Source organism: Miscanthus floridulus, chromosome 17, assembly GCF_019320115.1.
Source record: "Miscanthus floridulus cultivar M001 chromosome 17, ASM1932011v1, whole genome shotgun sequence".
Classification (NCBI taxonomy): Eukaryota; Viridiplantae; Streptophyta; class Magnoliopsida; order Poales; family Poaceae; genus Miscanthus; species Miscanthus floridulus.
Genome location: NC_089596.1, coordinates 40,162,555 through 40,234,643, shown reverse-complemented (window position 1 = coordinate 40,234,643; position 72,089 = coordinate 40,162,555). Strand labels below are relative to the sequence as shown.

Sequence of the window (72,089 nt, the reverse complement as noted above, 5' to 3'; positions counted from 1 at the left end):
TTGCCTTTAAGAAAAGAGGTTGGCCAGTGATCTGGGCACTCAGGGAGATCTTTGAGAGTCTACTCCTCTTCTCCTAGAGCTGTGGCCTAAGGTGTCTCCAGCTGATCCTCCTCCTCTTCTTCATTGAACTCCAACAGAGTTACTTCTTCAGACGATCCTATATGCATGAGCATGAATTAAGATATCATGAATGCATATATGATGACATGTATAATATGATATGATGTAATGAATGCATCCTCATAAGTGTTTTCAATGACTTTGCATCAAGTAATAACAAGTTGCATCTTATTTTACTGAGTAGGTGCTTATCTCTTCTCTAATAACTAAACAAACACTTATGTAAATCATTTTCTGGACTGCAAGACAACAGCCACTTGTTTAGACCATAACTAGAGTTATACATATCAAAATAATATGGTTATGGACATTCTGGAAAGCTTATGAAATTTCCTATAACTTTCTTTTAATACACTTAGTGTGATTCAGTAGTTATCTAGGTCAAAAAATTCAATCATTCAAATCTATCTAGAGAGCAAGCATTTCTGACAACAGACTTCTAACAGCCATAATTCTTAAACCATAAGGACTATGACTATGAAAATTTAACACAAGGTATATAAGTAAGTTATCTACAACTTTGTTATTAACAAGTTTTACGTGCAGCCATCTAGTTGAATTATACCAAAAGGACTATGACTATGAAAAGACCATTATCCTCATGAAATTATCAACTCAACCAAAACTATACATGCAACCATCTAGTTGAATTATAAAGTAATAATTAACTAGTTGCATACAACCCATTGCTTTTAAGCCTAACTAATAACCTCAACAGATCCTATGCATCTCAAGCACCATAGAAAACATTATGGTTAAACATGACCAAATTGTTTATATCCATTTATTAACTTCCTTAGATAATAAGGTGATTTAAAGTATAAATATTTCTATTGCTTAATAAATTCTAAAAAAATTACAGTGGCCCAAAAATGACCTCAATAGTCTACTGTACAATTTTCAAGCCATTTGGATAAGTACAACTACCTCTAAAAAAGGACAAGTTAGATAGACTGATTTTAGCAAAAAATAGTTTAGCATAGTGAAAATGTCAACCAATAGATTTAATATTTTTCTTACTTTCCTCCAAGCATAAGAATACTATTTAAAAATTTGCATGATCATATGTTATGTATTTTTATCATAATTAATTTCACTAGAAACTAGCAATTAATTAGGATTAAATATGAAGACCATATTCAAAGTATGACCACTGCAAGTTTAGTATTTTTCCTATCTAGAGGATGTCAACACAAGACCATCAAAATTGGAATCACAATTTTATCACCTATCTAGCTCAAGTTATGCAATTTACAAGGTAGAAACCATTTAAAAAGCATTTATCTAGCTACATTTTATTCTCTAAGAAAAATACTAGAAACAATGCATCTCATATTTCTATCAAATACTACACTTCAAGATGAAACTAACAAAATTTGGTTCACCAAAATTGGACACTCCTAGCTTGAGATTTGAATTTTTGAAACATGCATTCAAATCTGTGATATAAATTCAGAAAATCAAATAACATACACACTCGCGGTCAACGGGGACCCACCCGTCAGCGATACAAAACAGAGGACGGCGCTGACCGGTGACAACTCACCAATGGTGAGGTCTCCTATGGCAAGGTCTTCACCACTACACTCATCTCAGCCACGCGCATCGACTGGTAGGCTTAGTTGGCTCGGTGGCTCGCCGGAGCAAGTCGACGGCGGCCATGGTGGACGACGGAAGTCGGTGGTGGTACACCGGCCATCTCTAGCTATGGTACACTAAGGCGACGATAGCTACTCCATCTTGGTGACCTAGGGATCTACACGGCGCAGGTGAGGGCTCAAGGTGGCATTGGTGAGCTCGGTCGCGTGCATTGCCATGCGGCGGCGCACGGAGCACGGCGGTGCTCACGTTGTTTCGGCTAAACGGTGGCAAAAGGCGGGTCTCCGTCATGCCATTAGTGAGGCCTAGGGTTACTCAATCTAAGGCGCTCGAGAAAGGAGGGAGACGGTGAAGCAACTCAACGGTGGTGAGCTTGAGTGCCACGGTGGCCATGGAGTGCGCGTGCGGAGCGGTGACTCGTTCTAGCACCGTCAAGCGGTGGCATCTTCCCTAACTCTAGCCTAAGCTTCTAGACTCTAGTGTGGTGCTGGACCAAAGAAAATAAAGGCATACGGTGAGGTGGAATGGTGGGGCCACGATGAGCCACGAGCATGACGGCGCTCCGGTGACGACGACGGCTGCGGCAAGGCGAAATGCTGCACTACCTTGGGTCGGTACCTAGTGCTAGTGGCTTGAGGAGGTGGAGGTGATGGCATGGTAGCTATGGCCAAGATGAATCAGTCGATGGAGCTATGTTAGCGGTGAGTGGCTACGGCAGAGCTGCCATGGTGCTGCGGTGGTGCTCGAGGTGGCGTTGCGGAGAGGTGGAGCGAAAGGGAGAAGGCGAGGGCGGGTGAGCAGAGTGAGCAGTAGGGGCACAGCGTTTATGCACGCACACTAGCATGACCAGCCAGGCCAACATCAGCGTGCTACAGCCACATGGCATCCACATCCTGTGGCCGATCGGCCACTGCCGGGTGCGCAGGCACAGGTTCAGTCGCCGTGATCGACGTCTAACAGCGTGACTTAGCGATTCAATTACTCCTAATTTGTTGCGGATTAGCAAAAACTTCCTTAATGAAAGTTGTAGAGCTACATGAGATCTCTAACTTTGCGTTAATAACAAACATCTAATTCTCACTGGTTAACAAACTACATTGCTCCAAAGTGAAGTACTTTGAAACGGAAAACCGTTTCAACACTTAGAAATTTTTGCAAGTCTTAAAATAGCATTTTGTTGATACTTGTGAGCTATTTTTGAGCATGCTATGCACTGAATTAGACCTTGACCCAATAATAAAAGTTATTACCCTAGTCAAGTACTACAACTTTTATTTAGGTCACATAGCCATGGAAACAATCTAAGCTACTGTTCTACTTTAGTCAAACTAGCATCATCAAAATGGCATTTCAAATGAAACCAACACTACACTTAAAAGCAAAATTGGACTAGGTCATGAATACAATCATTGTTCCATTTATCATCCTATACATGTATAAAGTGATTTCATGACCTCACCACCATCCCATACATTGGTCATACATGATTGCAAGCATAAACATATACATAAATCAACATTTCATGTGACAAAGTATAGGAATGATATGAGATTTCATATGCTCATGTTCATGAATGCTTGGATGATGCTAGTGCTCATGAAATGCAAGTGTCAAATGCAATGCTTAACACTAGGGTGTTATAGCCCCTCCCCCTTATAGAAATCTCATCCCGAGATTTGAAAGACCTAACATTCTTCGTAAAAGGCGGGATAAACCTCACGTAAATAATCCTCCCGTTCCCATGTGGCATCTTGTTTACTGTGGTTATTCCACACCACTTTGTAGAACTTAATGACCTTGCTCCATGTTACTCTTTCCATCTCTTCCAATACTCGGATTGGTTTCTCTTCATACGTCAAATCCAATTGGAGCTTAATGTTCGTGGGTGCAATGGCTTCCTCAGGTATACGAAGACATCTTTTCAACTGAGAAACATGGAAGACATCAAATATCGCACTCATTTTTGGAGGAAGTTGTAACTTGTAAGCGACATTCCCTTTCCATTCAATAATCTTGTATGGCCCTACATATCTAGGCGCAAGCTTTCTTTTTACTCCAAATCTCTGCACTCCCTTCATAGGTGACACTTTTAAATATACATAATCTCCCACTTTAAAAGTTAGTGGTCTTATTTTATCAGCATAACTCTTTTGTCTTGATTGGGCTGCTTTCATATGCTGTTGGATAATGAGTACCTGCTCTTCAGCTTCGGTGACAAAGTCAATGCCAAAGTATCATCTTTCGCCGGGCTCAATCCAATTCAAAGGAGTTCTACATTTCTGACCATATAAGGCTTCAAAAGGAGCCATCTTGATGCTCGCTTGATAACTGTTGTTGTAGGAGAACTCGGCTAAAGGTAGCCATTTCTCCCATAAACCCTTGGAAGATATAACACAGGCTCTCAACATATCTTCTAAGAGCTGGTTCACTCGCTTGGTCTATCTAGAAGTTTGTGGATGGTATGCCGAACTTCTGATTAGTTTAGTTCCCAAGGCCTGGTGCAAGTGCTCCCAAAAATGAACTATAAACTGTGATCCCTGATATGAGATTATGGTCCTTGGTACTCCATGTAGCCTCACAATCTAAGAAACATACAGTTCGGTGTACTTCCCAGCTAGATATGTTGTGTTAACTAGTACAAAGTGTGCTGACTTGGTGAGGCGATCTACAATGACCCATATGGAATCATGACCTTGTTGTGTCATCAGAAGGCCTGTGATATAGTCCATACTTATTTCCTCCCATTTCCAGCCTAGAATAGGCAAAGGTTGATGTAATCCAGCAGATTTCAAATGAACGGCCTTTACTCTACTGCAATTATCACACCTAGTGACATAGGTGGTGATCTCTTTCTTCATCTTGGTCCACCAAAAATGGGTTTTCAAATCTTGATACATTTTGCTACCACCCGGATGGATAGACAACTTAGATGAATGAGCTTCATCTAAAATTTGATTTAAAAGCTCACGGTCATTTGGTAACACAAGGCGGTCCTCAAACCATAGCACACCTCTTTCATCTAACCTAAAATGCTTGGTTTCTGGTTCTTTCATCTTTCTCTTGATGTGAAATACACCTACATCTATCTTCTGCGGTTCTATGATTTTGCTCTCAAGTGAGCAACTAACAGTGATATTGTGCAGCACAATAGGATGTAACAAATTAAATCCATCTTCCAACAAGGCTTCCAAAGTGTTGCAATGAGATTTCTGACTAAGTGCATCTGCTACAACATTGGCCTTTCCTGGATGGTAGTGCACTTCGAAATTGTAGTCCTTGATTAGCTCTAACCATCTTCGTTGTCTCATGTTCATCTCAGATTGACTGAAGATATATTTAAGACTTTTGTGGTCAGTGTATATGTGACATACATTTCCCAACAAATAATGTCTCCATATTTTCAATGCATGAACAACTACTGCAAGCTCCAAATCGTGCATAGGGTAATTGACTTCATGCTTTCTCAACTGCTAAGAAGCATAGGCATTAACTCTTCCTTCTTGCATGAGCACACACCCCAAACCTATACCTAATGCATCACAGAATACATTGAAAGGCTTTTCAATGTCGAGCTATGCTAGAACAGGAGCTGTAGTTAACAAGGTCCTTAGGGTGTGAAAAGCTGCTTCACACTCTGGCGTCCAACTGAACTTTTTGTCTTTCTAAAGTGACCTAGTCATGGGTTTAGCTATCTTGGAGAAATCAGGAATGAAACGACGATAGTAGCCTGCTAACCCTAGAAAACTCTGAACTTCATGAACTAAAGTCGGGGCCTTCCAATCCATGACCTCCTATACTTTAGATGGGTCTACATAAATTCCATCTCTAGATAAGATGTGACCCAAGAAAGGTACTTTGCTCAACCAGAATTCACACTTGCTGAATTTAGCATATAACTTATGTTCCCTCAATCTAGACAAAATAATTCTTAGATGCTCTGCATGATCTGCCTCATTCTCCAAATAAATCAAGATATCATCGATAAACACAACCACAAACTTGTCGAGCTCGGGCATGAATATTGAATTCATCAAGTACATGAAGTAGGCAGGAGCATTCGTCAGTCCAAAAGACATGACCAAATACTTGTACAAACCGTATCTAGTGGAGAAAGCTATTTTAGGTATATCCTCTGACCTAATCTTAATCTGATAATAGCCTGACCTCAAGTCAATTTTGGAGAATACCTTTGCTTTTGCCAACTGATCGAACAAGATATCGATATGAGGCAAAGGATACTTGTTTTTAATGGTCACAGCATTAAGCGGCCTATAATCCACACACATTCTCAAAGACTTGTCCTTCTTCTTTACAAACAAAGCTAGACATCCCCATGGGGACAAACTAGGTTGAATGAGACCTTTGTCCAATAGTTCTTATAACTGAATTTTAAGTTCAGCTAACTCATTTGGTGGCATCCTATAGGGTCTTCTTGAGATAGGTGTCGTACTTGTCACTAACTCAATCTTGAATTTCACATCCCTATCTAGTGGTAAACCTAGCAACTCATCTAGAAATACATCAGGAAACTCACAAACCACTGGAATATCACAAAAGGGTAGTGGCTTGGATAGCACAAGACAAGTTTTGGAGATCAAAACTTCAGGGAAGTGGTACTAGAAAAGCGTTACCTCCCTTTGGTTCTCTCAACATAATTGTCCTAGTGCTAGTGTTAATGAGAACCCCATGATCGCTCATCCATTTCATGCCTAAGATCACATATATGGCTAATCCGGGCAATACTATCAGATCCATCGTATACTCCCTCTCTTGTATAGAGATGAGCACATCTCTGACTATTTGGTTTGTAGAGATAGTAGCCCCAGCCAAACTTATACTATAACCTCCCTTGTTTACCTCAATTACTTTCTGATCATACTTAGATGCAAATGATTGGCTCATAAATGAATGAGAAGCTCTAGAATCAAATAAACAATGGTGGGATGTTTATTAACAAGAAACATACCGGTAGTGACAACCTCTACTATAGGAACTTTTTCAACAGTGGTGTAAAGCATGTATCCAGGACGTGCTTTAGCATTTGCCTGTCTCTGATTGCTCTGGTTTTGATTGATGTTCTTCTTAGGATGGGGGCATTCCTTGGCTCAATGATCCAAGTGGTTATAGTTGAAGCATGGCTGATTGCTCCTAGGTCCTGCTAAGCTCCTTGCCCTCCATTTCCCTTGGGTAGGGCAATGGTGAACGCCTTACGAAACACCTTCTGAGGCCAGTTGGCTTGGACTTTTGGTAGAGGAGGCCTGAACTTGGGCGTGGGTGGATGAAACTGTGGCCTAGCCACCACTAGAGTTCTAGACTAGGAAGATCCTGAGGCACCTGCCTCAGCTGCTCTCTTGTGTCCCTTTGCTGCTGCGTGTAGATTGTTTTGGTTCTTCTGAGTCAAGGCATCACTGATGAACTCATTGTAGGTGGTGCACCTCGAGTTGGCCATAGTTTTCATTAGCTTAGTGCTAAGGCCCCTCTTGAAGCTTTCAATCTTCTTTTCTTCTGTATCGACAAACCCTAGGGCATAATGGGACAAATTGTTGAAAGCATTCATGTACTCTAAAAGGGTCTTGGTCCCTTGTGTGAGTCACATGAACTCGGCTACTTTTATGCGCATTAGCCGTAGAGGAATGTGATGTCTCCTAAAGGCTAACTTAAATTGCTCCCATGTGACCTGTGCGTTGGTAGGTAAAGAGGATAGGAAATGGGTCCACCATATCTCGATCGGTCCCTACAGGTGATGAGACACATATTCTACCTTCTAATGTTCCGTAACCCTCAATAAATAGAACTTTTGCTTGATTGTGTTTAGCCATTCATCTGCCTAGAGCAGTTCTTCAGCCACCTTGAAGATAGGAGGCTTAGTGTCTAGGAAATCCTTGAAAGAGTTGTATTGATTTGGCTTAGGCCCCTGTTGTTGCTGATGGGCATGAGCAGTGTTCTGCGCAATGAGGCACAGGGTTTCCTCCATGGTTCTCTAACTACCTAAGAACTATGGGAAGAATTCATTCGCAGATGGTGGTGGTGGTGGTGGTAAGTCACCGTCATTGCCACTTTGGTTGTTGCCTGCTCCAGCGCGAGTGTGAGTCATCTACAAAGTTGCAACAATAAGTGATTATTCGATGATGTTAGGAGATTGCGGATGAATTGTATAATCATGCCAAACTAAAATTACTAGAGAGAATCTTAAATTCACGCAATAAAATAGAGGCACAATAATTCATTCTTGCAACATGACATCACCAATTTGATCACTTATCGAGCTCATATTGCGTTAATATGCATGTCATAATCCACTAGTAAAACAAAACTAGAATTTCATTGAAGTTCAATCCATAGTGAAACAACATGCAGAGTGCCAATATTACATGGAAGTCAAACCACTAATACCAAACTTCAAGCTACAAGTCCATTACATAAATAACAGGGATACATCTAGCACTTTAACTAGTCACTAGGCGATGCTAATCTTCCGTGTGCTCGCTGTCGAGGTCGGAGATAGGATTGTCCTCATCCTCTAGCTCTACTTATTCTTCCTCCCAACCATCATCCTCAACCAATATCTCTAGATCTTCTTCTTCCTCATTAAGGATCGGGTGCAGTTGGTTGTTCAGGAAATGTACCTCATGCTGAAGATCAACCACCATATTCTAGGTCTGTGCAAGCTGCTAGCGCAAGTCCCTTTTGACATAGTCCTGCTGCATGCTCAAGGCTTGGGTCCTATCTCGTTTTGCTTCTGCCATAGCTGCACGGTTGTTTGCTAGGATCTGCTGGCGCATAGCTATGAATGCCTTGGCACGGGCGGCCTCCAGCTGCTCCCTTAGTCCTACTAACACTGCTAGATCATCCGCTCTTGCCTCTTGGGTGGCAGCTCTCTGCTAATCAACTTGCTCCATTTGAGTGTGGAGATTTCCCAAAGCTACATAAGCTTGATCAATTTCCCATCGAGCCTCACTTGCTGCCTTTTTTTGCTTATGCACACGCCTCTTTAGCTTACACTGTGCAGCTTTGGCTCTCATGAGCTTATCCATGCAAGTGGTATAGGACTCTTGCCAGAAGTCCCTGGTGTCCTAACGAGTATAGAACATCTTCATCACTACAAACATTGCGCTCATAGCAGGACTAGAACTGTCTGCCCACTCATCCCGATCTTGGATCAATGCATTGCTATTGCACTATGCCCATACTATTATGGATGGATGCACTTGAGGAAAAGTACTAGCGGCACTGTCGGTAAGCTCATCCCTATGCTGCTGACAAATCTGACTTAGCACCTCAAAAGCCACTACTTGGGCAGCTTCCCAAGGAGTTCTTCCTTCAGATTCCGCCTTCCATTCTTGCTAGAAGGGCACTTGGTTACGAGCTGGTATGGTCAGTTGTACTTCATACCATGGTTGTTCCTCTAGGTATACTTCATTCCAGTAATAGAGGGGCGGTTTGTAATACCCCACATAATTCAAGACTCTCTAAAGTAGGGTAGGAGTACCAAACATCAATAGGAAATTCTCACATCCAGCCGATGCTACCATCTGTACCAACAACATGGTGCAACTCTCATGAGACAAAGTCATAATGGATAGGAGTCACATAACTAAGTAAGAGTTTTATAAGGGAAGGAATAATGCAAGTATGGAATAATGATTTATCATGATGCATGCATGTTCCGTACGTCCTCACAAACTTAGGAAAAATTAAAACTTCTAACGGCATACATACGTTCTCTCATATATAGTGTAACTAGTCAGGCTACACATTTCGCTGTTAGTGTACCTGCACAAGAATTTCATTTCAGCCCAACCCCACAAGTATATATGCAGAATGTAAATCTAGGCTCTAGTTTACAATCTAAATACTTCCATATATGTATACTTCTGTATCAAGGCTACCTAAAAGTAAATACGTTGTATATATACATATAAATATGCATACACAGTCGTATCAAAGCTAACCCATAATTAAATACCTCCGCATATATATGAGACATATATATACTTTAGTACCAAAGCTAACTCTCCCCATAGACCGCATGCTCACATCTTGCGGTCATGCCACTATAATGATGATTGGCATCTTACCTTAGGCGTAGAGACATTTGATCCATACATTACCACTCAAGTAAATGACACCCATACAATAACACGCCGTATGGACAACGAAAATAAAAAAAACCCCAAGTTAGTACTTAATTAGCCACCTGAAGTCCTTAACTAGGCATAAAGGAAGTGATCACTGGCACACTTTAGATTCAACTCTAGGTTTTTAAAACACCTATATATGTAGCTATAAGTTGCTAAAAACTGGTTTTGGAAAACAAAAACCTTTGGTTTAAATACACATGTGGCAATTAATGTTAAATCTTGCTCTGATACCAGTTATAGCAGAACCGACCAATTTATAAGAGCACAAGTACAATGGCAACCCGTAAATGGTCGCACTGTCATACTTGAGCCCATATAAACCCAGTAGTCCATCGAGTACCACGATGGGTCTCGATTAACCATCAACATACAACCAAGATCGTACATGATTCAACATACATGTCATATGCTACATAAGGTTCACAAATATAGTTCATTCATCAGAGTACGAATTAAGGTTATTACAAACCAAGTTTAGTAAATAGTAGTGGAAGCAAATTAAAGTTTGAAACTAGCATCTACCATCATAGTTCAAATACATAGTGCCAATTTGTGATCACACTCCCACAAAAGCATATAAGAAGGATTAATAAGAGATGCCTGCCCAGGGCTCACTCCTCATCCACGGCGGGACAGAAGCAGTTCTTGCAATAGCTATGATAAACTGTACCATCTGTAATAATGGGAATAAAACCCTGTGTACGAGAAGATACTCAGCTAGACTTACCCATCATAAACCAAAAACAAGGTGACTCCAAGGATTATTCAAGGCTTTATAAGTAGAGGTAGCTTGACAACATTTTGCATAAAATGCGACTAACTCAATTGTACAATTATAATTCGATCATCAAGTTAAGTATAGCTATTCATCTCTAGATTAGCAACTAACCTGTGCCAAACATGTAGTATATCTTTTAGTAGCATACAATTGTAACCATAGCCGGTGTAGTAATTCCATGTTCATCCAAACCATCATGATCCATATCACCGTTACTATGATGTTGGTACTAGCCAAGTTTCTCACTGTCCAGGAGAGACAGCGATTCGAATGGATTTCAACTAGCTAGGAATTTATTCCTAACATAAATCTAGGTAGACCTGATCAACAGTCACCTTAGGTCACCTTTGGTACAACTCAGGTCCACATTTCACGGGTTCGCCCAGCGCCGCACAATTAGGGACAACAGCTGCTAGGACGTTCAGGCATGGGCTGCCTTTGGGCTCATGTCTGGCTCCTTGCACATCCTTACAACCATCTAGAGTGCGCACTTTTATAGAATGGAGCCCGACCTGAGTTGAGCTATTTGGCTTCACGGTCGAAACGAGTTATCCGGCCTGATAGGCGTGCGTTCAATCTTGTCAAGAGCGCCCAACAACGATACAGTCCTTAATTGGCACAGACGGAATCACATGAGTCAACCTACACATAGACTCCATCTGACCTCCATTTACATTACTCTATGGTTCTTTTTCACAATAGCAAATACAACCAATCGTGCTTCGATATCCACCTATATCTCGTAGGCGATAGGAAATCACCCGACTTCTACCGGTCTAAGCATGGCTAAGCATATATTCGATCCTGGACCTACACAGGGTTAAAGGTATATGTAACTAGAGAAGGTAGTTGTATGCATCAAGTGTTTCCAATCAACTCTTATCACCTAATGCATCAAACATAAAGGACTCAAGTGATATTTTGTAAAACATAGGAGACTTAGAATGCTCCAGGGCTTCCCTTTGAGGAAAGAGGTTGACCGATGATCCAGGCACTCTGGGAGATCTTTGAGAGTATGCTCTTCTTCTCCTAGAGCTACGGCCTGAGGCATCTCCTACTGATCCTCCTCCTTTTCTTCGTTGAACTCCAATAGAGTTACTTCTTCGGACGATCCTATATGCATGAGCATGAATTAAGATACCATGAATGCATATATGATGACATGTATAATATGATATGATGTAATGAATGCATCCTCATAAGTATTTTCAATGACTTTGCATCAAGTAATAACAAGTTGCATCTTATTTTACTGAGTATGTGCTTATCTCTTCTCTAATAACTCAACAAACACTTACGTAAATTATTTTCTGGACTACAAGACAACAACCATTTGTTTTGACCATAACTGGAGTTATACATATCAAAATAATATGGTCGTGGACATTATGGAAAGCTTATGAAATTTCCTACAACTTTATTTTAATACACTTAGTGTGATTCAGTAGTTATCTAGGTCAAACAATTCAATCATTCAAATCTATCCAGAGAGCAAGCATTTCTGATAGCAGACTTCTAATAGTCATAATTCTTAAGCCATAGGGCCTATGGCTATGAAAAATTGACACAAGGTAGATAAGTAAGTTATCTACATCTTTGTTATTAATAAGTTTTACAGAAAAGAGCATTATCATCATGAAATTATCAACTCAACCGAAACTATACATGCAGCCATCTAGTTAAATTATAAAGCAATAATTAACTAGTTGCATATAACCCATTGCTTTTAAGCCTAACTAATAACCTCAACAGATCCTATGCATCTCAAGCACCATAGAAAATATTATGGTTAAACATGACCAAATTATTTATATCCATTTATTAATTTCCTTAGATAATAAGGTGATTTAAAGGATAAATAATTCCTTTGCTTAATAAATTCTAAAAAGTTACAGTAGCCCACAAATAACGTCAATAGTCTACTGTACAATTTTCAAGCCATTTGGATAAGTGCAACTACCTCTACAAAAATGACAATTTACATAGGCTTATTTTAGCAAACAAAAAGTTTTGCATAGTCAAAAATGTCAACCAATAAATTTCTTATTTTTTTAAATTCCTCCAAGTATAAGAATACTGTGTAAAAATTTGTATGATCATATGTTATGTATTTTTACCCCAATTAATTTCATTAGAAACTAGCAATTAATTAGGATTAAAAATGAAGACCATATTCAAAGTATGACCACTACAAGTTTGGTATTTGTCCTAGCTAGAGCATGTCAACACAAGACCAGCAAAATTGGAATCACAATTTTATCACCTATCTAGCTCAAGTTATGCCATTTACAAGGTAGAAACAATTTAAAAAGCATTTATCTAGCTACATTTTATTCTCCTATAAAAATACCAGAAATAGTGCATCTCACATTTTTATCAGATACTACACTTCAAGATGAAACTAACAAAATTTGGTTCACCAAAATTGGACACGCCTAGCTTAAGATACGAATTTTTGAAACATGTATTCAAATCTGTTAAATAAATTCATAAAATCAAATAACATACACATTGACAGCCGGGGCCCGTGGTCAACGGGGACCCACCCATCAGCGATACAAAACAAAGGACGGTGTTGACTGGCGATAACTCACGGATGGCAAGGTCTCCGGCGGTAAGGTCTTCACCACTGCACTCATCTCACCCACGAGCATCGACTGGTAGGCTTAGTTGGCTTGGTGGCTCGTCGGAGCAAGCTCAACGGTGGCCATGGCGGACGTGGAGGTCGGCGGTGGCACACCAGCCATCTCTGGCTATAGTACACTTAGGTGAGGATGGCTACTCCATCCTGGTGACCTAGCAAATCTACACGCCGCAAGTGAGGGCTCGAGGTGGAATTAGTGAGCTCGGCCGCATGCATGACCGTGCGGTGGCGCACGGAGCACGACGGTGCTCGCGCTATTCTGGCTAAACAGCAGAGAAAGGCGGGTCTCCATCATGCCATTAGCAAGGCCTAGGGTTACTCGACCTAAGGCATGTGAGAAAGGAGGGAGATGGTGAACCAACTCAACGGCGACGAGCTTGAGTGCCACGGCATCCATGGCGGGCGCGTGTGAAGCGACGACTCGTTCCGGCGCTGTCAAGCGGTGGCGTCATCCCTCACTCTGGCCTAAGCTTCTAGACTCTAGCGTGGTGCTAGACCAAAGAAAATGAAGGCATGCGATGCGGCGGAACGGCAGGGCCACGGTGAGCCACAAGCACGGCGGCGCTCCGGTGACGACGATGGCTGCGGCGAGGCAAAATGCCTCACTACCTTGGGTCGGTAGGTGGTGCCGGTGGCTCGAGAAGGTGGAGGTGATGGTGTAGCAGCTATGGCCAATATGAATCGGCCGATGGAGCTACATCAGTGGCGAGCGGTTGCGGTGGAGCTATGGTGGTGTTGCGGCGGTGCTCGGCGCAGCGCTGCGGAGAGGCGGAGCAAAAGGGAGAAGGCGAGGGTGGGTGAGCGGAGTAAGCAGCAGGGGCGCGGTGTTTATGCGCGCGCGCTGGCCTGACTAGCTAGGCCAACACCAGTGTGCTGCCGCCACACGGCAGCCACGGCCTGTGGCCGATCGGACACTGTCGAGCGCGTAGGCGTGGGTTCAGTCACTGCGATCGACATCTGATAGCGTGACTTAGCGATTCAATTACTCTTAATCTGTTGTGAATTAGCAAAAACTTCCTTAATGAAAGTTGTAGAGCTACATGAGATCTCCAACTTTTCTTTAATAACAAACATCTTATTCTCACTAGTTAACAAACTACATTGCTCCAAAGTGAACTACTTTGAAACTGAAAACCGTTTCAACACTTAGAAATTTTTGCAAGTCTTAAAACTGCATTTTGTTGATACTTGTGAGCTGTTTTTGAGCATGCTATGCACTGAATTAGACCTTGACCCAAAAATAAAAGTTGTTACCGTAGTCAAGTACTACAACTTTTATTTAGGTCACAAACCATGCAAACACTCTAAGCTATTGTTCAACTTTAGTCAAACTAGCATCATGAAAATGGCATTTCAAATGAAACCAACACTTAGAAGCAAAATTGGCCTAGGTCATGAATACAAACATTGTTCCATTTATCATCCTAGACATGTATAAAGTGATTTAATGACCTCACCACCATCCCATACATTGGTCATACATGATTGCAAGCATAAACATATACATAAATCAACATTTCATGATGACAAAGTATAGGAATGATATGAGATTTCATATGCTCATGTTCATAAATTCTTGGATGATGCTTGTGCTCATGAAATGCAGGTGTCAAATGCAATGCTTAACACTAGGGTGTTACAGAAGTCTCCAATATGGTCGGATTTGCTGAGTCTAACGGCTAGTCAATGTGGCTGAGCACCTGACATGTCAGGTGTGAGCACCTACCATGTAGGTGCATAAGCAGAAATTTTGGGTGTGCTCCAACGGCTAGTTTGGTGAAATATGCCCCAACCAGCCAAATGAAGATAGAGGGAGCAAGGGAAAGGTAGTAGGTAGGTGATACTCCACTTTGGTGCTCTCCACAAGCATAGGGCTTAAAGATTTGCTCGGTGAGCATAGGTGCTTTGCGAAGTGTTTAGGGTTAGTTAGACCACCTATCTAGCTCAAGTTAATGAAGTATAGCTCAATTGTTGAAATCTGTCCTATATTGCAAAATCTGAGCTAGCTGTGATCATAGCCATGTTTGAGTAATCAAATCTTATTGGATTGGCTTGAAAATTGGTATACATGCTCTAGACTTATGGTATAAGATGCTGTAGAAATTTCATGGAAATTGGATAAGAAATGCTTCGGTTTTGGAGTGGTTCTTGTCAGCTATAGTGCAGCAGTTTTCAGCATATAACAGTGGTGGAAGAATTAAAATTTAGCAGTCATATGAGATCAAATGAAGCTAAAATTTTTATGGCTGCTAGATAACTTAGTGAAGCCCATCTCCACCAAATTTCGTGGTATTTGGATTTGTACTTTGAGAAATATGCTTACTTCTTTGGAGAGTACAGAATCTGACAGAAAAGTGACAAGTAATGGATTGATCTAGAGTCACTTTGATTGAAAGGTCCTCAAGTTGGAAACATGTTTACAAGTGTTTGAGGTACCTAAGTTTGGTTTTTGAGATGATCTAGAAGCATGACAAGATATGAGTACAAGGTTATTTGATTATGGAGTGTATTTTGCACATATTTGGTACTCAAATTGGAAGATCAAGATCAAACTCAAGATGAAGTTGAAGGTTAAGTTCTAGTAACTATTGGAAATCATTTGGTAGAAAGAAAAGAACTTAAACAAGAAGAAAGAAAAGGACTTAAAGAAGGAATCAAGGTTACTCATCAAGTTAAGTCCATCACTTGGATCAATCAATCAAGTCATTTCAAGTGAGTATCAAGAATGGTTCTTGGAGAGAGGTCACTTCTCCCTAGTGTAGGGGCTTGCCGCCTATGTGTAGGTGAACCAAGTGTGGTACTTGGAAGGCTAACATGGAAGTGGTGATCCGAGGAACATTTGAGATGCTTAGTTGAAGCAATCAAAAGGGTTGATCAAGAAAAGCAAGCAACACCCAAAAGAGAGCTAGTCATGATATTTTAAGTGGTATTCTCAAATTGATACTCTCATGCAAGCAAAGATCAAAAGATAAAGCAAGTCAACCACAACAAGAAAGTGCACTTGATCATAAGAGTTATTCATTTCATATGGGTGAAGAATGAGATTCAAATTGGTATCTATTGGTCTTCACCAAGCTTATAATTGGACTTCGTATTGCTATTGGAGTAATGAATTGGAATCTATGTGACTATCCTCTACTCCAACATAGCAAAGGTATCATTGTAATGTGCATGATCATTTCATCCCTTACTAGTATGCGGTTAGTGCATATAGTACATGCTTCATAGGATCATGCATTACAAATGAAATGTTTGAAATTCATAGCCTACCACTATTGCTTGAATGATTACTTGATCTAGTGGTTAGTATATGAATTTGTTCATGAGCTAGTGATCCCAAGTACTTGACTTAATTTGGATTGCTAAACAAGTGACAGGTACAACATTGACAAGATAACCCTTAAAAGAGGTGTGAAGAAGCTTGTCATTGGTTCAAACCGAACTTGGAAGCTTAGGCAAAACAATTTAGTTCAAGTCAATCATAGAAGCTCATGATAGTGATAAGAGTACAAGCACAAGACAACAATGCAAATGGATATCTAGTTTGTATGTTTCAACTCACAAGCAATATCCTATAAGTGGTACTCATGAAGATAGCAAATGTTCAAGAAATGGTCTTTATTGATAAATCAAACAAGTGGTTCCATACTAGAAGATTCTTTCAAATAGTATTCATTTTCTACAAGTGGTATCTATACATAGTAGACGATGGTTCCACAAGTGATCCTCAACTTTAAGTGATCATCAAATGAAGAATGCATCCCTCACCTACAAGAGCTTAAGTGAAATAAAATGGATGACCCATACATAGATTGATAAGATACAAGTAGTACAAGTTGCAAATTCTAAATGGTATCTACATGTGGTGTCATTCCAATATTCAAGTAATGTCCATCAAAAATGTAAAATTCTAGTCTCAACCATCTACCCCAAAATGCATACCTTTGCATCAATGAGAAGCACACCTTTTATGGAAATTGATGACAAAGGGGGAGAGATTGTACAAAGATATGAAAGCTTGATTGAATGGAGGAGAGATTGTACAATGGGAGAGATGAGATACAAAAGAAATAGAGGTTGGACATGGACAAAGAGGGAGCAACATTGAAGAAAAGAGATGGATCAAAATTCTTGGACAAGAGAAGCACACAAGTAGGGGGAGCAAGCTCATGAACTTTGATTGATTGCATTTAATATGTGCATATTCATATGCTTGCTTGCATTGCATAAGCTTTCAAATTCAATATGCATGCTTGTGTGGTGTATGCTAGTTGTAAAACTTGAATGATGATTTGATAACTAGCATGCATAGGATGATAGCTAGACACTTGGTATGCTTTTCAAGTAATGCTAGTACCTTGCTTTTAATGTTGATCTCACAAGGTATCTAGTGTTTTATTATCAAGTGATATCTAGCTAACCATGGTGCTAAGGATGAACTTAAAGGTGCAACTCCGATTGGTACACGCTTCAAAGGTGTATTCTATACACCTTAGCATCATTTTGTAGTATTTACTCTCCCACATTTTTCAATCTATGCATATGTGCAAGCTTCAAATGAAATACTCTAGCACATATGTAGGGGGAGTTAATACTACCATTTCGGGTTTGTGGTACTTGTCCAAAATCATTTACACATGGTAAAATTGCTTGGGCAAGCAACATGAATCCAAAAGAGCTTAATTTCCATATCTTTGTAGAGTTGTCATCAATTACCAAAAAGGGGGAGATTGAAAGGTCCTTGTTTGGTTTTGGTAATTGAGTGACAACTTAGGTGGACTAATTGTGTTTATGTGAGATACACAGGTGATTAGTCCACAGGTACATGTGTGTGAGCAACATATGCCATGAAAGTGAAAATGGCTTGGAGATGTTGCAAAGCTCACTTATGTGATGATGAAGGAGTTCATTGCACATGAGACATGACATTGAGTCATGTGATCAAGGTGGAGAAGATCAAGACAAGACTTGGCTTGATGGACCGGTTGCAAGCGTGAAGGGCAAGTCAAAGGCTTTGGAGTGATGGACCGTGTGGCGGTGAAGCTTGAGCAAGACTTGGCGCCGATGGACAATGGCAACGGTAAAGAGCAAGTGAAGTCAAGATTGATGAACCAATATGATCACGTGATGATATGAAGTGGATCATATCATTGTTGATCGAGTTGGTGCATGTGTTGCATCAACATTGAAGGAGATGGAATGGAATGCGCAAGGCAAAGGTATAACCTAGGGCATTTCATTTCACCGGTCATAGGTGTGTAGAGAAGTTTATGACCGGGTTTAGGATAGATGGCCGTACTATCAAGAGGGGCAAACTTGTTTGCATATCGGTCATCTAGTGTCACTCGAGTGATCTAACTTTGCATTGTCACTAGGATCGAGTGGCGTGGCAAGTTGAGTGGCTAACATCCTTTGGGAAATGATTGTGAAAATGCTAACACACATACACATGGTGGTGTACACTTGGTGGTGTTGGCACATTTACAAAGGAGGTGGTGTTTGCAGGGTTGAGATGGGTTTGGGTCCCTGGGATTCGGCGCTTTTGGGAAAATGGAATGCCTATTTTCTATTGCGCCGGATGCAAGTTCTTATGGTTGGCACATTGGAGCAAGGGTGAAAAAGTTAGAAGTGAAAACGAGTTGATCGCGAAGATGCTGGCGTCGGTCAACTGACCGGACGCTGGATCTAAATGCACCGGACGCTAGCAGGCTGCGTCCAGTCAGGCTGACGTACGATGACGTAGAAGCTGGAGTGTGACCGAACACTGGCTGCGTCCGATCAAGTGTGACCGGACGCGTCCGATCGAGGTCGGTACCTTACTGGAAATGACCGAACGCTGGGGGTTTAGCGTCCGGTCAGTTGAAGCTGCTGCGTCCGGTCAGGTCAAGTGACCATTGGAACCGGGACATGTGGCCGTCTGCGGGCGACCGGACGCTGAGGTCCAGCGTCCGGTCGGCCCGATTTTTGCCCAGTGAAGGGGTAACGGCTAGTTTAGCCTTTGGGGCTATAAATAGAAGTGGCCTTCGGCCATGGCTAGGGCTGAGCACCTAAGGGGACTTTGTGTCCTTGCTTGAGAGTGCTTGGGAGCCCTCCATCTCACACATACTTGATAGTGATCATTCGATTGTGTGAGTGAGCGATTCTAGTGCGATTGCATCGTGAGGTTGCATCGAGTGGCACTAGGTGATCGAGTTGCAAGCCGGTGGTGCTTGTTACTCTTGGAGGTTGCCACCTCCTAGACGGCTTGGTGGTGGTCTTCGTCGAAGCGCGCAAGAAGCTTGTGCGGTGCTCCGGAGAAGTGCTTGTGAGGGGCATTATGCTCGCCCCGCGGGAGCCGCGAAGAGCAACTCTAGTAAAGCATGTCATTGAGCTACCCTCACTTCCGGGGTAGGTTCTTATGGCGCCCGACGTGCGGGCTTAGCGGGTGATGCTAATTAGCCGCCGAACCACCAAGTGAGCGATCGACACAACAGGGACTAGCGTGTTGGCAAACACGTGAACCTCGGGAGAAAAATCATCGTGTCAACCTTGTTCTTCCCATTGGTTTGCATCCCCATTACACAAGCTTGCAATTACTTTTATACATATTAAGCTTGTGTAGTTGCTCTTGTAATTAGATAGCTTGTGTAGCTTGCTAATTATCTTCTTGCTTGTGTAGCATAGAAGTAGCTCCCTTGCGTGGCTAATTTGGTTTTAGTAACCTTGTTAGTCACATTGCTTAGTTTGTGTAGCTAAGTATTTGCGCTCTCTAATTAGGCATTGGTTGCCTTGTTATTGAGCATTGCTAGTGAGCTTTGTTAACTTTGTGCTTTTGCTTACTAGCATGTGTAGGAGCTCTCTTGTTGCTTAAAATACTAGTGGCATAGGTTTGTGTAACCTTGCTCCTAGAATCGTTTAGGAGAGCTCTAACTAGCCGGACACCTTTGTTGCTTGATTAGTATCTTTGGAAGGTGCTAGAGAACATAGATAGAGGGGTGTAGTCTTGGCTAGACCGATAGTTATAATTCCGCACTTGTTTCGATTAGCCGACGCGATTAATTTTAGAAAAGACTATTCACCCCCCTCTAGTCCGCCATCTCGACCCTTCAATACTGTAGTCCGCATATTCCGGCTTAAGCTCTATTCAAATCACTTTAACTTACCAAGTTTATACAACCTAATGTACAATTGCTAATCTTCAGTTAAGGACCTAGTACCTGCACCTAAGCATTTCTCAAGTTAGGCTAGCACCTAAACAATCCACGAGAACATTGCAACAAAGCCTACACACAAACATTCATATTTCAGCAAAACAGGAACTTATATAGCGGTATAGTAAACTGATCATAACCAGAGATCTACAAATCAAAATGGCAGTCAACAAGACAATTTGGAAAGCTTATGAAATTGCCTACAATTCCTTTTCAAACCTCAAGGCATGATCCCAGTATTTACCAGGTCGAATTTACAGAACCACATAATCAGGTCCAAACAAGACAGAGAGCAAGAAAAACTGTGATCCAACTTTGAATGACTGTAGCTCCTAAACTACTGGGCCAAATGCCACCAAATTTTTACAAGAGCTTGATACATAATTTATCTACAACTTTTGTATTCACCACTTTCCCAACGAACCAAAATATCATGGTGAACTTTGTAAAGTCCCGAGAACTGCCCAGAAAGACATAATGCAAGGAAATATTTATTAACTTATGTTGTAAACATATCATTGGACAAAACCAACTTTACTCACTTATCACACATATCACAAGAACACCAGAAAGTAAAGTGTTCATTCCCAATTCATTTCCTTTAATGCCTTTCTTAATTTATTTAATTATTTAAGAGGAATGATAAACATATATGAAAACTACACCATTTAATCTACAAAAATTACAGTAGATACTACATGCTCCAAGTAGACTACTATAAAATTTTCACATCATTTGAGCAAGTATAACATCCTACACAAAAATGACAAGGCATAAAGGCTTAAAATGACATAAATAGGAAACCCTAGTGAAAATTGTCAAGAAACAGATTTTATATTTTTCCTAGCATCCTTAAGGTACTAGGGCATCCTCCAATAACTTTCATGGTCATTGGATTCATAGATAAATTACTAAAATTCACACAAGGATCATACAATGATAAAAGGAAAATCTATAACTTAAAAATCGTACGTGCAATGACTCTCAAATTTTTACCAGAGCTTCTATTCAGCAAGAAGAGCTCACCAACAAAATTTCATAATTTTTGGAGTACAGAAACTCAAGATATAAATTAAACAAATTTGCATTCATTTAAAAACACATTTCAAGTTTCAATTTAATTCTTCCATAAATTCCACTACAAGTGTTCATGTTATATTTTTCTTAAATACTACACTTCACCATGATCCTAACAAAATTGGAACCACCAAATTTGGTTTTACAAAACTGGAGATACATTTTTTACAAAACAGCAATCAAATCTGAGTGATTTGAACTATCCTTTGAATACTCAGTCACTGTCAGGCGGGGTCCACCTGTCAGCTGGGCCCGCGCGTCAGCGACACGAAAATAAGGGAGGTGGCTTGCTCAACGTGGAACCGGCGGAGCTCACCGACGGTGGCATCACCGGCGACGAGGAGGGTACCTCCGTGCTCGCCATGACCTCCTGCACCGATTGACACCCTAACCCTAAAACCCTACCAGCCCCTAAGTACCCCGACCATGGAGCTCGGTGGCTAGGCCATGGCACACGGCGGCGCATGGCCGTTATCTTCACCCCGAGCATCTGTGCATGATGGAGAAGGCTAGATGGGAGCTAGGGAAGGAAGAGAGAGGCGGTGATGTGCTTGCCACGAAGAGCGCAACTCCGGCGAGGTTCGGACGGCGGCGGAAATGGAATGTGGCCACTACCTTGGTTCTCTGGCTCAACGGTGAGGTGGACGAGCTAGAGGAGGCTACGGTGGAGTTGTGGGTTAGCTGGAGGCAGCATTTTCATGGTGGCGAGGGAGCTAGGCGACGGCGGTGCTCGGCGTCAATGGCGGAGGGGGGCTGTCGCGGCGGACGCTGTGCTGAGGCGAAGGAGAGTGAATGAGAGCGAGCTAGGAGGGCAGAAGGACGCGGCTTCAGGCGGTGGACAGCGGGCAGCGATGCTAGGCCGACCACAGTGTGTGCCGGCCACGTGGCGGCAGAGACCTGCGGCCGGTCGGCACTGTAGCTGTCTGAAAATTTCGATTCAGTTACTCCATGGTGCCGACTGATAGCGCCATTTCCACAATCCATAACTTCCAAACCGTGATGATCTAGCTCATGGTGTAGTTGACAAAGTTGGAGATCAACATGAGGGCTACAACTTTTACAATTGGAGCTCGAGATAGTTTGGCTTGGTTTAGGATATACAATGCTCCAAACATCAACACATGAAACAGAAACTTGCTTTGTGACTTAGAAAATTTTTAGAGTCTCCAATTAGACCTCAAAACTGACTTGTGGGCCCTTTTTGAGCATGTTATGCACATTTTCATGAGATGATCATAAAACAACTTTTGTTCCTTATAAAATGCTCTACAACTTTGCTTTAGGTTACTCCGACATGCAAATAATCTAAGCTATACTTTTTAATCAGTCAAACAAAAGAGTTCTAGGTTCAATACAAGTCAAACTATCACTTGGAAACTTAATTAGGCAAAATGGTCAACATGAACATTGTTCCTAATGACATTCTAAGTATAACTAAGTTGCTTAAGAGGATAACTAGCCACACCACACCTTGGTCACACCAAAATCAAGCATCACATGTATTGAAACAAGAAAAAACAAGTGACTTTGTTACTTCTGTTTCAAAACCATGTTTCATGAGTTTGTGGCATTGTACTAGCTAACCATGTTTCACTAAAGTGTGTTGCACATGTTGCACACTATTCATTTCCTAAAACAAACACATATAGAATATAACAATATGTTGCAATGTTTTAGAAGCATGTTTCATACAATCTAAGCTCATGAATGGATGAATGATGCTCATGTTTATGAAATGCAAGTGCAAATGTGGAAGCCAAACACCTGGGCTGTTACAGCCCTCCCCCCTTATAAAAATCTCGTCCCAAGATTTGACAAGCATACCATTATTGATAGAATTCCTTATAACCTTCCCTCAAATAATCTTCTCTTTCCCACGTCGCATCGCGTTCACTACCCTGATTACTCCACATGACCTTGAAAAACTTGACCACCTGACTCCGAGTCACTCACTCTCGAGTGTTAATTACTCAGACCAGTTTTTCTTCAAAAGTCAAATCAGATTTTAATTTGATATCCCCCAGTGGAACTCTCTCTTCAGGGACGCGAAGACATTTCTTCAACTGGGATACGTGAAAGACATTGAAGATAGCACTCATCTCAGGAGGTAATTGGATCTTGTATGCTACCTTACCACTTTGTCCAATGATTTGAAACAGACCGACATATCTTGGCGCAAGCTTTCGCTTCACACCAAAGCGTTGGACACTCTTCATGGGTGAGACTTTCAGATAAACGAAGTCTCCAACTTTGAACTCGATAGGTTTTCTACGACAATCAGCATAACTTTTCTACCTAGCCTGAGTTGTGGCCATATGGGTTTGGATAGTATGGACTTGTTCTTCGGCTTCTTGAACAAAATCAATTCTATAATATCTCCTTTCACTGGCTTCAACCCAATTCAACGGGGTTCTACACTTCTGGCCATACAAAGCTTCAAACGGTGCCATCTTGATACTCTCTTGATAACTATTATTGTAAGAGAATTTAGCTAGGGGCAACCACTTTTCCCATGAACCCTTAGCCAAGATGACACATGCTCTCAACATATCTTCTAAGATTTTATTCACTCGCTCAGTTTGCCCATTGGTTTGCGGATGATAGGCAGAGCTTCTTACTAACTTAGTTCCCAATAATCCGTGTAAGTGCTCCCAAAAGCAAGCAGTGAACTATGGTCCTCTATCAGAGATAATAGTGTGAGGTATCCCATGAAGTCGAACTATCTGATTGAAGTACAACTCCACATAGTAAGTTGGACAGAAATCTATGTGAACAGGAATGAAGTGTGCAGACTTGGTCAGACAGTCTATAATTACCCAAATAGAGTTAAAATTCCGCTGAGTAGTAGGGAGTCCAACAATAAAATCCATACTTATCTCCTCCCATTTCCAACCTAGAATAGAGAGTGGCTGAAGCAATCTAGCCTTCATGTGTATAGCTTTAACTTGACAACACGTGTCACACCTAGCCACATAAGCGGCTATCTCCTTCTTCATCTTGGTCCACCAAAAGCGAGGCTTCAAATCATGATACATTTTGCTACTACCAGGATGAAAAGATAATTTTGAGGAATGTGCTTTAGATATAATTTGATTTCTAAGCTCTCTATCCTTCAGAACCACTAACCTATCCTTGAACCATAACACATCATTCTCATCTACCCGAAAATGCTTGGTTTCTTGCTCTTTCACCTTGCGCTTGATGTGGAACACACCTAGATCTATCTTCTGTAGCTCAATAATTCGACTCTATAGAGTACAACTGACAGTGATGTTGTGAAGGACTGCAGGATGTAGGAGTTTTGACAAATGGAGGTCACTTTCAATCAAAGAGTGGCAATGAGATTTCCTGCTTAATGCATCCGCAATGATGTTTGCCTTGCCAGGATGATAGTGCACTTGGAGGTTATAATCCTTGATCAACTCGAGCCATCTTCTCTGACGCATATTCAACTTAGGTTGAGTGAAGATGTACTTAAGACTTTTATGATCAGTGTAGATGTTGCACACATTGCCAAGCAAATAATATCTCTAGGCCTTCAAAGCATGAACAACTGCAGCGAGTTCTAAGTCATGCGTTGGATAGTTCACCTCATGCTTCCAAAGTTGGTGAGAGGTATAAGCAATGACTCTACCCTCCTGCATAAGAACACCTCCTAAACCTGTACCTGATGCATCACAAAACACATCAAAAGGTTTCTCGATATCCGGTTGCGCCAGAACCGGAGCCGAAGTTAGAAGGGTTCGCAGGGTGTGAAAAGTCGCATCACATTGGAAGTCTAGACAAACCTCATGTCTTTTTGCAGCAACCGAGTCATAGGCTTGGCTATTTTAGAGAAATCCGGGATGAAGCGACGATAATAGCCAGCCAATCCTAGAAAACTCCGAACGTCGTGCACCGAGATTGGAGCCTTCTAGTCCAACACTTCTTGCACCTTGGTGGGATCCACCATAATTCCACCATTGGACAACACGTGTCCGAGAAAAGGTACCACATGAAGCTAGAATTCACACTTGCTAAACTTTGCATAAAGCTTGTGTTCACGCAATCTAGTGAGAACCACTCGCAAATGTTCAACATGATCTTCTTCATTCTCAGAATAGACCAAGATGTCATCTATAAATACCACCACAAATTTATCCAACTCAGGCATAAACACTGAATTCATCAAATATATGAAGTGTGCGGGGGCATTGGTCAATCCAAAAGACATAACAAGATACTCATACAGACCGTATCTTGTAGAGAATGCAGTTTTTGGAACATCCTCAGGTCGGATTTTGATTTGATGATAACCAGATCTCAAATCAATCTTGGAAAAGACTTTTGCTTTAGACAACTGATTAAATAAGATATCTATGCATGGTAGAGGGTACTTATTCTTGATTGTGACTGCATTCAAAGGCCTATAATCTACACACATGTGTAGTGATTGATCCTTCTTCTTCACAAAGATAGCTGGACACCCCCACGGAGATGAACTAGGATGGATAAGGCCTTTCTTTAGAAGTTTATTCAACTGGGTCTTAAGTTCGGCTAGTTCGTTGGGAGGCATTCTATAAGGCCTTCTAGAGATAGGTGTTGTACCAAGTAGCAATTCTATCTTTAACTCCACGTCCCGATCCGGGGGCAATCCGAGCAAATCATCGGGAAAACATCCGAAAAATCACACACTACAGGGATATCTACCATAACCTTTGCTTGCACCGCATTAGCCACACAAGAAAGATTGATGTCCCTGGGTAGCTACACTAGAAAACCTTCCTGATTACAAGGATCTCTGAGCATGACTGCTCTAGTAGATGTATCAATAAGCACCACATAACTGTTCATCCAGTTCATTCCCAATATCACGTCGATACCCAGCCCCGGTAAAACTACCAGATCAACCTGATAACTTTGTCCCTCTATCTCAAGTTGCACGTCCCCGACTACGAGCTTGGTTGGGATAGTACCACTGGTAGCCCTAATACAATAACCCTCACCCTCAATAGTGTATATTTTCTGCATAAACTTGGATGCAAATGCGGGACTAATAAAAGAATGCGAAGCACCCGAATCAAATAGTACAACTACGAGGTGTTGATCAACCAGAAACTTACCAGCCATTACTACCTCTCCTGACAGAATATCAGCAATATTGGTGTGGTTCACCTGCCCCTGATGACCACCTTGGTAGTTATTCTTCTTAGGGTAAGGGCACTTCCTTGCCCAGTGACCTGGCTTGTTGCAGTTCCAGCATGGCATGTTGCTTGGAGGAACATTGGAACTGCCTTGACTGGTAGTGCCCTTGGGAAGAGCAACTGTAAAAGCTTTGCGAAATCCAGTCTTGCCTGGATTCTTCTTCAGCGGTGGGCAGAACTTAGCAGCTGATGCCGAAGGATGGAATGAAGCCTTTTGTGTGACTGGAGCCTTAGATTGTGAGGCACCCGCCTCATAGGCTCTCTTGCGATTCTTTGAAGCAGTATATACAACATTGTTGTTCTCTTGAGATAAAGCATCACTAACAAACTCATTGAAATGAGCACACTTACAATTTCCCATAGTCTTCATCAATTTGGGGCTAAGTCCCGCTTGAAACTAGCGATCTTCTTGGCATCAGTGTCAACAAACTCAGTAGCATACTTTGCAAGGTTATTGAAAGCATGTGGGTATTCATTCAAGCTCTTGTTCCCCTGGGTTAGCTTCATGAACTCCGTATGCTTAATTGCCATTAGACCAGGAGGAATATAATTTTCCCTGAAAGCAGACTTGAACTAATCCCAAATAATTTGGGCATTAGCGGGCATAGTGGAACGATAATGACTCCACCAAATACCAGCTGGCCAATGCAGTTGGTGAGAAGCATATTCAGTCTTCAGCACTTCTATCAAGCGAAGCAGATAGAATTTCTGCTCAAGAGTGTTCAGCCACTCATCAGCTTGGAGGGGCTGTTTAGCCTCCTTGAAGATCGGTGGTTTAGTGTCAAGGAAATCTTTGAAGTCGCTATATTGATTTGATTCCGGTCCTTGGTGTGCACCACAACCATCACGATTTGCAATCGTACGGAGAGCCTCAGCCATAGTGCGCTGTCCTTCAACAAGAATTGCCATCAATTCCACTGGTGTGGGCGGTGGTGGTGGTGGGAGATCATCATCATCACCTGCCGCACCAGTGGAACAAGTGCGAGGCATCTGCAACAATGCGCAACCAGCAAGTATTGGTGATGTTAGCACATTAGAGAGGAACAATGTAATTACGCCAAACTGAATTTACTAGAGAGAATGAAAAATTCATGCAATAAAACAGAGGCAATAATTCATTCTCCAATCTCCACATCACCAATTGATTACTAGCGCCATTTGCAGTGCATTCCAACATGACAAGTTTTAAACTTAACCAACAAGATAAGCATCCCGAAGGGAGCGGATTAAGGTACATTACATGCCAAGTTCGAATTAAAAGGTACATCCAACATCAGTCATAGTACTAAGTCCATTACACCAATGGCTGCAAAAGCTTAAACTAGTGAGACTTGCTAGCTAACTATTCATCGAAGTGGTCACTGTCCACATCGGAAACGCCCTGGACTTCTTCAGGATCTTCCTCTTCTTCTTCATTTGTAGGTTCAGCTGCATTGACATCCATCTGCACATCCTCTTCTTCCTCATCGGCCTCAATCACTTGAGGTCCACCCACATTAGGATACCTTGGAATGGGGTGAGGAATAGGAAACAGATGGTTGTTCAGTTGATGGTGCTCAACCTGAAGCTCTTCAAGCTGCTCTTGGAGCTCATGCTCCCTTTGAAAAGCATTGTGGTTAGCCATGATCCAGCCCTGATGCCTTTCTTCTGTCAACTCTAGGGCTGCATCTCTATGACGGGTCATGCGGTCCAACTCCTGTACTGCCTCATCTCTCTCTATGGTGAGGTTCATAAGCTGGTTATGAAGCTCGTCTCTCTCTCGTGCTACTTGCCCCCACTGCTGCAGGCGATAATTTGCAATACCCCATATCTCATCTACTTCCAGCTGAGCTTGCCCACATGCCTCCACCCTACGGCGACACTTGCGGGCACGCAACCTAAACTTATGCTGGGCTATCATTGCCTTGCCAGCTTCTTCTAACACACTAGAGAGTGTGTCTTGCCTGACTCGACAAAGCTTCAAGACAGCCATCATAGCACTCATTCCCACATTGTCGCTCTAAACACGTTCACCATGGCCTGGCCAACTTCTTGAGTCCACTCAGCCTCAGTAGGAGCCACTCGGGGAATGGATGCAGCTGGTCCACCCACCAGTTCATCTCCAAAACTCTATGCTATGTCCATAAGCACATCAAAGGCAGCAACTTGCGTGGCTTCCCATGGGCTTTGCCCATCAGTCTCGATGCTCCACCCATGCCATAATGGTCTCGTGGGGTTCTGCGGCACTACCAAGGTCACAATGTACCATGGCACTTCTCCCAATGGCACCGTCTGCCTCCATGTGTAGCGGGGTGCCTCTGGGTACCCAACTGAGCTTAGCACCCTCCAGAGCAAGGTAGGCATACCAAACTGGTCCAAAAAGGTGTTGCTACCAGGAGGAAACACGGGCGCGGCCATCTGTATCAAAAAGGGATGCAACTCTCGTGAGAGGATTATTTTGTTGAGAGATGGAACTTAATAATTGGGATAAGCAATTATAAGGGAGGGAGTAATGCAATATGAATGACATGAGTGAATATGATGCATGCTCGTTTCGTACGTCCTCACAAACCTAAGAAAAATTAAGTTCTAGCGGAATATACGGTGGCATACATACACTCTCTCAATTAGCGGTAACTAGTCGATCTACACGGTGCGTTGTTAGCGTACCTATAGAAAATTTCATTGCAGCCCAACCCAACAATGAAAGTAGTAACTAAGATACTCTCCATATATACATCCTCGGATATATATACTTTGGTATCCAAACTACCCGACAGATATACCCACAACTAAGTACCTTCATATGTACATGTATGCAACATGTAAATATTCCAGTAACCATAACTAACTCTCCCCTAGACCGATAGTTGGACGGTCATGCTCTCACAACTCACACTTACCTTGGTGTAGAGGCAATTGATCCATACATTACCATTCAAGCGAATGACACCCATGCAATAGCACGCCGCATGGACGACGAAATAGAAACAATCAATTTCCCCCAAGTTAGTAATTATATAAGCCACCTAAAAGTCCTTATGCGGGCTACAAGGGATGTGATCACTAGCACACTATAAAATTTCATATTTTTAAACACCTATATATAGCTATAAGTTGGAAAACCGTTTTTGCAACAAAAGCTTTTGTTTTTTAAATACCCGTATGACATGTTTAGTGTTGAATCTAGCTCCGATACCAGCTGTCACAGAACCGACCAATTTATAAGAGCACAAGTACAAAAACAATCGCCGAAACGATCAAATTCTCGCACTGAGCCCATATAAACCCGGTAGTCAACTGAAACCACGAAGGATTTCAAACCAACTTGCATACAACCAAGATCACAGTAATTCAACATAACACATCACATGTTACAACATTTCACAGATGGTTTGCAAATAGATTACAACCCCTCAGAGTCATCGTTATTACAAAACGAGTCTTGTAAAGTAGCGGAAGCAAATAGTTTAACTCACACACCCGAGTTCAAATACAAGTACCAGCTTGCTGATCACATCCCACAAAAGCATTCGGATAAGAGAAACAGAGATCATGCCCGTGATCTAGTCTTCATCACCCGCCGGGTGGAGATAGTACTTACAGAAGCCCTGATAAAGAAGGTCATCTGCAACAATAGGGAATAAACCCTGAGTACGAGAATGTACTTAGCTAGACTTAGCCGTCGAAACCAAAACAAATGACACCAAGGATCATGCATAGCTTAATTTAGTGGATCTGGATGACACTTTCTTTTTGCGAAAAAGCATAAGTAATAATGATGAACTCTTAACCTGAACTAGCAGTGACTTTTAGCCATTAACCTATCATCTATATTAGCACCTGTACTAAGCAATCATTTGATTAAGATGCAAACATTAATAACCATAGCAGGTATAAATCATGGCAACATTATCATCATCATCCATTTAACCATATCATTAAATTATTTGAATCTACATTGCCGCTGCTCAATCAAGTTCTCAATATCTGGGAGAGATGGCGATTTGAATCGATTCCTATCCAGCTAGAGGGGTATTCCTACCACAAACCCTGCTTCCCCCGTCAGGGTCACAAACAAGTCACCTTTGGTACAATTCAATAGTCACGGGTCCAATCAGTGCCGCAAAACTAGAGAACCATTCTGCCATGAGTGCTCGGTGACTTAACCCGCCCTTGGGCTTACGCCAATAGTTCTTCGCACATCCTTACTGCCATCCAGATTACGACCAACTACTCATGTCCCCGGCCTGAATCGAGCTACTAGGCTTTACGGTCGGAACGAGTTATCTGGCCAGCTAAATGTTAGGCTACATTCAACATGACATAAGGACATACAGCGTATCGGTCCTTAAACGACACAGACGGAGTCACTATGTCCAAACCTACACAAGACTCCGCCCGATCTTAATTCATTATTAACATGGTTCTTTTCCACGATAGCAAATATAGCCAACCGTGATCCACCTCATCCTAAAACTCGCAGGTGATAGGAATCACCCGACTTCTACTGCACTAAGCATGGCTAAGCATTTAGTCCGTTTCTGAACTTAATTAGGATTCAAGTGCGATATCTGGACAAGGATGGATATATAATGCAACAATTGGTTCCAACCAATTCCTATACTTAATGCATCATCAACGAATAAAATATACTCAAGATATTTGTAAAAACAAGGGAGACTTAATATGCTCCAGGGCTTGCCTTTCAAGAAAGAGGACAGGTGGTGGTCAGGTCACTGTAGCTGTCTGAAAATTTCGATTCAGTTACTCCATGGTGCCGACTGACAGCGCCATTTCCATGATCCATAACTTCCAAACCGTGATGATCTAGCTCATGGTGTAGTTGACAAAGTTGGAGATCAACATGAGGGCTACAACTTTTACAACTGGAGCTCGAGCTGGTTTGGCTTGGTTTGGGAGATACAATGCTCCAAACATCAACACATGAAACTAAAACTTGCTTTGTGACTTAGAAAATTTTTAGAGTCTCTAATTAGACCTCAAAACTGACTTGTGGGCCCTTTTTGACCATGTTCTGCACATTTTCATGAGATGATCATAAAACAACTTTTGTTCCTTATAAAATTTGCTACAACTTTGCTTTAGGTTGCTCAGACATGCAAACAATCTAAGCTATACTTTTTAATCAGTCAAACAAAAGAGTTCTAGGTTCAATACAAGTCAAACTATCACTTGGAAACTTAATTAGGCAAAATGGTCAACATGAACATTGTTCCTAATGACATTCTAAGTATAACTAAGTTGCTTAATAGGATAACTAGCCACACCACACCTTGGTCTCACCAAAATCAAGCATCACATGTATTGAAACAAGGAAAAACAAGTGACTTTGTTACTTCTGTTTCAAAACCATGTTTCATGTGTTTCATGAGTTTGTGGCATTGTACTAGCTAACCATGTTTCACTAAATTGTGTTGCACATGTTGCACTTGAGTGTTGCACACTATTCATTTCCTAAAACAAACACATATAGAATATAATAATATGTTGCAATGTTTCAAAAGCATGTTTCATACAATCTAATCTCATGAATGGATGAATGATGCTCATGTTTATGAAATGCAAGTGCAAATGTGGAAGCCAAACACCTGGGGTGTTACACCGGCCTCCCTCTCTCTCAGTCTAGCTCTTCCTCCCTTTGGCCTAGCGCGCCGGCCCAGTGCTCTCCTCGTGCGCCATTTCCTCTTGGGCCGACGGCCATGGCCCAGCCAAAGTGAAGCCGCGCAGTCACCAGCCTAGTGCGGACACCGCTGTTTCCCTTCACCTCTTCCTCTATCACCGACTATCTGGGCCTGCCTATCTGCTTCACCCCTTACCTCCAGCCGTACGCGACGCAGACTCTTCCTTCACCACCGCGGCGAGAGTTCGTGTTCATCCCATCCATCAGGCCTTTCTCCCACCTTTCATCGCCGCTCTAGACTCTAGCCGTAGAGAGTCTCACGCCGCCCCGCCTCGCTCGCTTGTCGTGCGCCCCATGCGAAGCGCCCCATAAAACGGAGCCCAGGTGCCGCGTGTCGCCCTATCTCCTTTTCCCATCTACCCATTGTCGCCTTGCTCTAGATAGCTCTACCGCTCATTTTGGATCTCGTCGAGCTTGGAGTGCAGCCGCCATAGCCGCGTTAGTGGTTGTCGTAGCTATCCACGACCTGTTGCCAAGCTCCACGCAGAGGTGAAGAAGCTATCGGAGCCGTTTCCTTGTTCCTTCTCGTTCTTTGTTTTAGCCCATCACCGCCAAACACTGCAGGAAGGATCACCGTCTGCTGCCGAGCCCTGCTTTAAGGTGATGAATCCCCAATACTCTCTTTCGGTCTCTGTTGCTCTCACATCGTCGTCGTACATGGCGCCACCGGAAGTGAGCCGTGCATGCGTTGCCGTGGTTCAAGTTGCTAGCTAGCTTGATGACATCATCTCCAACGTCATGCTCTATTTGTGGCCGTTTTCTTTACAAAAACAAATCCAGAAATACAATGGAAATACATATATACTTACGATCATCCTGAGCCGTCCATCTAGAGATCTATGGCCCAGATTAGAAGATACCCTTTCGCTGGTATTTTTATTAAAGAGCCCCTCTATTTTTAGCAAATACCTATTCACCTTTAATCACTTAATTCATATTGCATGTGTCCACCTTGACCGCCAATAAGGATTTCATAGTGCTTTGTTACCTTGTGCCTTGTTACCTATGAGGTATTGCATTGGGTAGTATGATGCTAGAGCTCAACTACAACCATGATCTTGTAACTTGACTAATGTAATATGTAATAAACATTAAAAGATGCTTTTTAGCAACATGGAACAAGGGGCTAGAGCATTGGGCTATTTTAATGTGCTCTAGATTCCTCTCTCTAAGGACTTATCTGTAAGTGATCATTCGAGACTTACAGTACAACTGTGAGGGCTATATGGCTCTGGATTTAGCTCAGTATGAGGACCTTTTCTAGCTTGTTAGAGTTTACCTTTATGGCGCAAGAGGGGTGTGTTCCGGGTTGGATATAGTGCGGCCTCTGTCCGTCAATGTATAGACTGCACGTCATTATGCCTATCGGAAGGGGAGCTCTACATTCGCAGGCCACAAAAACCTAGCGGCCCTAACTTGTTAGACGAACCTTTGAAAGGCTTCATAGTGAACCTTGCTGACCTTCCTTGGTAGTGGGTCAAGAGGCTGATCACCTCGAGCGAAAGGGTAAATCATGACTCACAGTGAAAGTGTACAACCTCTGCAGAGTGTAAAACTGGTATATCAACTGTGATCACGGTCATGAGCGGCCTTAGAACCCTTACGGAATAGATGATCACTAATGATTAATGATGATGAACACGGATGATACTGATGATGAATATGCTCACTAATGATTACTGTTTATGCTATTCATTATTCATGTTTACCTGATCATGTGTTTATATGGGCTTGTGAATAAACTTGTTGCCACCCAAGTGCTAAAATCATGACTCATAAAAAGCTAATCGCAGTTAAACCAGTGTCAGCCTTTTGAGCCTCATGAACCCCAAGTTATATTTGTTGAGTACGACATGTACTTACGCTTGTTTTACTTTTGAAATATTTGGATGAAAATCCTGGATGGGTACCAGATTGCTAGAGTTTGGAGAAACTAGGCTTGTGATCAACCAGTCAGTTGTCCATATGGATTTGGAGTCTTTGCCTAAAGATTGGAGTTGTCTTTCTGCTGTCTATACTCTGAGGTTATAATCTTTATACTAATACGCTATGTATTTAAGCATTGTCTATTGATATTACCTTTATTTGTAGCTATATGTGAGATTTGACTTCCTAGGCTCACATATGGTGTGTATCTGGTTTTGTTCTTAAAACCATGTGCTACACATATTTAACTTCCACATTGATATTGCTACCTTGGTTGTGTGCTTTACTTTCTTAGCTTAGTTGATAGGCAAGTTGATAGGATTGGAACCTAGGTTGCATAACTCCTTCTGTGGTAGAGATGGCAACACACTAGCAAAATCATAGTTGCACATTTAGATAGTTTACTTAATTGCATAGGTTTTGCTAAGGTTTAGAAAAAGAGGTCATAGTTAGAAATAGAGTTTTAGGTTGCCTAATTCACCCCGCCCCTCTTAGGCGTCATGGTGCTTTCACATCCCTCATATGGATGTCAAGATTGCCTTTTCTTTATGGTGTTTTGAACAAAAAAATTATATGCAGCCACCTTTGGGTGTAGATGCTCCCTCTAGATATGTTTGCCGTCTTCGTCCTGATTTACATGGTCTTAAACAAGCTCCTCGCGCTTGGTTTGAGCGTTTTGTTTCTGTGATACAGGTTGCTATGTTTCACCTAGCTCTCATGATCGTGTTCTATTTATTCACCTCTCTCCAAGTGGTTGTACTTTGCTTCTCTTATATTTTGATGGCATGTTGATTACCGAAGATGATGTCAAACACATTCCTCATGAGAAGAGCTTGGTGAGCAATCTCAAATGTCTGATTTGGGTCCTCTCTTTTTGTCTTACATATTGAAGTTTTCCCTTCTATCAAGGGATACACCCAAGACCTTATTGCTTGTTCGGACATTGTTGGTCATCCCACCACTGCAATGCCTATGGATTTGCGCTTTGTAGCTTTGTGCTACTAATGGTATACCTCTGAGGATCCTTCTCGATATTGGCATATTGTGGGCAACCTAGTTGGCCTTACTATTATTGGGCCTAATATTGCTCACGCAATTCATATTTTAAGTCAGTTTGTGAGTGCTCTATGCTCCTACTTATGTTCATTTTGGCCATTTGATTTGTATTGGTGACATCATTTCAGTGTTTGTTCTATACTTATGATAGTTTGTTTCAACTCATGCTTACTCGGACTCTACTTGGGCAAGTGATCTCATGGATGTCTGCTCCATCATAGGCTATTGCATTCTTCTTGGTTCTTCTGTCGCATGGAAGTCCAAGAAACAAGCAATTGTATCTCGTTCTAGTACAAAGGCATAACTTCGAGCACTTACTACTACCACTATAGAGATTGTATGGCCTCGATAGTTGTTAGCTAATTTTGGTATTTCTTGTGATGCCCCCACGCCTCATCTATGTCATAATACTAGAGCCATGTATATCACTAATGCTCCTACGAAACAAGAACTTAGCATATTGGTGTTGAAGCCTTCTTTACTCACTCTTATTGTCATGATAAAACAATTGTTCTTCATTATGTTCCCTCAAAACTGCAAGTGGCAGATTTTTCCACTAAAAGCACAAACCTGAGAGTAGCATTGACTTGACTTGCTCAAGCGCAATGATTCAGATCATCTACTTTCAACTTGAGTTTGAAGGGGGTATTAAGTGTATACCAAGGTCTATATTATAGGCCATATGGCACATGAGGCTCTCTATATAATGTCATCTTCACTAATGGAGTGATCATCTTTGATTTGTCCAAGGTTAGTAACAATATGAAGCATATTCCATTCTGCCAACCATTACTGGAAGCAACCAGCTGCCAGCTATATTACACTGTTCGGTAACATTGTCCATCCTTACAAGTTACAAGGTGCCTTCTATTTTTCTAATTTGATGTTCTCTAGTGTACATCTCCTTAATTTATATGAGTTGTTATTTGCTTTTCAATCGCCTAACTCACCTTTGGAGAGCAGGCATACATAATTACATATACATCTAACGAACGCTAGTACACAACTATGACAAGAAGATTTCATAATAAACTCAGAATTTAAATATGTTGCCTTATTTAAGATATAACTTAATTCAAGTGACACATGACAAATCTTAACATTGCAAAAAAAAATGTTTCGTTTTATAATTGACATTTGGGGTGCCAAAGCACAAAGAATAAGGTACTAATTGGAATGTGTATTTCAAAACGGTGGAATTTATGGGAACAACAGACATGTACATCTTGAACAACAGCATCCCTCAAAGAGTTACCGCACATTCATCCGATACGAGGAAGTAACAGGGGAGCTTGCAGATCCTCCTAAAGCTATTTCCAATTTCTTATCTTCTTTCTTCCTCACAGGTGTGGAGCATTCATTGAAATCGAGCACCCGTGCCTCTGCCTGCAGAATAAATTGAAAAGTTTTTGAATATAAACAAAAGAGATGCCCCCTTGGTTGAGATTGAGCATTCGGTTTCAATCAGTTACTTGTATGCTTCCCAATCAAAGGGAAATCCATGAACTCTCACAAGCCACATGGTTTTCCATTTCCCCAGAATCTCAATTTCATTCATCTTCCACATAAGTTCAGGTATCATAAGCCACATTAATTAGCCAACTGAACTAATTGATCCATGTCCAAGATTAGATTATTGCCACTGGAGTTTGCATTAGCATCCATAATCCTTGTTGCTTATTTCAAACAGCCAGAGACTGGAACTAGGCTGAGTGCATAACTCATGTAGAGGCAGGAATAAAAATTCGCTTTTCTAAAAAGAAAAGTCAGTGGTTGCAGAATGAAGTGCCTTGGTTGCTCCATACCTCTGAACCTCAACTCAGAGATTTGGATGCAACCATCAAAGTATTGAGATGTTGTATTCAAATACAGTATGTGAAAATAAAGGAATACAAGGAAAACACGAGAAGACAAATAATTTATAGGAGGTTCATGGGTTTCAGATAAAATTCAAGTTTCAGATAATTACAGGATGTTGTATGTTATGATTTTGAACAAGAGAAAATTCAAGTTTCAGATAAGTTTAAGGCTCAGATGAATAGGTTCTAACTTCTAAACAATGGTGTATTGTGAGAATTTTTATTTGGCAATAATGAGAAATAGGGAGTATCAGTACGAAGCTTTACATACCAAGAGTATGGATGGAGGTTTGCTTGTTACATGTTCATGCTTCAAAGCTGTATTTTCTATATTTTCTTTGTCAGAGTTTTCCTTGTTATGTCGTTTCCATGGGCTTCCACTTGCCAGAACTACATGTGCTTCCTCCACAGCAGCAGCACTCTGCTCATTAATCTGCTTCACCAATCCTAAGGCATCAAAAGTTCTGCTTGCTGGGCTCATGAAGTATGCATCCTAAAAGAACAAAACAAAATAAAGCAGTCTGCTTAATGTGGCGAATAATAATACTTTCAAGCACACAGTTAATAATCCAGACAAGCAAGTCTTTTCTCTGATCCATATGAAGTTGGCATCACTAGAATAAAAGGCACCCAAAAAAAGAAGATACCAAAATTTTCCTACAAGTATTGGCATTTTGTTTGCCATGAAAACTGAGCCTAACAATGATTAGGAAGAGAATATTTGGATGAAACCCCGAGCTACAGACTATAGTTTGAATTGGAAATCCTAAAGCAAAACCCTAGTCCAAAAACTCTCCAAATAAAATAATTACCTGGAATGGTGTGAAGAAAGGAGACTTCCATGCAGAAGGAGATTCTAAGCCTCTTTTAATACCTGGAGTATCAGCCAATCTGACAATAACAGCCAATCAGAATCATGATTGTACTCATACTATCATGGATAATTGACATTGTCACAGGATAGTTGGAAAGGAATAGTGCATTTTTTACTGTGTCAAATTTTTTCTCGAACTACGTAAGAGAGCTGCGCGTCATTTCATTAAGGTAGAAAAAAGAGTACACGAGTGAAGGACCCAAACCCAAGTACAGGAACACCACACACACCAACACCCCAAGAAATAGGTTAGAGTTGCATCACAGGGCTACAAGAAAAAAAACGACTAGCGATCGCATGGCCTAAAAACCAAGGGCCAGCAACCTGGGCAGGAGCTCTTGACTCAGTGAAACAAGGGTCAATAGTTAAGTTAGCAATACTAAGTATCATTGACTGGACGAATTCTAACATTTGATCTGTACCATCATTAAATTAACCACAGATCAACCAGTTATAGTTGAAATGAAAATAATGATGTCATGTGGGACCGACAGTACCAACATCGGCCCAGGGCTCGAGATGCTGCCAGGGGCACACCCAAGGAGGAGCAGGCTTAGACGGTAATCAATGGCAGTTAAGGAGCATTGCAGTTAATCAACTCCTAAATACCCAGGGAGGTGCATGCGCAGCCAGCTGCAAAGCAGGAGCCCGAGGAGGCCAGGCGGCTGTGATCAATGGCATTTAGGAGTTGGTTGGGGATTAGTAGTTATGGCTGTGCAGTTATCAAGGAGCCAGACTCCTATTTATATCATGTAACATGCTGAGATTGAATCAAGCAAGAACAAACCTATTCCTAATCTCCCTGTTCTCTTAATCTTATCCCCTTCATCTTAATCTCATCCCCTTCAGCATAGGGCGTCCAGGGGATAAACCCCACGCCATTACCAACCCAAGCTACGAGCTTCGTAGTCGAGGGCCAGCTACCTTGAGCACCAACGCCCTTGACAAATGAAATCTGAGAAGATCTTAAGGACAGCATTTTAAAAGAGTACCATACCGTAATTAATAGCTGACTCGATCATGATGTAATTGTGACTTGATTTGTCTTAAAACCATGAAGTACCATACCAGTAATGTGGCTCTATTTAAGTCGGGGAATATTCTCCCAACTCAATGCACTTTGTATAAATTTTGGAGAAAAAGTACCAAGCAGTTTTTGCTCTACTGGGGAGAACCACATGGTTTATTGCCAGTATCCCAGAAAATTAAACATAATTTTAAAAAGCATTGATTTGATGGTTGATTTACAACTACCAGCTATATATACTAACAGCACAGCTTCAGGATTTGTGAAACAAACTTTCATGGAAATTTCTCACTAAGTAAAGCGTAGAAGAGCATCCAACTTACATGTTCACATACTCATAATCTGCATCAATGCAGGCTGCAGATTTATCAACAAGAAGCTCTGATGGCTTTGATCTAGAAAATATTATGTCTTTAGAGTTAGACAAAGCCTGCGCACTGGTATTTAGCCCCTGACTTTGAAAATTTGGACCATGCTTAGGTGTATTGTGGTTGTCGACACTGCTCTGAGTAAGAATCCCTATAGAATGCTGGACCAGACCATATATAGAGGAACAAGATAAGAAGCGCGCAAAGACACAATGCAAATTATATTTCAAGAGTAAGATTAATTGCATTTCATTCTATAAACTTTATTACTAATAAGTGAACTTTTGCCACCAGCCCACTCTTCATACAAGCATCAAGATCCCCCCACAGGCCTTATATGATCCGTTACATTTCTAGTTTCTCTGCTACATCGTTATTGATAGGCAATGTGCACTTCCAATAAAGGAGATCCACCACTCCTCGAGCCAAAGATTTTTAGTTTTTTTTAATCCATGAATAAATAATTATTGAGTATATAAAATAACTAGTAGTAGATTGAAAGTACTAGTAAACTGTTCGTACAATCACTGTCCACAGTGAAACATCCCTTGGCTTCAGCCAAATTGTTTACCTTTGCATTGCCTTCATTTTCTCCTTGATCAGTAATTTTATTCAAATTTTCTTTGTTTTCGTGAGAAAGCTTGAGCTTCTTTTGAAATGCAGTTCTCTCTTTTGGTGAAACTAAATCAGCTGAATCATCAGGGCTATCCATGCAAGATTTCCCAACTCTTGTAGAGGACATGCCTGAGCTCCTACAATCCTTTTCAGTATTTGATTTCTTTCCGTTTCTTATATCAGGACCAGGAGATGATAGGTCTCTAGGCCTTTTTTTCATTATGGACGGGGTGCACACGAATCTTTTGACAGCATTCTTTAGCATAGCATCAGGACTACCATCCCTAGGAGGGGAGCCCCACAATCTTACTGGGGTAGGGAAGTTCAAGGATGTCCTCATCAACTCTCGAATGCCAAGAGGACTATATTCTGGGAGATCGCTGGAGTTTACAAGCTCACAGCTGACAAAGGGAACTTCAAAACTCGGAAAGCAAGGAGGTTCATAGCATAGAGCTCCAGCATCCTCCTTTTCACTTAATATGGTGTCACCATGACTTGATAATGGTTCCTTTCCACTGTAGGCTGCAGGCTCCAAACATGATTGTTCAACGTCAACCTGCTGTTTCTTTTCAGATTCTGGTATGCAATCCATTGGTTCAGAAGTCCTGTTTCTGTCATCTTCGCTGCTAATATATGAATTTTGATCAGGATCACTGGAAGGATTGTGGCAAGTTTTAATCTCCAAATCTTGGCAAGAAACAGGATTGTGACTTGTCTCAAATTGGACACCAGATGCATTAGAAGCACCATCTGAAGAAATGAAGCCCGGTGGTAATGACGTTACAAAACTCTGATAATACACAGGGCCACCTATCATTGTTGCTGGTTCAGCTGTCTGCAATGGGTAAAGTGGTGCTGAAAAGTTGCTTGCAGCTTCAGAAGAATATGCACCTGATTGAATGGAAATATCCTGCCACTTTTCAGATTGGAAACAATTATCATTTTTAATGCCCACTTCGGACATCACATTTATGTTATGCTCACATCCAGAAACACTAGGTAAGATGGGAATACATGGTGTTACAGCATATGGTATCAAAGATACTCCATCATTTTCTGAACTATTCATAATCTGTGTGTCCTGAAATTGAACTGCAAGCTCATTGGATGCCTGGCTATCTCTTATCACAAAGTTGTTTGGCACTTCATCTATATCAAGATGCAAATCTATTCCTTGAGAAAACTCTTGCTGCAAGTGTTTATCCAAATCTATTCCTTCCTGCAAGTGTTTATCTTGATCCATGTCAGAAGTGGATAAGTGGTGATGCATGTCAGGTAAAGCAGAAGCACCATTCTCAGCATTGGTGAAACCATCTTGACACAAAGATTCATGCACATGCAAATGAGATCCCAAAGTCACATCAGTTTGCTCCTCCTGAGAGCAAGAACCCTTGGCAAACGATGATTGACTTAACTCCATTGAATCTTCAGCCTCCCGAAAAACATTAAAACCACTGTCTTCGCTAATTTGATTGGTCATGGCAGATGAAGAATCAACATTTAAACCACCAGGAGTGTATTCAACAGGTGTGAGACCCTGGAATTGAGCCAGTAAACCAAATGATCTGTATGAATCAACTTTCTTCTTCACCGAGCTGTGCCAATGATTTTTAATTGCATTGTCTGTCCTGATAGGATAATATACAAACTTACTCATCAATTTCTATGTATTCTAATATAGTTCAATATTCTCTAACAGGCTGATTTAGTGATGCACTTTTTAATTAGTAACCGAATAATATATTAGGATGTTACAATGCGATATATATGTCATACTGCAATGGAGTATCACTAATGCATAGAATATTATGTTTTTTCCATTTGACATTATCTATTACTCTTGCTAGTTTAAAAGAAGCTGGGGAAAGAATCTGTACCTTCCTGGTAAAAACTTTGTCAATTCAGCCCATTTGTTTCCATAAGTTTGATGAGCATGGATGAGCCTGATTTCCTCGTCTTGTGTCCATGCGTCCTTATTGATCCCAGGATTAAGATGGTTGTGCCATCTAAATGAAGATGTCACATCAAAATGTTTCACATCAGTACTTATCTCCAAATTAATATGGTTTGCATGTTTGCAGCTAACTAACAATTTGCATTACATATGCCCCAAACCAAGCCCACAGAGAAACAAATTCTAGGCATGCCATTTCATGATATTTGATACATGAAACCTTTTCTCAAATCAATTGCCATGCATTTTCAAGAGTAATTGCACATAAATGAGTAGTGTATATGCAAATGAATATATTTCATTGGTTACTGTTCAGGCTTCAGAGAATTGGAAAAAGTCTACTTAACCCCCCCACCTTTCATACTTGGTCTACTTCACCCCCCCCAACTATGAAACCATCTGTTTTACCCCCTGAACTTTCTAAAACCGTCTATTTTACCCCTTGGGCGGTTTTCAGCGGCGGTTTTGCTACAGTGCCGGTGGTTTTGAATTTTTTTTTTTTTTATTTATTTTCGGTGAATTTTTTAAAAATCATAGTAAATCATAGAAAAATCATAAAATGAAAAATCTAATTTTATTGGACTCCACATAAGTAGATCTACACAGTGAATATATAATACGGTATGCTTTAGTATAAATTTTTTTTTGTAGCTTTAGATTAATTGGAAAATCTAATTTTGTCTGTAATTAATTAGAATTTATCTATAACTAAGTTATACATAGTCCAATGAGTACGAAATTTTTACTATAGTTTAAGCATACAATAATTAGCGTACCATAAAAATTTCACCACAATTGGACCATAGAAGCTGCAGCTATGAATTATTCCAATTAATTACAGACAAAATTAGATTTTCCAATTAATCTAAGGCTACAGTAAAAATTTTGTACTAAAGCATACCGTATTATATATTCACTATGTAGATCTACTCATGTGGAGTCCAACAAAATTAGATTTTTTATTTTATGATTTTTCTATGATTTACTGTGATTTTTCAAAGATTCACCGAAAATAAAAAAAAGGAAAATTCAAACCTACCATTACTGTAGCAAACCGCTGTCAAAAACCGCCCAGGGGGTAAAATAGATGGTTTTGAAAAATTTAGGGGGTAAAACAGACAGTTTCATAGTTGGGGGGGTGAAGTTGTATGAAAGGTGGGGGGTTAAGTAGACTTTTTCCTCAGAGAATTTATCAGCATAGTAATCATCACGAGAAGAGTGGAAAACAATAGCTACACTTAGTATTGTATTTGTAATTTTGAAGTAGGAAAGTTTCCTCTAGTTAGTGTGGTACTCTGATCAAATGCCCAAAATCATGACTCCTATTTTCCATAGAAGCCAAACCACAAATTAATAAATATTTCCCCAGCACCTGATATCATCATGTAACACTACTACAAGTATCTTTCATGGCATACCTTTCCCGACATTGCTTTCCAATACGTCCAGGAAGAGCTTGGGCTATGGTCGACCATTTCTTTGGCCCATGTTTGTTTACCATCTGAATAATGATCTCATCTTCCTGGGAAAAAAGAAAATAATAAAAGAATCATGCAGCATGTAATATAATGCAGTAAAATAACATAAATGGGATTAGTTTGTTTTAAGAAAAGTGAAATAAACCCCAAATGGAAAACTGTAGAACTTACTCCTTTGGACCATGGCCCTTTAACAAGTTCAGGGTTCAAAACCTTCTGCCACCTATGCAAACATTGAACATCAGTCCTACCTGGAAAAGATTCAGCTGGGGGAAAGAAAGTAGTTTATCAAGCATTAGTTTCAGATAAAGATTCTCATTGACAAGCAAGGGGAAAAGGATGGAATAGTAGCATGAAAATTGAGTTTGAGTCACATTATTGTAAGCAATTAAGGATGCAGTACAGTCATTGGCATGAGCAGAAATGATACAACCACAAAATTCAAAGAATGATGTGTGCACCTGATGTCAATTTATTGAAGTATATCCGCGGTAAAACGGAGTTATGCAATAACAGCGAAATAAAAATAAAGGTATGTAGCATGTACACAATTTATGAGCATCAGGGGCAATTCTTTATATCACATATTCAAATTATTACACTATAAACATTAACAAGACGGGTGCTAAAGTGCTAGCTTCGAGCTAGTGCATCAAACTAAGTTGACAGTTCTAAAAAAAAAAGGTGTAATGCAACACTCCATTTTTTAAGATCAGGATTTGTAATGCAAATCGCAAGCAAACAAGATGCATGTTAGCAAAATAAGTGAAGTGTCACTGTATATGGTCAGTTTAAATTTGGATATATGATGCTTCAAAAAGAAATTAACAGCCTGTGCTACACAAATTGAGAAAAGACAACATATCAACTTTGTATCAGCTAAAGAAAGTACCTATCTTTTTCCAATTTTTTCCCTTGTAAGTTTCAACAGCTTCGCGAAGTATGTCATCCTACAATTGAGTAGCATGTGCCCATCAGACCACACCAGTAGATAGGCAAAATATGGTCTAAGCACATATAAGGCCATCTTCAACACGGTTTCATGATGAAATGCTTAGCATATAAAAAGAACATTAAAGGGCGTACCCAGTGCAAAGAGCTCCCGCTCTGTGCGGGGTCTAGGGAAGGGTGTCAGTGGCAAGCCTTACCCTCGCCTGTGCAATGCGAGAAGACCACGACTCGAACCCGGGACCTTCCGGTCACAGGCGATAAGACTCTACCGCTTGCAAGGCATGTCACTGAACAGTGTTACTGTGTGTAATGTTTGTTGCAAATGAAAATAAATGCAGCAAGAGAATTAGAACAGTAATCCCTGCCTATTATCAACTACAGTAGAAGAAATGTATGGTGAAAAGTTATATATCTGTATGATATTTATCTTCGCTATGTAGAGAAAAAGGTTATCTTATTGAGAATGGGCGTTTAGCAGAGCATTCCTCTAAGCTACCTAAGATAGGTTATTTACCTCATTATTCAAATGCTTTATTGAAAATGCATGCTATTAACATATTTAGGAAACCAGAGTGCCAACTTTACCACTTCTGGAGTCCAATTTCCCTTGGATGAGCGACGTGCTGGACCAGTTGTCCTCCTGAAGCAGGAGATAAATATACATGTATATATAAGAATTAAGGAGGAATATGCATAATGTAAAACCTGATGAGTGGTTCTAATAAACGGATAGAAATCCACCCATTGGGTAATCTCCCCCCTTTTGGAGGTTCCCTGCTGACTCCTCCATCAGGAGGAACAGAAGAAGATGAAGACTCTGTGCCCTTCGAAGTCATTTGCTTTTCACCCGTCATCATAAGTGAAAACAGAAAACTGAATCTCCACTTAAAAGCAAGGTAAGGGCCCAAAGATTCATCCCAATGTTAAACCCCTCTAAGGTCTTCTAGGAGTTTTTTTCGCTGGGGGGAGAAGTGGTCACAGTCTGTCAAGAGGGAAAAAAGGAACAAAATCAAATAATTTAAACAAATAGTTACAGAAATACACAATTATGAAGATATGGTGGCGCATTATGATTTTGCCAAGATAGACATGCACTCAAAGTTAACCACAAGACATGAACTTTTTGCAGTGAGAAATTAACAAATCCGAGTAAAATTGGCTAGATTTGAGAATTCTAGAACACAGACGAGAACAAGATAAACATCTACAAAGGAAGAACAAATAGTCTTTCAAAATCCCCCCACATCCTCCCAGTCCTCAGAGGACATCAATCCCTTTATAAGGCTCTGCTGGCGCACCGCCGGCGCTATCACCATTGCGCAACGCCACGCCCACCCACAAATCCGCCACGACAAATCCATCGCCACGGCCGCTTACTCTAGAGCGGCTCCAGAATGAACGCGTCAGTCACCCCAACCACGCCACCCCTTCCGCTGCCGCGCCGAGCGCGAAGCCAGGTATCAGAACGCCGCGCCGCGCTGCGCCGCCGGTGGGCCTTGGGCGCGCAACCGGATCGAGGCAGCAGGGCAGGCGAGAGGGGGAGCGCATAAAAGAAGTCCCACCTCACAGGGGGCGCGGCGCATCCGCTCCGCTCCAGCGGCGACCGAACCGCGCCGCCACCCCGATCCGGCCGCCGCCGCGGTGCTCCGGAATCCCGAATCGCGCAGACCAAAAGCGAAGGCTTTTTTCCACCGAATTTTTATTAATAAAGGGGGAAAAAGGGGTCTCCGCTTCTCCGGGCTTGGCTCTGCTTGGGAGGTTTTAAATTTCGGAGCGGAGGCCAACGAACGGGGTTGGGTGAGGGAGGAAGAGGCACGGAGCGGAGTGGCAAGGACGGTTGGGATGTCGGGAACCCGCGGAACCGGGTGGATCTGAGCCATCCGGGCGTCGGGTGCGCCTGCCGCTTCGGGGCTTTTCAAACGCCAACGGCTGGCTCCTGCTGGGTTGTCACAATTACCCAGTTTTAGTTGGACTATATTAGGGGGTGTTTGGTTCTACCTTCTAAATCTTAGTCGATGTCTCATCGAATATTTAGATACATAAATAGAGTATTAAATATAGACTAATTACGAAATTAATTATATAGTTTGCGACTAATTTGCGAGACGAATCTTTTAAGCCTAATTAGTCCATGATTTGACAATGTTGCTACAGTAAACATGTGCTAATGACGAATTAATTAGGCTTAAAAATTTCGTCTCGTGAAGTACTGACGGATTATGTAATTTATTTTTTTATTAGTATCCGAATACTCTATGCAATATTCTCCCGACATATCTCCTAAATTTTAGTCACTGGATCCAAACACCACCTAGATAATGCCTTACTTATCTCGAATTGCTATCATAGACTGTGTTTGGCATAGCTCCCAGGGGCTCCGGCTCCACCGTGAAATCACTGTAGCAGTACTGTAGTATAGAGCTGTTTTGGATTTTGAGGCAGAAAATGAACTGAGAAGAGGAGGAGCCGGTGGAGCCACGATTTCGAGCTTCTAGGATGATAAATGGAATAATGTTTGTATTCATAACATAGGCCAATTTTGCTTCTATGTCCTAGTTTACTCAAGATGTCATTTTTCATGATGCTATTTTGATCAAAATTGAACTATAGCATAGAGTGTTTGCATGGTAGTGCACCCTTAATAAAAGTTATAGTTCTTAGCATGGGTAACAAACTTTATTTAAGGGTCATGAGCAAATTCAGTGCCTAACAAAGTAAAAATAGCTCCAAAGTAGCAATCAAATGTTGTTTAAGGACTTAGAAATTTTGCTAAGTCTAAAGCTGGTTTTCCGTTTCAAAGTAGCTTACTTTGGAGCATTGTAGTTTGAAAACCATGGCGAATTAGAGGAAGCTTTCTAAAGCAAAGTTGGAGGGTACATGTAGTTCTACATTTCCTATTAAGAGGTTTTTCTCCAACTCGAGCTCGTTTGGGAGTTACATGTGCTTGAAGTTGTTCTATCAGTCGGCCATCGTCACCCAAAAACTGAGAAGCAGCAGCGCAGCAGTGGCCGATCGGTGCCAGGCCACGTGCGCCATGTGGCGGCCGCTCGCCGGCGTCGGCCCGACCGGTCTGGCCAGCAGGGGGAGAAAAGGGAGGCGAAGCCACTACGCTCACTCATTCTCACTCTCTCGCTAGCTCGCCGAGCGGAGCCATGCTCGCCGTCACTGCTGCACACCTCCACCGCACTAGCGCGCCACCACCACCACACCTCCATCTAATCCATCACGTGCATAGCTTCGTCGTGAGCCACTCCACCTCCCCAACCCACCATTACCACCATTCGAGCCCAGATAAATGCGACATTTCACGTCGCCATCGCCATCATGGCCACAGAGCGTTGCCGAGCTCCGAGCTCACCATGGCTAGCCTTATCCACCACTCCTCCTACCTCTTACACCCCTAGTCCATCGTCGTCTTAGGTCTCAATAGTTCATGTTGTAGTCGGTTTAACCGCTACCGCCACCGTTGCGCGGGAACGTGCAACCACACCGTGTGCCCCCATCATGGCTGCGAGCTCAAGCTCATCACGTCCGGCACCGACTAGACCCCGTCATCCCCCTCTAGAGTGTGTTTCCACATGGCCTTGAACCCTAGCACCATCACCAAAGATGGAGACCTGTCACCAACCACCGTCTCAACGGAACGTCAAGCGTCGCTGCATGCGTTGTGCGCCGCCGTGCCACCATGCACGTGGTCGGAGCTCACTGCCGCTTCACCATGGCTTTATCTGCACCGTAGAGCTCCGCTAGGGTTCGTAGAAGCCGTAGCAGTGCTTGCTTGGTCGCATCTTCGCCGGAGATGGTGAGTCCATAGCCGCGCTCCTCTGCTGAGCCGCCATTAGCGCCACCACAATAGCCAACCGTCGTTAGAGGTTCGACGACCTACCTCATTCAATGTGGGATATTGGGGCGAAGCTAACGGTGGTGACCGTTCCACCAGAGACCTCGCCATCGGCGAGCTACGGCCAGTCAAAGCATCGCCCTACTTTTGTGTGTATGACATGTGGGGTCACGTTGACTATGGGCCCCTACTGTCAGCGCCTCCGGGTGCACTACACTAGGTGCACCTAGCTGCTGGGCCCGATTTGAAATTTGTTTTTTCTTTATTTGTTTTTCCAGATTTTGTAGCAAACTTACAAAAATCATATCTAGAGTTAGGAGTGTCCAACTGGGGTGATCCAAATTTTGTTCGATTCTTCATGAAGTGTACTATTTGATAAAAATATGAAACCTATTTTTTGGGATATTTTTCTAGGGGAATTAAATTGAGCTAGATAAGTGCTTTTAAATTTGTTTCTATCTTGTAAAATACATATCTTGAGCTAGGGAAGTGCAAAAATTGTGATTCCAATTTTTCTAGTCTTGTGTTGACATGATCTAGCTAGGAAAAATGCTAAACCTATAGAAGACATACTTAAAATATGGTCTTTCTATTTAACCTTGATTATTTGTTAGTTTCTAGTGAAAATAAATGGGATAAAAATATACAACGTATGATCATACAAATTTTTATAGAGTGTTATTATGCTAGGATGAAAGTAAGAAAAATATGAAATCTATTGTTTGACACTTTTCACTAGGCTAAACTATTTTTTGCTAAAACAAGCCTATGTAAATTATCATTTTTGTAGAGGTTGCTATACTTATCCACATGGCATGAAATTTGTGAATTTGATTTTTGGGGTCATATATAAGCTACTATAATTTTCTCAGAATTTATTGTGCACTGGAAATATTTATCTTCTCAATCACTCTATTATATAAGGAAATTAATAAATGTATATAAATAAATTAGTTGGGCTTAACCATGATATTTTTTGTGGTGCTTGTGATGCATATGATTTGTTGAGATGAATAGTTATGCTTAGAAGTAATTAGTGATAGGCAGCTAGATAAATATTCCTTATAATTTAACTAAATGACTGCATGAGTAGTTTATGTTGTGTTGACAAATTCATGATCATAATGATCTTTTCTACGAAACTTGTCAACAACAAAGTTGTAGATAACCTAATTATATTACTTGTACTAAAATTTCAAAGTCACAAGCCTAATGATTTAAGAGTTATATCTATTAGAAATATGCTGTCAGATTTGCTTGTCCTCTGGACAGATCTAAAAGATTGAATTGTTTGACTTAGATATCTACTGAATCACCTTAATATGATTAAAAGAAAGTTGTAGGCAATTTCATAAGCTTTCTAGAAAGTCTATAACCATATTGTTTGGATGTGTATAACTCTAGTTATTGTCAAAACAAGTAGTTGTTGTCTTGTAGTCCAGAAAATGCTTAAATGGACATTTGTTTATTTACTAGAGAAGAGATATGCACCTACTCAGTAGAAGAAAATTTATCTTGTTATCACTTTAATACATTATTGTTAAGGACACTTATGAGTATAAATTTTATCATATCATATCATCCATGTCGTTATCTATGCATCCATGATATCTTATTTCATGCTCATACATATAGGATCGTACAAAGGAGTAACCCTACTAGAACTTGAAGAAGAGGCGGAGGAGAATCAGGAGACACCACAGCCCGCAACTCCCAAAGGTGAGGAGTAGGCTCCAAAAGAACTACCAGAGTGCCCTGATCACTGGCCTACTTCTTTCCTAAAAGGCAAGCCCCAGAGCATTATAAGCCTCCTATGTTTTATAAAATATCACTTGAGTCCTTTATGTTTGATGCATTAGGTTATAAGAGTTGATTGGAAACACTTGATGCATAGAACTACCTTGTCTAGAAATATACCTTAAATCCTATGTAGGTCTAGGATCGAATAACTGCTAAGCAATGCTTAGCTCGGTAGAAGCCGGGCGATTTCCTATCGCTTGCGAGATATAGGTGGACACTGAACCACGGTTGGCTATATTTGCTATCGTGTAAAAGAATCAAGGCCAGACGGAGTCTATGTTGTAAGTTGGCTCATATGATTCTGTCTATGCCGATTAAGGACCGCATCGTTGTTGGTCCTCGGTCATTTTTAATGGGGACGGGGATCCTGATCTTCTGTCAGGTAGAGGTAACTATCGTTGTGGTAGAGAATGACACACCGATATAGCTTCAGATCAAAAGATCGAACCCTACAATCTTAGCACCACAACTCCTCTGGTTATCAACTAAGACATGAATCTGGTTGACCTCACCAAGAAGGCTAATCCCTTCCTGCGCAACGAAGAACACAAGCAAGAACAAGAAAGAAAACAACCAAATTGAAGATGAATGATTAATCTCACGAAGTTGGGGTCTCACAAACCGATGAACGGTGAAACTGTTCTTGATAGATTAATCTAAGCAAAACTCAAAACCTAATGATGATGGCAGGATATGATTATAAGGGTCTTAGGGTCATCTCCTACCCTGGACGTGCCCCCCTAATGGGCTCAAAGACGATACATGGCCCATTGGACCAAATACGGTGACGCAGCACCTAGATAGATTCTGGATGCTAACTTATTTTGACAAATTCCATGGATTCCGAAGAGCTTTTGACATGAGACCACTTGCATTGACTTTCTTATCAAATTAGCTTTCCAACCATATGTGGATCGTCGAAAACGGAGTCAGGATGCGTCCTAGGTGACCAGTTTAAGGTAGACTAGTCCTGGAGGCCGAGGCAGACTCGAAATCATGTTGGACCGGGCCTCCGGTTTTTGTTGGACGTCCTTGCTGGTCATCATCGCCTCCACCACTTCCTCTAAGTCCCTCATGACCCTCTCCAATGTTCCTAAGCAAGATAACATCATTAGGTAGTAGTCTATTCTCAAAAGTATGAAAAGGATCGCTTAAGAACGAGCTCACCTCTAAATTGAATTGACGTATTCGAGCTCGAGTCATTGGACCTTACATGACGGTTGGAGGATCAGCGGGTATATCCAAAGGAGTGATGTCCTCATCATCCTACCCCTCTTGAAACTGATTCATCCTCGACTCAAGCTCATCTTCTTCTCCCAAATAAGGCTTCAAATCTGTAATGTTAAAGGTGGGACTAACCCCTAACTCAAGTGGCAACTCAAGTTTGTAGGCATTATCATTTATTTTCTCAATTATCTTATAAGGACTAGCTACTCTTGGCATTAATTTAGACTTATGTAGCTCAGGAAATCTATCTTTTCTCAAATGTAACCAAACCAAATCACCTGGTTCAAGTTTAATTTCTTTTCTACCTTTACTATTAGCAATTCTATACTTTTCATTCATTCTTTCAATATTTGCTTTAGTTGTTTCATACAACTTACGAATGAAATCAGCACGCTCTCTAGCATCACTATGTGTTCTCTTAGTGGTAGGTAAAGGCAAAAGATCAATAGAAGCGCGGGGGTTAAAACCATACACTACCTAAAAAGGACTTACCTTGGTGGTAGAATGTTCCGCCCTATTATATGCAAACTCCACATGCCGTAAACACTCTTCTCACATCTTCAAATTGCACTTCAAAATTGCTCTCAATATGGTAGACAATGTTCGATTCACTACCTCAGTTTGCCCATCAGTTTGGGGATGACATGTGGTAGAAAACAGCAGTTTGGTCCCCAATTTATTCCACAAAGTGCACAAAAATGACTCAAGAATTTTGCATCACGATCTAAAACAATAGTAGAAGGCATACCATGCAAGCGAATGATTTCTTAAAAGAAAAGGTCAGCAATATGAACAACATCGTCGCTCTTATGACAAGGAATAAAATGTGTCATCTTAGAAAAACGATCAACCACCACAAAAAACTATCCCTCCCCCTCTTAGTCCTTGGCAAACCCAACACAAAATCCATAGATATATCAGTCCAAGGAGTAGAAGGAACAGGTAGAGGCATATACAAACAATGTGGGTTCAACCGTGACTTAGCTTTTTGACATGTGGCGCATCGAGCCATGTACCATTCTACATCTCGCCTCATCCTTGGCCAAAAGAAATGTGTGGACAACACGTCCTCTGTCTTCTTAGCACCAAAATGTCCTATCAATCTGCCTCCATGTGCCTCCTGCAATAACAAAAGACGAAGAGAACCAACTGGAATGCATAGGTGGTTAGCTCTAAACAAAAACCCATCTTTGATCATAAACTTATTCCGTGTACGTCCCTCTCTACAATTCATCAACACGTCCTTAAAATCAGGATCAAACGCATATTGTTCTTTTATTGATTCAAGACCAAAAATCTAATAATCAAGTTGGGACAGCAATGTATATCATCTAGATAAAGCATCAGCAATCACATTATCCTTTTCTTTCTTATGTTTGATAATATAAGGAAAAGATTCAATAAATTCAACCCATTTAGCATGCCTACGATTCAGATTATGTTAAGAGCGAAGATACTTAAGCGATTCATGATCAGAATGAATAACAAATTCTTTAGGCCACAAATAATGACGCCACATCTCTAAAGAACAGACAAGTGCGTACAATTCCTTATCATACGTGGAATAATTCAGAATAGGGCCATGCAATTTTTCACTAAAGTAAGTAATGGGTTTACCATCTTGCATCAAAACACCCCCAATGCCAACTCTACTAGCATCATATTCTAGCTCAAAAGTCTTACCAAAGTTTGGAAGTTGCAGCAATGGTGTGTGTGTGAGCTTGTCCTTCAAAATGTCAAAGGACTCCTCATGTGCCTTTCCCCAACAAAACACCACCCCTTTCTTCGTCAACTCATGCAATGGGGCAGCAATGGTGCTGAAATCTTTGACGAAGCGGTGGTAGAATCCTGCAAGACCAAGAAAACTCCTCACTTGTGTGACGGTTTGGGGAACCAGCCAACTCTTTATGGCTTCAATTTTTATCTTGTCCACCTCAATTCCCTATAGAGTTACAACATAGCCAAGAAAAGAAACTCGATCCGTGCAAAAGATGCACTTCTCAAGGTTACCAAATAATCGTGCATCACGTAAAGCATTAAAAACAGCACGTAAGTGATCCATATGTTCAACAAAAGACTTGTTGTAAATCAATATATCATCAAAGTAAACTACCACAAAATGACCAATAAAAGCTCTTAAAACCTCATTCATTAAGCGCATGAAAGTGCTAGGTGTATTTGTCAAACCAAAATGCATTACTAACCACTCATACAACCCGAATTTGGTTTTAAACGTGGTTTTCCATTCATCTCCAAGTTTCATTCTAATTTGGTGGTAGCCACTTTGTAAGTCAATCTTGGTGAAAATTATAGAGCCACACAACTCATCAAGCATGTCATCTAGCCTAGGAATAGGATGATGATACCGAATAGTAATATTATTGATGGCTCTACAATCAACACACATACGCCAAGTTCCATCTTTATTTGGAACCAAAAGTACAGGAATGGCACAAGGACTAAGGCTTTCACGTACATACCCATGGTCCAAAAGGTCTTGGACTTGCCGCTGAATTTCCTTAGTCTCCTCAGGATTGGTTCGATAGGCAGCACGGTTGGGCAAGGTTGCTCCCGGAATCAAATCGATTTGATGCTCTATTCCTCTCATAGGTGGCAACCCCGAGGGTATCCCAGCTGGAAAATTTCCTCATACTCCTACAAAAGGTTAGTGACAGCAGGAGGCACCGAGCTAACAATATCATCAAGCAAAAACATAGCTCGTTTGAATACCAAAGCATAGCAAATATCATCATCAGAAATTTCAACAAAGTCACATTTTGTTGCAAGCATAACACCACCCTTCAATTTAATCCCCTCGACCTTAGAAATAGATGTAGACTTATCCTTTTTAGGTGGGAGAATAGAATTAGCAACTTGCTGATTTTCAGATTGAACATCATTCAAACTAGCAGCGTGTTCTCTATCAGCTTGTACAATTTGAGCAGGGGTCAAAGGTACCAAAGTAATTTTCTTTCCTTTATGCACAAAAGTGTATTTATTACTTCTACCATGGTGTGTAGCATCATTGTCATGTTCCCAAGGATGACCCAATAAGAGTGAACAGGCTTACATAGGTACCATATCACAATCAACAGAATCAGCATAAGAACCAATGGAAAATGAAACTCTACAAGTTTGTGTTACCTTTGCTTTTCTAGAATCATTTAGCCACTGAATATGGTATGGATGTGGGTGCGGCCGTGTGGTCAAGCCAAGCTTCTTGACCAAATCAGAGCTCACCAAATTATTGTAGCTTCCTCCATCAATAATGACACGTGCTCGACGGTTGCTGATGACGAAGAAAATCTAGAACAAGTTATGGTGTTGTAGCTTCTCAGGTTGCTGTACTTATGAGCTGAGCACCCGCTGTATAATGATGCTCCTATAGGCCACCATGGCCTCGTCACCAAGGACTTCGTCGTCCTCCTCATCTCTATCTTGGTCTTCTTCATCCTCAATGTCAGAGGTACTAATGTAACCATCTTCTGTAGCAATGTATGCCCGCTGATTTGGGTAGTCCTTCTGCACATGGCCAATGCCATGGCAGCTGTGGCACTAAATGCCCGAAGTGCGTCCCATCGGTGCAACGGATGAGGCACTCTTGGTAGGCACCTGCAAAGAATTTTTACCTGAATCTGAAGGTCGTGCGGGAGGTGCCTTAGGTGTAGCGGTAACTACAGAGGCTATTGGTCGCTTGCTCGCTGGTGGAGGTGCTCAAAAAGTGGTTGGCTTGGTTAGCCCCGAAGATGGTGTCGAGCATGGCATGTATGTGGTGTTGACCTTGCTCTTGCTCTGCTGTTTATGCCCCTGCAATTCCTTTTCTGCAATTCCTTTTCTGCAATTCCTTTGTTGATAGTGTTATATTCTTTATAATCAGTAATGTCTTGAATCTCGCGCCTCAAACCTGAATAAAAATGACAAATGGAATCTTCGTTCCCCTCCACAACACTACAACGCATCAATCCCTTTTGGAGCTCACCATAGTAATCCTGTACAGATTTCTCTCCTTGTTCTAAACACATCAATTTCTTATGCAAGTCTCGATGATATGAAGGAGGAACAAAACGATCACACATAGCTATCTTAAGTTGTTCCCATGTACCAGGTAAAGCATCCTGTGCAGCTAGCCAATTCCACCAAATAATGGCAAAATCCTTAAACTCACTAGTAGTTTGTCGAACTCTATGATGCTCAGGCACAAGGTGGGCACTAAACTTTTGTTCTACCGTCTTCTCCCAATCAAGATATCCCTCAACATCATAATGACCCGAAAAAGATGGTATTGTGAACTTAATCTTAGCATAAGGATCATTGGGCACACGATGATTATTACCTCGATGGTGGTGGACACCACCCGTACCTGTCATGTTGTGGTGAAGACGTCGTCGTAATCTTGCTTGTCGGAAGGCTGCTCATTCTATGTTCCCACTAGCATTATGCACCGTGTCTTCTAGCAAGAGACCATCGGTGTTGCTGCTGGAGACATCGTTGTTGCCCGCCACAAAGGTTTCCAACTTAGTAACCTTGTCGGTTAGCATGGATATTTGTTTGTCCAATCTCTCCATGCTATTGCCAATGTTTAGTTCAATGAGTGCGTTAGTGACGGCCTTCCTGATGGCCTCATTCATCCTTTTTTGGGCATTATCTATAGCAGCTTGCAATTGCTCTTGGCTGACACACTCATTGAAATCCTTGGGACTATTATCTCCAGTCTGATCACCTCCTACCATTGTAAACACAAAAATAGGAACAAACGGTGAAAGTCATCCCTACCAAATGACTACGTGGTTGCAGGGGTGTCACTTTTCACAGCAAGTGGAAGCGTTTAACTAAGCTCTTACAAAGTTCTTACCAGCACAAGCAGTGGGCGATACAACCGGCGGCTGGTTCATGATACCTATGAGGCAGTGGTACCGAGATTGTAAGGGCCTTTTCCTATACTAATCTGAAGAGTTTGTGGAGCTTAGAAGGCACACAAAGAATAATATGTATATTTGACACACAAGTCAGTAACAGAAAGTAATGCTGAGTTATAATCCAAAGTACTTGTTCTCGTTGCTGGTCTAAAATGTTCCAAGTGCCAGGTGTGTGACAAACAAGTATGGTGGATAGCAAGGTGCCAGGTGTGTGAAACACAAGTATGGTGGATAGCAAGAGCAACACAAATAAGGAACCAGATAGCACATGCTAACATAGCTCACTTTGGCCTTCTCTATGTGCTCCTTTAGATATTGTTCCTCTTTTGCCCCTCTCTTTTTTCTATTTTTTTGGACTGTCGTTGTTTTTTTGGGAAACTTTGACTTTTTCTTTTTAATTTTTTGATATTTTTTCACTTAGGAACACAAAAGAAGTAACCACAGAAAATATGAGCTTAAACAAGTGAAAGGCATGGCCTGTGCAAAAATTTAGAAGACGTGCTCAAAATTGACAAAAAGCTTGTGACCACGAAAAGAGGATCTTGTGACCAGTTTTTGGCCAAATAAAAATTTTCGACCCTAACAATGCGGGGGATGATCTGAAATTTTTTTCTGATTGATTTTGATATATAGAACGTCAAAATTCAAGTTCGTATGCGAAAACTAGACCAGTTTTATGAACTGACTCTGAATTAGAGGATAAAACGAGAACAATGCGCGTAAAATTGGTCACAGCAGCAAGGATTTGATAGAAATGATGGGGAAAACACACAAACTAGACTCTAACATGACCTAACCAGCAACAAGATCTCGACCAGGACACAAACTCAACACGACAGACTCTGAAGACTGAAATATGCAAAGGCTATGGCGCGGAAGGTTCTAGGACAGGAAAAAACGAGTATGGCACTAGACTATAGGACGAATGCGAAACACTCAAAACTAGGGGATAAATGTGAACCGAACGATATACCTTAGCTCTATTTACCACTTAATGGGGACAAGAATCCCGATCTTCCATCAGGTAGAGGTAACAATCGTTGTGGCAGAGAATAACACACCGATCCGGCTTCAGATTGAAAGATCGAACCCTGCAATCTTAGCACCACAACTCATCTAGTTATCAACTGATATATGAATCTGGTTGACCTCGCCAAGAAGGCTAATCCCTACCCGCGCAATGAAGAACACAAGCAAGAACAAGAAAGAAAACAACCAAATTGTAGATGAATGATTAATCTCATGAAGTTGGGGTCTCACAAACCGATGAACGGCGAAACTATTCTTGACAGATTAATCTAAGAAAAACCCAAAACCTAATGACAGCGACGGCATATGATTATAAAGGTCTTAGGGTCATTGGCTACCCTGGACGCCCCCCCCTAACGGGCTCAAAGACGATATATGGCCCATTGGACCAAATATGGTGATGCAGCACCTAGATAGATTCTGGCCGCTGACTTGTTTTGACAATTCCCATGGATTCCAAATATATTTTGATGTGAGACCACTTGCATTGGCTTCCTTATTAAATTATCTTTCCAACCATATGTGGATCGTCAAAAACGGAGTCCGAATGCGTCCTGGGTGACCAGTTTAAGACAGACTGGTCCTGGAGGCCGAGGTAGACTCGAAATCATGTTGGACCGGGCCTCCGATTTCTGTTGGACGTCCTTACTGATCATCATCACCTCCACCACTTCCTCTAAGTCCCTCATGACCCTCTCTAATGTTCCTAAGCAAGATAACATCATTAGGTAGTAGTCTATTCTCAAAAGTATGAAAATGATCGCTTAAGAACGAGCTCACCTCTAAATTGAGTTGACACATTCGAGCTCGGGTCATTGGACCTTGCATGATAGTTGGAGGATCAATGGGTACATCTGAAGGAGTGATGTCCTCATCAATTTTGAACGCCTGCCTCTCACTTAGCTAGCTGGATAACTCGTTTCGACTGCGAAGCCTAGTAGCTCAACTCAGGCTAGGCCTTGTTCTATCAAAGTGCACACACTGGAGATAGTAAGGATGTGCTGGGAGCCAGACGTGAGCCCAAGGGTAGGGTAGTCCTGATCGTCTTGGCAACCGGTAGAGTCCTTGATTGTGCGGTGCTAATCGAACCCACGAAATATGTACCTGAGTTGTACCAAAGGTGACCTAAGGCTACCGTGTCTAGTTGTAGCATCTGGTTTTAAAGACAAAACCAGATACACACTATATGTGAGCCCAGGAAGTCAAATCTCACATATAGCCACAAATAAGGGTAATATGAAGAGACAATACTTATTACATAACGTATTAGTAAAAGGAAAATAACCTCAGAGTATAGACTGCGGAAAGTCAACTCTGATCTTTAGGCGAAGACTCCAAATCCACAGGGACGACTCACTGGTTGACCACAAGCCTAACTTCTCCAAACCAACAATCTGGTACCCATCCGGGATTTTTATCCAATGTATAGAAAAGTAAAGCAAGTGTAAGTGCATGTCGTACTTAACAATTATATCATGGGGTTCATGAGGCTCAAAAGGCTGACACTGGTTTACTGCGATTAGCTTTAATAGATAATCTTTTTAAGCAATTGAGTGGCAAAGAATTTATCATTCCCATAAACATATGATCAGGTAAACATGAATAATGTATAGCATGAACAATTAATCATTAGTACTATTATCCATTAGTGATCATCTCTATTCCATAAGGGTCCAAGGCCGCTCGTGACCATGACCGTGAGCTCGTGGCCGGAAAAGCTCGCCGAAGAGTTCGCCGGAAACCTAGCTGTTGAGAACTTCGGCGTCCGATCTACGGGGCTACGTGTGGCGGCTCGAAAAATAGGCTGTACTTCTAGAATCCTTGTGTCGAGGGCTACGTCGGCATATATATATATATATACGCAGGGTTTGGAGATTTTGGAAATCCAAGATATTTTGGGAAATAATTGATTTTTCGAATTAAAATAATTACAGAAAATCGAGAATTACTATTTAGGCTCCGAAAAATATCTCTGAGCTCCGAAAAATTCCATAAAAATTCCTAGGGATAGATGGAAGAATAAGGAACACAACCAAAGTGGTTTTAGCTCACAAAAAAGACTTTTGCATTGATCGAGGAAAAAGACAAAGCTCCAAGAAATAGGAATTTAATCCCGAAAAAGGTCAGAAAGATTCTCGGAAGGAGAGGCATCATTCTAACACGTCTTAAAACCTTTTCCAAGCCTTTGGATTTTGAAAACAAGGCATCTTATCTAACTTTTGTTTTTGCAAGTTTTCAAATTCTTTTTAAACCACTACTTGAAAGCAATATTTTAAAGATTGAGATTTGAATTTATTTTCCAAACCACTCATCACAAAAGTATCAATGCAACGGCATGTATGCGCAAACATGTTGCTACCCTTATGTTGGATTTTAATTTAAAGAAAATTTTCTTTTACCTATGTTTTTATGAGCACAAAACAATTAACATAAATTATTTTACTCTTTTTAGAAAGTAGCTAATTTTAGGGTGTTACAATTCTACCCCCCTTAAGATGAATCTTGTCCCCGAGATTCGAAGAAGAAGAGCAAAGAAGAGAGGGATACTTCAACTTGAGATCTTCTTCACTTCCTTGAGCAACACCATCTTGATACTCACCTTGTGTTGTATGAGAACTCATCACGTGGCTACTCTTGCAGATTCTTGTTCCATCTTATTCCAAGTCCGATCTTGTTGCTTCTCTTAATTCGTTCTAATGAATCTTATTATCCATATGTTAAGCTTCCAAAAGATCTTGCTTAGCTTCAATCAGAACTTTGAATTCTATGGTTCATTTTTATGCATTTTGAAATGTTTTACTTTTCAAAAGGAAGACCTTCAATCAAAACCGAACAAATTTTCGTTTTCAACTCCTTTTGAAATAGCTTTCAAAATATGTTTTATGTTTAGAACTCAAGAAAATATTTCAACCATGTTTTGAAACTCTTTTGAATAAATGTTTTTAAGGTTTTGAAATAAACCCAATCATTTTCAAATCATTGGAAACTCAAGTAAACATACTAAGCTTTGTTTTTCAAACTCTTTTGAAAACTCGACTTTATAATCAAATCTCAGATAAAGAGTAGACAAATCAACTCAGGTTCTTTTGAAATCTGTTTCAAATAAGGGAGTTTCAAGATTTTAGAAAACAAATGAAACATTCGAACTTCATTTTCAAATCATTTTGAATGAACTCTTTTGGGATTTCTGAAATCAAACCAAATCAATTTCAAAACTACTTTAGAAATGAGGAGAGTAAGTTTTCAATTCCCATTTTCTTTTGAAGTCATACAAATTTCTTTTGTATACTTAATACGCATGTTCAAGTTCTTTTTGGAATAAGACTTTTGGGGAATCAAATCAAATAATTTTCAACCCTTTCGAACCATTTTGGAAGACCTCTTTTAGAAATACAGTTTTGAAGTCAACTCAAACCTTTTCATTTCAAATTTTGTTTAGAAATCAAACTTAATTCTAATTCAAAGCCAAAAGTGCTCCATTTCCAAATGCAAACTGTTGAACCAAAATTTTCGAACTTTTGTCAAATATCTTGAAAACATTTTGAACACCTTTCAAATAAAATTTGAAATAAGACAACTCAAATTGTTTTTTTTCAATCGGTCTTTTCCAAACAACCCATTTTGAAAACACTTTAGAGCCATTTTCAAAGTGTTTTAGAATAAAACTTTGAAAAGTAAACGAATACATTTTACTCTTTTTGAAATTTAGTTCCAAACAAAGTGGGTTTTCAAATCCAAATTTACTTCCAACATTTTGAAGTTTTAGGAATAAGATACTTTCAAACTTTTTATGAATATATGTTTTTAAACTAAAACCTTGAGTGAAGCAGTTTAAATCAAATTGTTTTCTTTTGAATGAGCAAAAGAGTCTTTCAAAATTCCAATCAAAATTTTTGAAATGTCTCAAATATAACTTTTTGCCAATTCTTTTTGAAATTCTTTGTTACTTAAATATTCTTTTCAAATCAAATCTCATTCTTTGGCGAAACACTTTTGAAATTAAGTTTCAAATACCAACTTTTGAAAATGAGAAAACAAACTTAAACCCTTTTTGAACTTAGTTCAAATCAACTTTTGAAGAAGTTTTTTTTCAAAGTTCTTGAATGAAAAGGTTGTTAATTCATTTTCCAACATCTTTTAAAAATTTTATTTTAAGGAAAGGGGTTTAAATATAAATCAAAACCAATCCAATTGTTTTCAAGAGTTAATCTTATCATTCTTGCAACTCTTTGTATACGTCTATATCCTAGGTACGTGAAGATCGAACTCCCAACCATAGCTAGCTCGAAGATCAATCTTGATGTGGATCCGAACTCCTTGTAGTTCACCAACTCGCAACACTCTTAGCTTGGCTAGCCCCCTTAAGAAGAGATGGGATAGGGGCACCAACATCCAACATGTAACTTTCTTCAAGGTGTATTATCATCCTCTGACTTCCCAGAGAGCTTGTGGACATAGATAAGAATAAGAAAAATTGATCCTTCCCGTAGATAGAAAACAGCAGCATAGAAAAACATCCATATCTCGAGTTCCATTTATCCAATAAAGTTGCATCTTAAACCGTTGGAAAGCTTATAAAATTCCCCACAACTTTCTTTTAGACCACTTCTTCAGATTCTACAGTTAACTTGGTTGAAATCTTTGCTCAACAGAAACTATTCTAGATTCCAGACAGCACAGATGTATTGCCTTGTGATTTTCATATCTCCCAAACCAAAAATTCTATCAAGATGACTCTTGTGGGAAAAGAAACATCTTGAAGTCTACTTTCACCCAGAATGTTCTCAGAATTTTCGGTTGCCTAGAGGTTGGAGACATAGGCCATAGAAGTCAGACTGCTCCGGAAGACAGAAAGCAGGAAACAAGAGAAAGAGAACCCAGACTATTTATTTCCTTATCCCTTATACCTTAAACCTTTAATATAAATGAAATTGTGAGCATAACCCACAAATTCACTGCACTCATTACAAAGATCCAACTCAACCACAACATAAATATAAACCATTCAAACATGAAATACAAGCTCGTTACTAATCGTTCCATCTAACTACTTGGTAGGCATTCTTAAGGGAAAACTTTCTTATCAGGGCTTTGGTAATTTGAATAGAGGTGAGACTAGAAAGTTTTACAAGAGATCAAGAACAACAACTCAAGGAGATAAGAAAGTATAGCTCAAAGGGAGCTATCAAGGAGAGGAGACAATAGGACAAGGATTGGAAATATTCAATTCAATGAGTCAAGGAGGTGGAGAAATAGTTTTATAGTAAAATAGGTTTTTACAAATGACCAGTGCTAACTAGGCTTGCGTCCTACAGTCAGCATTGCTCTGATACCACTTTGTAGCATTCGGTTTTAAAGGCAAAACCAGATACATACTATATGTGAGCCCAGGAAGTCAAATCTCACATATAGCCACAAATAAGGGTAATATCAAGAGACAATACTTATTACATAACGTATTAGTAAAAGGAAAATAACCTCAGAGTATAGATAGCGAGAAGTCGACTCTGATCTTTAGGCGAAGACTCCAAATCCACAGGGATGACTGACTGGTTGACCACAAGCCTAACTCCTCCAAACCAGCAATCTGGTACCCATCCGGGATTTTTATCCAATGTATAGAAAAGTAAAGCAAGCATAGGTACATGTTGTACTTACTAATTATATCATGGGGTTCATGAGGCTCAAAAGGCTGACACTAGTTTACTGCGATTAGCTTTAATAGATCATCTTTTTAAGCAATTGAGTGGCAAAGAATTTATCAATCCCATAAACACATGATCAGGTAAACATGAATAATGTATAGCATAAACAATTAATCATTAGTACCATTATCCATTAGTGATCATCTCTATTCCATAAGGGTCCAAGGCCGCTCATGATCGTGAGCACGGCTGTTATAACAGTTTTACACTCTGTAGAGGTTGTACACTTTCACTGTGAGTCGTGATTTACCCTTTCGCCTGAGGTAGCTAATCTCTTGACCCACTTCCAAGGAAGGTCGGCAGGGTTCACTATGAAGCCTTTTATAGGTTCGTCTAACAAGTTAGGGCTGCTAGGCGTATGTGGCCCATCTCTAGGAGTGGCACGCGTGGGCATCGTAGCACGGTACACACATCCTAGCAGGAAAGAAAACATACCCTCGTGCGCCATAAAGGTAACCACTAACAAGCTAGAAAAGGTCCTCATACTGAGCTAAAGCCAGAGCCATATAGCCCTCACAGCTGTACTGTAAGTCCCGGATGATCGCTTATAGATAAGTCCTTAGGGAGAGGAATCTGAAGCATTTAGAAAGTAGCTAAATACTCTAGCCCCCTGTTTCCATGTTACTAAAAAGTCATGTTTTAATGTTTATTGCATATACCATTAGTCAAGTTACAAGCTCATGGTTTTGGTTAAGCACTAGTAGAAACTACCCAATGCATTATCCCAAAGGTATCAAGGTACAAGATATCAAATATCTAGGGTATCCTTATTGGCAACAAGGTAGACACATGCAATATGAATTAAGTGATTAAAGTTGAATAGGTAACAAGGATGGTCCCATGCTATACTTGCCTTAACTTGCTTTTCCCCCAAAGCAATATGCTCAAAAGCCTTTAGTATCCAACTTCCAATTCTCAGCTTCTAGTCTTCAGAGAACAACTTCTTAATCACCACATAAACCTTACCGATTGACTGAATCATATATCACCACACATACATCCATACATGGCATACAAATAAGAATATATGAGAACAGTACACCAACCAATAAAATAAGCAAAACAGCGTATCGCTACGAACACACAAACACAAAAGACACGCTATATGCGATTCAACGAAAAAGCGACTATCGAAGGATTTTCAGTACAACGGAAAATAAAACCTATCCATTTTACTTATTTTAATTGTAGAAACACATGTAAATATTTTCATTAATCAACTTGATTCATTGCTTAAGAAAGAGCATAGTATAAAACCAATATTGACTTTATATTCTGAAAATGATGCAAGTGATAGTATTATTACAATTAACTTTTTAACTACCAAAACACATTTGAGTAACATAAGAACCACTAACGCCACCGCGTAGAACATGCCGAAACAAAAGTAACGCGACAAGAATGGCTCGATGCTACGGTTATGAGAACGCAAGCGACACTAAGAAAGGAGCTACGGTTAAAAGAAAACCATTATCAAAAGATTTATATTATATTATAAAAGAAACAACTATGAGCTTGTTTTAGGTTAGCTAAGAAAACTATACGAGCAATATTGATTTAGATTAATCACAACATATTTAGTTTTAAAAGTCGAGTTAAAGCTAATCATGTATTATTTATAAATGTTATCACATAATTTATTAAACAAATTAAACTTTACCTTCGCAAAGGAATTAAGCATGTGACAACATCTACTCATACTTATCACAAATGTATCTTGTTCAGCTAATCAAATTATATTCTAGAAACACTTTTAAGTTAACAATTAATCATATTAACTTTTAGGTATAAATTATCAAAGTTAAGCACCTATATTGCTTTTAATTCCAAACTAGTGTGCAAATATACTAATCAATTTAATATTTAGCTATATATGGAAAAACATGTGACATGAAAAACATTGCCCCTAACATATAGTTCACGTCAGCACGAACCAAACACAACTTAAACGGGGCAAAACAGAATTAGAACTTAAATTGCTTTTAATTAAAAAGTTATTGAATAATCATTAATCAAATTAATATTTAACTTATAAATTACAATTGAACAACATGATGAACATCATCACTACTGTATAGAGTGCAACAGTATGAAACTAACCCAACTTGAATGAACTGAATCAGAGCTAGGATGATTAAACTGCAGAGATTACGAACTAGTAGCAAATTTGTAAATACGTCATCTTCTTCCTTGTGATGAACTGCACGTACAGAACATGGCCACCGTGGCCCTGGAGGAGCTGCACACTGTGCACGCAAGGGAGGGGCCTTAGCCCAGGCGTCTTTGCCTACCGGCCAGACGGCAGCGCCAGTCCACGTGGGGCCCTAGGCGGAGGGGCCGGGCTGGAGCCCGCGGCTCTGGCTGTGCCGGCGTGCACAGGGCCTGCCCGAGCGGTACCCTATCGGCGCAACGAGAGGGAGGCCAGGCAGGGGAGGCTAGTCTGACGGGGCTGCGGATCGGCAGAGGCGTGGGGCCGTTGTGGTTATCGCGACCATGGACGAGGGTGGCCCAAAACGGAGAAAGGAGGAAGCCGTCCATGGATGACCTCGCCGGAAAAGAGAGAGAAAGGTTAGGGAAACGATGAATAGATCATGGATTCACAAAAGTAAAGGCGTGCCGACATAGAGAATGACGAGATCTACCTTGTGGCGGTGATGGTTTTCGCCGGAGACGTCCGACGTGGCCGGAAAAGCTCGCCGGAGAGTTCGCCGAAAACCTAGCTGTGGAGAACTTCGGCGTCCGATCTGCGGGGCTACGTGTGGCGGCTCGAAAAACAGGCTGTACTTCTAGAATCCTCGCATCGAGGGCTATGCCGACATATATATATGCAGGGTTTGGAGATTTTGGAAATCCAAGATATTTTGGGAAATAATTGATTTTCGGAATTAAAATAATTACAGAAAATCGAGAATTACTATTTAGGCTCCGAAAAATATCTCTGAGCTCCGAAAAAATCCATAAAAATTCCTAGGGATAGATGGAAGAATAAGGAACACAACCAAAGTGGTTTTAGCTCCCGAAAAAGACTTTTGCATTGATCGAGGAAAAAGACAAAGATCCAAGAAATAGGAATTTAATCCCGAAAAAGGTAAGAAAGATTCTCGGAAGGAGAGGCATCATTCTAACATGTCTTAAAACCTTTTCCAAGCCTTTGGATTTTGAAAACAACGCATCTTATCTAACTTTTGTTTTTGGAAGTTTTCAAATTCTTTTTAAACCACTATTTGAAAGCAATATTTTAAAGATTGAGATTTGAATTTATTTTACAAACCACTCATCACAAAAGTATCAATGCAACGACATGTATGCACAAACATGTTGCTACCCTTATGTTGGATTTAAATTGAAAGACAATTTTCTTTTGCCTATGTTTTTATGAGCACAAAACAATTAACAGAAATTATTTTACTCTTTTTAGAAAGTAGCTAATTTTAGGGTGTTACACTAGTAGACCTAGGTTTGTGTTAGGAATAAATTCCCAGCTGGTTGCAATCGATTTGAATCATCGTCTCTCCTGGATAGTGAGAAACTTCACTGAGCTTCCTTCTATCGTAGTGATAATGGCAAGTGGAATGGTTCTAAGAATGATATAATAAATTGCTATGGTTACTATTGTTCTATCACTACTAATATACCACGTGTTTGGCATAGGTTAGTTGCTAATCTATAGATGAATAGCTATAATTAACTAACTTGATGACCGAATTATAAAATGTATAGCTCAACTAGTAGATTTTATGTAAAATGTTGTCAAGCTAGCTCCACTTATAAAGCCTTGCATGATCCTTGGAGTCACTTTATTTTTGGTTTATGATGGGTAAGTCTAGCTGAGTACCTTCTTGTACTCAGGGTTTATTTCCCACTTGTTGCAGGTAACACGGTCTTTCATGGCTATTGTAAGAATTGCATCTATCCCGCTGTGGACGAGGAGTAGTCCTCGAGCAAGGTGTTTTTATTTATATATCTAATCTATGATGCTTTTGTGGATTGTGATCACAGACTAGCAAGTATTTGAACCATGGTGTGAGATGTTGGTTTAAAAACTACTTTGATTCCGCTACTACTTTATTTGAACTTGGTTTGTAATAACTTTAATCGCACTCTGATGTATGGCAATGTATTTGTGAACTCTATGTAACATGTGGCATGTATGTTAAATCATGTACGATCTTGGTTGTATGTTGGCGATGAATCAAGACCCTTCGTGGTACTCGACGGACTACCGGGTTTATATGGGCTCAAGTATGATAGTGCGACCGCTTGCGGGCTGCCATTGTACTTGTGCTCTTATAAATTGGATGGTTCTGTTACAGCTGGCATCAGAGCAAGATTCAATAGTATTGCCATATGTGTATTTAAAACAAAAGTCTTTATTTTACAAAAACCAGTTTTTGGCAAACTTATAGCTATATATAAATAGGTGTTCAAATCTGAAATTTGAATCTAAGGTGTGCCAGTGATCATTTTCCTTATGTTCAGTTAAGGATTTCAGGTGGCTAAATAAGTACTAACATAGCGGTTTTTATTTTCGTCGTCCATATGGCGTGCTATTGTATGGATGCCATTCACTTGAGTGGTAATGGATGGATCAAATGCCTCTACACCCAAGGTAAGATGATGAGTGGTAGGAGCGCAAGATGTGAGCATGCGGTCTAAGGGGAGAGGTAGCTTTGATACTAAAGTATATATATGTCTCATATATATATATACTAAGGTATTTAATTGTGGGTTAACTTTGATACGGCTATATATGCATAATTATATGTATATATGGGACGTATTTACTTTCAGGTAGCTTTGATAAGGAAGTATATATATGGGTATATATATGGAAGTATTTAGTATTCAACCTAGAGCCCATATTTTCATTTATGTATTTATATAATTATGGGGTTGGCTGAAATGACCTAAGGCTACCATGGCTAGTAGACCTAGGTTTATGTTAGGAATAAATTCCCAGCTGGTTGCAATCGATTCGAATCACTATCTCTCCTAAATAGCGAGAAACTTCACTAAGCTTCCTTCTATCGTAGTGATAATGGCAAGTGGAATGGTTTTGAGAATGATATAATAAATTGATATGGTTACTATTATTCTATCACTACTGATATACCACATGTTTGGCATAGGTTAGTTGCTAATCTATAGATGAATAGCTATAATTAACTAACTTGATGGCCGAATTATAAAATGTATAGCTCAACTAGTAGCTTTTATGCAAAATGTTGTCAAGCTAGCTCCACTTATAAAGCCTTGCATGATCCTTGAAGTCACTTTATTTTTGGTTTATGATGGGTAAGTCTAGCTGAGTACCATCTTGTACTCAGGGTTTATTTCCCACTTGTTGCAGGTAACACTGTCTTTCATGGCTATTGTAAGAATTGCTTCTATGCCACTATGGACGAGAAGTAGGCCCCGAGCAAGGTGTTTTTATTTATATATCTAATCTATGATGCTTTTGTGGATTGTGGTCATAGACTAGCAAGTATTTGAACCATGGTGTGAGATGTTGGTTTAAAAACTACTTTGCTTCCGCTACTACTTTATTTGAACTTGGTTTGTAATAACTTTAATCATACTCTGATGTATGGCAATGTATTTGTGAACTCTATGTAACATGTGACATGTATGTTGAATCATGTACGATCTTGGTTGTATGTTGGTGATGAATCAAGACCCTTCGTGGTACTCGACGGACTACCAGATTTATATGAGCTCAAGTATGATAGTGCGACCGCTTGCGGGCTGCCATTGTACTTGTGCTCTTATAAATTGGACGGTTCTGTTACAGTTGGCATCAAAGCCAGATTCAACAGTATTGCCATATGTGTATTTAAAACAAAAGTCTTTGCTTTACAAAAACTAGTTTTTGGCAAACTTATAGCTATATATAAATAGGTGTTCAAATCTAAAATTTGAATCTAAGGTGTGCTAGTGATCATTTCCCTTATGCCCAGTTAAGGATTTCAGGTGGCTAAATAAGTACTAACATAGGGGTTTTTTATTTTCGTCGTCCATACGGCGTGCTATTGTATGGATGCAATTCACTTGAGTGGTAATGGATGGATCAAATGCCTCTACGCCCAAGGTAAGATGATGAGTGGTATGACCACAAGATATGAGCGTGCGGTCTAAGGGGAGAGGTAGCTTTGATACTAAAGTATATATATGTCTCATATATATATATATACTATGGTATTTAATTGTGGGTTAGCTTTGATACGGCTGTATATGCATAATTATATGTATATATGGGACGTATTTACTTTCAGGTAGCTTTGATATGGAAGTATATATATATATGGGTATATATATGGAAGTACTTAGTATTCAACCTAGATCCCATATTTTCATTTATGTATTTATATAATTATGGGGTTAGCTGAAATGAAACTCTTGTGTAGGTACGCTAACAACAAAACATGTAGCCTGACTAGTTACGTTATATTATGAGAGAATGTATGTATGCCACCGTGTATTTCGCTAGAAGTTTCAATTTTTCCTAAGTTTGTGAGGACGTATGGAACGTGCATGCATCATGATAAATTATTCCTTACATACTTGCATTGTTCCTCCCCTTATAAGTTTCTTATTCGATTAAGTAACTCTTTTATATTATAACGTTGTTCTCACGAGAGTTGCACCATTTTGCTACAGATGGTAGCCTATTACCCACCGGAAGGGAACGAGGCGTTCTTGGGTATCTTTGGCACGCCTGCCTTGCTCCAGAGAGTGTTGCATTTTGTGGGGTACACAGAGCCACCCCAATACTTTTGGACACAAAGGCATGTGCAGGAGGAACCATGGTTTGAGGTGCAAGTGTCCATCCTAGCTTGTACACGGGCACCGCAGTAGCAAGGCTAGAAAGCGGAGTCTGAGGGAAGAACCCCTAGGGAAGGCACTCAAGTGACAACCTTTGAGATCTTGAGCACACTATGTCAGTGGCATGGTCATTCACTCACCAATAGTGCAGCGGGATCTATTCCTTAGGTGGATCTAGCTTTGGCAATTTGGAGGCAGTATGATCACGTTTCTATGGTGCGGGACTATGACGAACGGGCACAGAGCTCGAGTCCTGCTATGAGTGCTATGTTCACTGTCATGCAGATGTTTTATGCTTGAGAAGGCTATAACACCCTAGTGTTCAACATTGCATTTGGCACTTGCATTTCATGAGCACAAGCATCATCGAAGCGTTCATGAGCATGAGCATATGGAATTTCATGTTATTCTTTACATATTATCACATGTGATGTTGATTATATACATGCATATGCTTGTGATCATGTGTGACCAATGCAAGAGATGGTTGTGAGGTCACAAAAACACCTTAGACACATCTAGGAGGGTAAATGGAACAAAGTTTGTATTCATGACATGGGTCAATTTTGCTTCTAAGTGTTGGTTTACATTGAAATGCCTTTTACATGATGCTAGTTTGACCAAAGTTGAATAGTAGCTTAGAGTGTTTGCATGGCAGTGTACCCTTAATAAAAGCTGTAGTTCTTTACATGGGTAATAAACTCTGTTTAAGGGTCTTGAGCTAATTCAGTGCCTAACATAGTAAAAAACAACTCCAAAGTAGCAATCGGATGTTGTTTTCAGACTTAGGAAATTTTCTAAGAACTGATTTATAGTTTCATGTACCATACTTTGAAGCTTTGCAATTTGAAAACCAGATCGAATTAGACCAAGCTCATTTAAGCAAAGTTGGAGATCACGTGTAGCTATACAATTCTTAGTAATGGAATTTTTGCTAATTCTACATGGATTAGGAGTAACAGTGGTACGAAGATGGCTTGTCAGGCTGATTTGAATCCGCTGGCCAAGCACGTCGTGGCCGACCGGCACTAGGCCATGCGCGCCGCATGGCGGCTGCTAGCCAGTGTTGACTCGGTCGATTAGGCCAATAGGGGGAGAAAAAGGGAGGTGAAGCCGCTACGCTCGCTCATTCTCACTCTCTCGCTCTGCTCTCTCCCTCTCATTAGCTCACCAAGCGGAGCTATGCTCACCGTCGCCACTGCACACCTCCATCGCACTCACATGCCACCACCACCACACCTCCATCCAATCCATCATGTGCATAGCTTTGCCGTGAGCCGCTCTACCTCCCCAACCCACCATGGCCACCATTCGAGCCTAGGTAATGTGACATTTCATGTCGCTGTCGTCGCCATGGCCATGGAGCGCAGCCGAGCTCTGAGCTCACCATGGCCAGCCCTATCTGCTGCTCCTCCTACCTCTTTCACCCTGAGTCTATCCTCTCCTTAGGTCATAGATGCTCACGTCGTCATTTATTTAACAGCTACTGCCGCCACCGCACAGGAACGCACCGCCGCACCAAGCACGCCCGCCATGGCCGCGAGCTCAAGCTCACCATGGCCGGCCATCGTGAGACCGCATCTTCCCCCTCTTGTGCTTGTTTCTGCGCCACCGTGAACTCTAGTACCATACCCTATGATGGATACTTGCCACCAATTGTCGTCTCGTTGGAACGTCACCTCACCGTCGCCATGCTCGCACCACCATGCCGCCATGCATGTGGCCGGAGCACACCGCCGCTCTACCATAGCTTAGACCTAACCCTAGATTTCCGTTAGGTCACCATGAAGCAATAGCCATGCTTGCCTGAGCACGCCATGGCCGGGAATGGCCAGAGCGCCGCCGCATGCCTCCGCCGAGCCACCATTAGCGCCACCATGGTAGACAACCGCCATTAGAGGTCTGATGACCTACCTCATTCGATGCGAGATATTGAGGGGAACATGACTGTATCGCTTTATAATTCAACTAAATGGCTGCATGAGTAGTTTCTGTGGTGTTGACAAATTCATGATGATAATGATCTTTCTATGAAACTTGTTAATAACAAATTTGTAGGTAGCTTACTCATATTGCTTGTCCTAAAATTTCATAGCTATAGGCTAAATGGTTTAAGAGTTATAGCTGTTAGAAGTCTGCTATTAGATTTGCTTGTCCTCTAGATAGATCTAAAATATTGAATTGTTTTACCTAGATAGATACTGAATCACCTTAAGATGATTAAAA

At 40.8% G+C, this 72,089-nt stretch overlaps 1 protein-coding gene across 1 annotated transcript; it reads right to left on the bottom strand.

The window, feature by feature from the left end:
* Nucleotides 1–36,454: 36,454 nt before the first annotated feature.
* Nucleotides 36,455–46,274, bottom strand: LOC136516642 (transcription factor MYB3R-1-like). The gene is made up of 12 exons (XM_066510093.1): nt 46,086–46,274; nt 45,265–45,505; nt 45,109–45,163; nt 44,465–44,522; nt 43,744–43,838; nt 43,513–43,616; nt 42,018–42,146; nt 40,097–41,768; nt 39,481–39,686; nt 38,069–38,147; nt 37,528–37,749; nt 36,455–36,783 (listed from the first exon to the last, which is right to left on the bottom strand). The coding sequence occupies exons 2-12, from the start codon at nt 45,378–45,380 to the stop codon at nt 36,649–36,651; spliced, it is 2,871 nt and encodes a 956-aa protein (XP_066366190.1). The 5' UTR covers nt 45,381–45,505; nt 46,086–46,274; the 3' UTR covers nt 36,455–36,648.
* Nucleotides 46,275–72,089: the final 25,815 nt, after the last annotated feature.

Coding starts and splice junctions, on each gene's coding strand:
- LOC136516642 (XM_066510093.1), bottom strand. CDS start 45,380: ATGATGACGGGTGAAAAGCAAATGACTTCGAAGGGCACAGAGTCTTCA. Junction 41,769..42,017: donor ACAAAGTTTTTACCAGGAAG/GTACAGATTCTT, acceptor TTATCCTATCAG/GACAGACAATGCAATTAAAA. Junction 37,750..38,068: donor CTTTCTTCACACCATTCCAG/GTAATTATTTTA, acceptor TTGTTCTTTTAG/GATGCATACTTCATGAGCCC.